The sequence below is a fragment of the Chelon labrosus genome (genome assembly GCF_963514085.1).
Source record: "Chelon labrosus genome assembly, chromosome: 3".
Classification (NCBI taxonomy): domain Eukaryota; kingdom Metazoa; phylum Chordata; class Actinopteri; order Mugiliformes; family Mugilidae; genus Chelon; species Chelon labrosus.
The window spans coordinates 19,026,355-19,097,267 of record NC_140339.1 but is presented as its reverse complement, the minus strand read 5'-3'; the positions used below and the strand labels follow the sequence as shown (position 1 = coordinate 19,097,267).

General features: G+C 42.2%; 5 protein-coding genes across 9 annotated transcripts in view; 2 read left to right on the top strand and 3 right to left on the bottom strand.

Moving 5' to 3' along the window:
• The window catches only part of LOC311485525 (ras-specific guanine nucleotide-releasing factor 1-like), a 25,427-nt gene extending 17,806 nt beyond the window's left edge, over positions 1-7,621 (bottom strand). For all 3 annotated transcript variants that reach the window (XM_084541000.1, XM_084540999.1, XM_084541001.1), the window contains exons 1-2: positions 6,977-7,621; positions 1,733-1,839 (exon numbers count right to left, since the gene is read on the bottom strand). In XM_084541000.1, the coding sequence (XP_084397126.1) occupies positions 1,733-1,839; positions 6,977-7,252 (383 nt within the window). In that variant the 5' untranslated portion in view covers positions 7,253-7,621. The remainder of the gene's footprint in view (positions 1-1,732; positions 1,840-6,976) is intronic.
• Positions 7,622-28,498: 20,877 nt separating this feature from the next.
• Positions 28,499-32,167, bottom strand: LOC311485955 (retinol dehydrogenase 13). Its single transcript, XM_084541695.1, has 7 exons — positions 31,630-32,167; positions 31,213-31,353; positions 30,778-30,969; positions 30,444-30,605; positions 30,116-30,232; positions 29,792-29,996; positions 28,499-29,477 (listed from the first exon to the last, which is right to left on the bottom strand). The coding sequence occupies exons 1-7, from the start codon at positions 31,703-31,705 to the stop codon at positions 29,381-29,383; spliced, it is 990 nt and encodes a 329-aa protein (XP_084397821.1). The 5' UTR covers positions 31,706-32,167; the 3' UTR covers positions 28,499-29,380.
• A 718-nt stretch (positions 32,168-32,885) lies between these two features.
• On the top strand, positions 32,886-37,861 carry tmed3 (transmembrane p24 trafficking protein 3). Its single transcript, XM_084541061.1, has 3 exons — positions 32,886-33,258; positions 33,625-33,870; positions 36,111-37,861. The coding sequence occupies exons 1-3, from the start codon at positions 33,112-33,114 to the stop codon at positions 36,342-36,344; spliced, it is 627 nt and encodes a 208-aa protein (XP_084397187.1). The 5' UTR covers positions 32,886-33,111; the 3' UTR covers positions 36,345-37,861.
• Positions 37,862-38,138: 277 nt separating this feature from the next.
• Positions 38,139-42,316, top strand: LOC311485654 (isocitrate dehydrogenase [NADP], mitochondrial-like). The gene is made up of 11 exons (XM_084541214.1): positions 38,139-38,337; positions 39,164-39,255; positions 39,409-39,574; positions 39,749-39,909; positions 39,988-40,131; positions 40,246-40,382; positions 40,496-40,647; positions 40,762-40,874; positions 41,041-41,138; positions 41,235-41,327; positions 41,471-42,316. The coding sequence occupies exons 1-11, from the start codon at positions 38,214-38,216 to the stop codon at positions 41,553-41,555; spliced, it is 1,365 nt and encodes a 454-aa protein (XP_084397340.1). The 5' UTR covers positions 38,139-38,213; the 3' UTR covers positions 41,556-42,316.
• Positions 42,317-43,882: 1,566 nt separating this feature from the next.
• Positions 43,883-70,654, bottom strand: znf710b (zinc finger protein 710b). 3 transcript variants are annotated; one of them, XM_084541056.1, is made up of 5 exons: positions 70,374-70,654; positions 50,828-52,399; positions 47,563-47,754; positions 47,061-47,232; positions 43,883-45,639 (listed from the first exon to the last, which is right to left on the bottom strand). In XM_084541056.1, the coding sequence occupies exons 2-5, from the start codon at positions 52,355-52,357 to the stop codon at positions 45,458-45,460; spliced, it is 2,076 nt and encodes a 691-aa protein (XP_084397182.1). In that variant the 5' UTR covers positions 52,358-52,399; positions 70,374-70,654; the 3' UTR covers positions 43,883-45,457. The 3 variants fall into 3 exon arrangements, with proteins under 3 accessions (XP_084397182.1, XP_084397181.1, XP_084397183.1); XM_084541055.1 differs by lacking the exon at positions 70,374-70,654 and adding an exon at positions 69,841-70,278; XM_084541057.1 differs by lacking the exon at positions 70,374-70,654 and adding an exon at positions 53,823-53,857.
• Between the last annotated feature and the right edge of the window lie 259 nt (positions 70,655-70,913).

The window sequence follows — 70,913 nt, the reverse complement described above, 5'->3', positions numbered from 1 at the left end:
ACTTTCTTGGCAACTTGCAGGCTTAGAACACCATGTGTAAAAGCTGCTTCTGCATGAGTAGTAATTCTGTACATTACCCAGTTCAACACTTTATGTGCATGTCATATGAGGCTTAAAATCAGTGCAGTCGACTCCTTCTAGTTTGTGTAAATCAGGCCTCAAAGCTATTTTGAATTCAGATGTCTCTTGACATCAATGATTTAGATTATTAACCTTAACAGAACATTTGATGTAAATAAAGCTATTCAAAGCATCGAACATCAACACATTGGGAATCTTTAAAAAATGTGACATGAAGATAAGTAAATACAGGTCTTCATTGCTCTGCTGAGGATTACAATATTACAGAGCAACTTAGCCCTGTACAGTAAGTGCTGCTGCCTAGACAGAGCACTAATCAATTTAATCTTCAATGAGCCCAATCAGTTGACCTTTTGCCATACAAATGCACAGTGCTGACATTTAGAGTCATGGTATCACTTGGCTTTCATGACCCTCTTTTGTCCCTGTATCTTAAAGGAGCATTTCACCCATCACACATGTGAGGAATCCATAAACCACTAGTCAGTATTGGCAAAAATTTTTCATTGATGGATGTTGATGGAAAGGTGCCTGTAAAGGTAATAATACATATTAAAAAAATAAAAACTGTTGACACTGCCCTTCTGCATCTACACGATAGTAACAGTAGATATGCACACAATAAACCAGTGGAGGGAATCATAACAGAGTCAGTACTCTCCAGGGGTTTCACATGAAAAACACTGGAAATAATGGCCCAGGACACACATGTGCCACACATCACTCTGATTTTCCAGCTGGTTGAGCAACAAAAGTTCAGCTAAATTGCAGTTTTACTTCAAATTTGTACCTAGTGTGGATAACGGCAGAAAATTTGAGTTATGGCTTTGATAGTATAGACAAACAAAAAACAATACCTGAGTATAAAGTGCCATAGAAGACAAGGAGAGCAGATCATCACACTGATTTGGTGATTGTTTGACTTGCTGTTAATAATTACTGTTAGTAATTCTCGGTACACTACATTGTTTAATGCTGCCGGTGTGCAAACTCCTCACCCTGCATAAATGAACCAGACAACAGAAACTAAAACTAATGTATTTTTGAGCCTAAAAGCAAGGTTGCACCGATGGCAATGACGCAAACATCTAATAGCGTGATAAATTATTGGACACATTTTAGTGGTAAACTGGTGTCAACATTTAGCTGAAAACACGTGGCTGTTGTGTTTTGTTATGTTACCAGTCACTAAGTGTTTACGCCCATGCCTCGGGCACCTAATGCTCCAAGCATGCTCACTCGAATAGGTTAAATGCAGAGAACAAATTCCTTGCATGTGTGTACATATATACACGGCAAGTAAATCTGATTTGATGTGTATATTTTCGCACTGGACAAAATTTACAGTTCTTTAACTGACCTTTTGCATTGTCAGTCGGAGCCACTGTATTTTTAATTCTGTGTATGTCGAAGACATACATGTTATAATCTGGGCTTGGTTTTGAACCTAATACGTTACAAACATCTGATAATGAGAGCTGTTCACGTGACACCGCATTTGATGTTTTCTGACGTGTGGCCGAGGTAAGTCTCTTTCACTGACTGATTAAATTCACCGGCGCTACACTCACGCTTCTCGGCAAGACCTCCACCTCAGAAGGTCCTCGGCCTAATGTGTGTATGTAGGTGAGAGGTCATGTGTGAGAGGTACCTGGCCTGTGTGATTGCGGCCACCCACTCATCACAGTCCTTGACGTCCTCCGTGCGCAGCTCCAAAGCTTTCTGGTTGTCATGATTGAATGTGACAGTGAAGTAGTACTGGGAAACAAAAACGAAGAGAGAGAGTTAAATATTTGTTGAGCGTAAAATGAGATTATCAGGCTATGATGAAGCCACAAAGTGAACGACGTATACCTCAAGCAAATTTCTTAAACCTACATTTTCTCTAAACTGAACTTGCATGTGCACACACGTGCGTGGACATGTGTGTGAAGGAGTGGGAGAGAGAGATCCTGAGGGAAAAGTCTTGAGAGATTCATTATAAAGCCTCTGTGCATTCTGTCTGTAACCTGGCAACTCACCTCTGAATCGGCGGAAGCCTCTCGTCTGACGCCATTTTTTTGTTTAGTTTCATTTTTGCCTCGTTCCAGTGATTTGGCTGCATTTTAGCAACACAAACACCTCTAGGTCCTCGCCCCCTTTTTTTTTACCCCCCTCTCACCAATTATCTCCGCTGACCTGGCAGCCTTAAAGGTTCAGTTACGGCAATTACGTCAAACGCATGCGGGATTGTTTTTAAATAGGCTTATGAGATAAAATCCTCAAATCAACAAAACTGGTGGTCACCGCACTAATAATAAGGACAGCCTATTTGTAGTAGAAACACATCAAATTATATAACACCGATGCATTGTAAATAGACCCCCACAAATCCAATATATTGGATTTTTTTATCCCTCCCAAATGCCAAGAGCAAATCATTTGTGATGGGGAGTAATGTTCCATATTTCCTGATGAGCGGCAGAACGGGCCTTTGTCAATAACGTGCTTCCCATCTCTCGCATCCTGCGAGCTGGTGTGTCAAGCCTTTTAGGCGGCTATATTTAACCGCACGTCACTACATTTTTCGCCTCAGATACAAGTCCTTGTTTAAAGTTTATAAACAAACGCAACCAGATCGGATCTCATAATTGATTTGAAGGTGGCTTCCAGTTGTATTAAACCTCAGAGCTACTGTATCGCCTTTAAACCCGTTTTCATAAGTCTGTCAAACAGAAAAGTGGCATTTTAAAAGTCTAGATCAAGTTAACTACTGATCTAGTCTCTGATCTTACATACAGAGCGACAGAGTCTGTGGAATCCCCTATTAAAGAAGAACTAAAGTCACTATCAGAAAAACACAGGGAAATATATAGCATGTCTGTTCAATATACATAAACTACACTACTGTCAGTAAAATGAAAGTGTGACTAGTCTGATTTATCTTAAATAAGCAAGAAAAGTGAATGAACACTCACAAAACCTACATTTCATCACTACTGGAAGTAAATTATTACTTGAAAAGGCAATAGCTTCTATTTGAGTCTACAGTGTACACTTACACTGTACTTATACTGCACTTGTTGTGCTGTTGCCCAGATGCAGTTGCTCATGTTCACATTTACTTTCAGTCGGCCACGGCCATGCTGTCTATGGTTAAAATATGTCTATTGTGTAACCTATGTTTCAAGCTTATACAATAAATTCATTCAGCTGACCACATAGGCAGACTGATCATTGAGAATGTATTTATATACATGAAATACACAAAATAGTACAAAAAGGAAACGCCGCACCATCGCCATCACCACCACCAGTACCTAAGACGACCCATCTCCCCTTCCTCGCATGCCCATATTTTGCTGTACTTGCTAAATGGAGCACAATGCAAAGGCATGTTGTTGCACATTTTGTTGGCCCCTTCAAATGCACTTTTTCAGATGCAAATAGGGGTTGCCATAGTAACTGTGGGCTTAAACGTAGCTCGCCTTCTAAATGGGGAATAAGAACATTTAAAAAGTAGAACACTCCAAAGAATACAATGAGAACGGAGAGACAGACAGAGCGGGAGGGAGAGAGAGAGCGATCTTTTGCCTTTTTGAGGAGTGAGGGCTATAAAAAGCACTGTAGCCCTGCAAGGTGGCAGTTGGCTTGGCATCTATTCGCTGCATTGTCCCTCTCCCTGTCACACACACAGACACACACACGCACACACACACACACACACAGATAAGATCCAGTGCTCTCCTGGCCATTCCTCCTGCAGCGTTGCCACACACTCACTGAAATACAGTACACACACACACACACATCTTACGCACTCGACAAAAATCTGGAATCTGCTGTAATCCGTCCATGTAAGAGGTTTATTGTCAGGAACGTACAGTAGCATTGCCTCTGACGACCTCTGCAGTCTGCTCATCGACTCAGGTGTCATTCTTTGTTTTTTCAGAGTGGGGTAAAGTGAAAAGGAAATCTGTATGCCCTCAGACACCTGGAGCATTGATTACACTTTCTGTCCTCATTTCACCTTTTCTGTGCAGACGCTCAGTTTATGGATCGACATTGGCATATGCAGGAGGACACAGCCAGACAAATATAGACTCTGAGGCACGCACACAAGACGAGACGAGTTGCACAAAGATGCACGGACGTGGACACATACCGACATGATTGATTGAACACCACATAGTGTGCGATTCTCGCACAGGAAGAACATGTGTTGGAGCAAATATCTTTACATGTGCACAGTTAATAAACCGAGAATAAACCAATACACAAATGCTCCAAAACTGAGGTAATTCATCACTGACACATATTATGTAAAGGGACACGTGCTGAGCAGAAGACTGTGTTATGCTAATTGAAGGCTTTCAAATTCATTTAATTCGCTGTTGAAATAAATTCACTGGAGCAGTCGGCATGAACAGCTGTCATCGTAGATGTCACTCAGCACATATTCTATCCCCAGAACAGCCTCTTGTCCTGACACGGTTTTAAGAAAATAGGCTGAACAGTTCTCAGAGTTGAATGGTTCACAGCGACCAACAAGTCCTCATAACTAACTAGTCCTCATAAGTAGGCTCATTTCCACATAAGCCTCCAGAAACGATCAGTGTGACCTTTTTCTGATCTTCCACCTTAGCGTCTGGTTAATTTATAAAACTAAATCTTCTCAATTTACCCTTGCAAGCCAAGAAAAACTACATTAAAGCAAAAAGAAAATCTTGTCTAGGGTAAAATAAACAAAAAATGATCATAAATGTCTAAATATAGCATAGCGCCATCTGCACCACTATACTATATTTGCCAGGTCTAGTGTTGGGAACGTATGACAGCAGAGTTCAGCATCATGGACAGCGACACTGGGTACGTCTGATGGAAACAGGAACATAGAGTAACTGGAACAAGAAGAGACACTGTAGGAGTCACAGACAATGGATTTACTCTGTTCCCATCCTTTATGCACCCCTACAATGTGTTACACAGTAAAATACAAATGGTAAAGAGAGCAATGTGATTCTATAATAACACATAATCAGATCAACTTTACAGGATCAGTGACAGACTGAGTGTTGTGGTGCAGCACGCAAATATAATCAAATATTCCCACAATGGGTGCAACAATGTTTTGGGCCGATTGATTTTGTTTTGTAGCTACTCTCGCTACGAAATAAGAGCAATCCATGAGGGATGGGTGATCAACATTGTAGATGGGATATACACAACATCCTCGACATTTATACCAACAGCAGCCCAGGTGGTAGTTATTGATTTTGAGAATGTGAACATTTTCCTCTATGAAATCACAGTAACGGGCAAAAATAGCCGCCTTTTCTTCCCCTGCTCTTTATTCAAGAGTTTCATACAACTAGCTTCGAAATCACTTATCTTTATAAATAACCCAAGTCATATTTGTGCTATTGTGTAACCTCATCCACCAGGTTGTACACTTTAATGTTGCACTGGAGTTATTTTATGCTCCAAATTGCACCCTTGTGGCCTATGTCCCAAGTGTGAACCCCGACGTCAACACTTTTATTGGAGACACCTCTGTGCAATGCATAAAATGCCCAAAAATATGGAGAAGACAAAACTCACCAGTGCAAGGACACAAACATAGTATGTGCCAGTTTGCAAAAGCCACACCATGTTGCCTTTAAATTGTTGTCACAATTATAAATTTGAAAGTAAAATAGTAAAAGTGTAACATGTCAGCAAGGGTGAAAGTCCAGATGTTCCCCGAATTCTTGGTGAAAACAGCTGAGTGTCTGTGTTTCCCTGTAAAACTGAGATGATCTTTTTAACACATGAGCTATGAATTTGACATTTCCCTTCTTTATCCCTTCTGCTGCAAGGAAAGCAGAAGAGGCTGCAGCTGGCAGAGCAGATTTCAGAAGGTGACTGCAGTCATAGCTCACAGCAGCCTGACCACTTCTCTGGCTCCTTAACGCTTTTACGCCACAATCTTTAGTTCCTCCAGCAGCAGCGTCCCTTCTAACCCCTCAAATCGGTTCCACTGGACGCAGCCACGCTTTCCCCGACATATTTCTGAGTGTGTCACTGGCATTAAAAAACAACAACAACAAACAAAAAAAAAACGTTCAGCCCTCACACATGATAATCCATGGCACTAAGTGCCAGGGGAATTAAAAACAAAACGAATGGGGGATGTAGTGAGAAACAAAAGCATGCCCTGGAAGTCGTTTGGTTTTCATTCATGGCTGTCGTTAACAACCCATGATAATGAGAGAGCTATCAAATGAACCAAGCCGCTATAAATCCGGAGGACACACAGTTGCCAAGGTAGGATGCTATTAATATCAAGACGAGGAATTAAATCAATACGTCAAAACGACAGGGGAAGGGACAGCTCTCCTCCGCAAGATGGCAACCTACAAAGTTTGGATGCAGTTTAAGTTTACTCCGTATACATGTGCTGCATTCTCTGAACCTTTGTCTAAAAATACTTCCACGGATATAAATGTGACGCAGCGGATACTGTGATATTGACTGGAATAAAAAAAAAGTCTGCGCAGAGAACTTCGAGCCTCTGTGGATGTTTGTATTTCATGAAGTTAATGAGACACCTCTGAGGTAGACTGCGAGGCTATTTTAGTGCAGAATCGAGACAATCAATCACTTTGGATGACGCCATTGCGTAACTCTGAACGTCAAGTCAACTAAGATGCAATAGCATCACTGGGAAATTGTTTGCGTGGTAATTATATAATGAGGAAACAACACTTTGCTGCGTGTGCAGAATACGTGCTCTCATAAATATGCCGCTTTAAGCCGGAGCCAAAGTGATAAAGCAGAGTTTCATTGATGAGTGCGTCCGAGCAGTGAGACTGATTACCTTGACGGTGTCAGTCAGACAGACTTAGGGGAGCTCCCCGTGCGATCAATATCTTACCTGCTTCTCTAAGCATTCCTTCGCTGATAGAGACGGCTTGGGAGACGGCGCCCTGTCACAAACGCATCCCTCCAACAGGTACAGTCCGGAGGGGCGTGAGCTGGAGTCGTTTTCGAAATAAAACAACATATTCTGCAACAAAGCGAACCACTTTGCATGCCATTTTGTGTTGTCTGAGCTTTTCTTACTCAGGCAACCTCGCCTCGTCCCGTCCTTCTTCGCCAAAAGAGCCAGGTAGGTGATGTGGCCATCATTGAGTCTCATCCCTTTCTGCATTTTGGCTGTGAATCCGGAGAGGATCTGCGGGGATGCCTGCGGATTCTTACATGTTCTTCTCCTCAGTGCCTCCGAAACACAGTCAGACTTGGTGGGCAGCAGCCCACTCCTGTGTGCCCATCACCACTTGCTGCACTAATGTTTGCAACGGCGAAATCAAAACAGGGAGAAAACGGTGCACGGAACGAACCGCGGTCACGCATGAAACTGCACTAAACTGTCCACGCTGCAGGCGTGCTACTGCAGCCCCGACGCCGTCTCAGAGATGCCTTCCTCGTGAGCCCAGCAGCTCATGATGTGGACTCAAGTGTCCGCGTGCGGAGCCTACACAAGCGCGCGCTCACACAAACTCAGCATCCTGCTCTCTCTCTCTCTCTCTCTCTCTCTCTCTCAGAGGGAGGAAGCGCAGTCACGTGACCTGTCCCCGGCACAGCGCAGATTTCAGCACCTCGGACAGAAACTCACCCGGAGAGACCACGGGAGAGACGCAGTTTCTTCAATCGGAGGATCCCGGAGGAGACACACAGACCCTAATCATCTCAACCCTAAAACCAATGCTTAACATGTTCTAACCAACGAAAAGTCGTGGGTCCCAAAAAAAAACAAAAAACAAATGACCCCGCAACGCTTGTGTTCCTCAAGAGCTTGGCTCCGACACGCGAATAAAAACAAGAACAAACAGACGGACACACACACTGACACACAGACACAAGCACACTGCACTTGCTTCCTCTGTAATGTAACTCAGGAAGAGGAATCCAGATCCTGCTACAACACACGCTTCAAGTCAACATTTACTTTACTAGAGTGGTTAATATAAGCCAAACACTACAGGAACATTTATAAGAATGTTTACACAATGGCAATCCCTTTGACTAGAGCCGGAATTTGTGAGGAAATCAAGGGAGCTTGCAGATTTCAGGAACCAGCTACGGCTACAAGTCCAGCTGCCCTTATTTCAGCTTTGTTTTTGGGATATACCACGGCCTGGATGACCTTCACAGACACAATATAAGTGTTACTGCTGTAAATATAATCACTTGACTCCATGCTTTGATTCAAACAATGAATTCAGGAAAACATGACAAAGAACTTGCAACAGAATAAATTATTTCATACAAGCAGAAGATAATAATGCAGTATTTACTTCTTTAATGAAGAAGCAATAAACAAATGGAATACCTACCGTTATGGCCAAGAATTTTATGAGGGAAACTGGAGGTGGCAGGGTTGACTATGTGCCTCCAAAACTGAGACTTTACCAAAACATGTGATGGACAGAGGGATGAAAGAATTCCAGGCTCTGCTACATTTGGAGTGTTGAAAACATCGTCCTGATGTACAGTTCAGTTTTGAGGCATTTGGATTTTACTTGTATCAATGTGTTCTCTGCTATACTTTATACTTCTCTGCATCTCAGAGGGAAATGTAAATTTATTTATTAATCATTATAATCATTTGACTTTTGTAACAATGTCAAAGTCCTGCACTAAGTCTTAACTCCATGAAGGTAAGACTTATGGTATTCAGCATGTGTTTAAACTGAGAATACTATCTATTGAATTGTATTCTGTCATACCGACATGTTTCTATTATTTTGACAGCCCAATTTTAGTCAGTCAACTAGATAACAGTTTGACACTTTTATGTTTAATGTAATTCAGTTTAACAGCACCACAAACTATGTACTCCATATACTATATACTAAACGATACGGCTGAGATTTAGTGCAAGACTGTTACATTAGAATGCACTTGTTTCAACAACTATACCTAATGATTTGACAAGTGAGTGTAGGTTCATTTAATTAACCTTTTTGCACCAAGAGAGTTTTTTTATGGCCCTCTGCACCCCCCACTAGCCATGCACTGGCAGTGTAGTGTCTTTGGCTGGTGCCACGCTTTAATATCTTAATCAGCCATACCTGAAAATTTGTGGATAAAGGGCCCGGCTGAAGAAATGACCACTCCAAAGCTCACTGTCTTAGGTTACTGCCTGTTTGTCTTCATTGAATAAATTGTGTACATTTTATAGCTGGTCTCCACTTTATGTTGTAGCCCATGAGCCAGATCGTAACAAGGTAAATAGCCACTTGTTTTTATCACGCAAAGCAGAAAGTGAATTTATTTTTCGTTTACTTATTTATTTATTTGTTCGTCCCCTCACCTTCATCATGTGAGTCTTTGACGTGGGCCAAGGGGTCACCAATATCGTTGGCTCCCAGCATCTCGCGGAGCAACAGGTTTTGTCTTTCTGTGGGGAGCTACGCAGCTGAAGCTCTTGCCTTTCCACCACATGTATCTCTCTCGCGCTCGTGGTCTCTCACCTTTCAAGTGAAGGGGAAGAGGATGAAAGTGTTACAAGAGCACACTTCCTCTGGCGCTGCCTATATTTACACTTCCTGTTTAATTAACAGGCTAAAAAACAATTCGCCACCCACGCAGTCAGGGAGGCAGGTACAGTAGCTGATGATGGGGAACATTCAATCATTCAGTAGCAATATCATATGGCTTTGTGTTGGGTTTAACTATTTCAGCATAACGTCGGCTCTTCCTGTCTTTAGCATTCACTGTATTCTCAACATCGCTACACATTTACCCCCAAGGAAAAAAAACAGAAAATATGTTTTTTCCAGCGATGATATAATATTTTGAAATAATCTGTACCCACTAAACCTCTGTCCTTATTTCCCTCTGTCCTGTTCTGTCCCTTTTATAGAACACAGAGAGTTAACAAAAGCCTTTCAGCGCTGTCCACTCCTGGCACATTTACATATCTAAGAGGGCTGGAGAGACACTCATTAGGGTCGGCCCATAATTAATCCTGGATTAGCATATTGGGGCGAGGACACACACAATGGTTTATTTCATCACAGGGTGTTTCACAGTGGGATCACAGCGCTTTGTCTGGGTGGGATCATTAAAAGGATCCAGGCTGGTAACAGGGTGTAACTGAGTGAGATTCTACTGCCCTTGCTGCTGCTCTTTTTATTGATCGGGAGAGAGGACACTCCACCTTTCTCAAGAATGTCATTTCTGCGTCTGTATTTTTTAGTAACAACTTCAGCGGAGGCAGGGATGTGGAACGGGAGAAAGATCCAGCACTCATCCCCATGCAGCCATTAAAACAGACTGAGCCCACCAGGACGCCCCAGGCTCAGCTCTGTTGCTGAGCTCCTTCCGTCCCATAATCAGCCCCTCAGACAGGAGTGGTAATGAGGTGGTGATTCTCCTCTATAACTGGCACTGATAGTACTGAAAGATTATTTTTATGGCTTCCTATTATAGAAGGTTTAAAATGGAAAGTGTTGCAGAAGATTGGGGAGACAGAGCGGCGATGACATTTGACAAAGGTCATCAAGGAGATTCAAACCCATCAATCTGTGGCCAATCAGAGAGCAGCGCTCAGAGGGCAGCACCCACAGCTGGAGATGTTTTTAGACATATTGTGCAACGGGATTTTGAGGCATCTTTTCTGGGTTGCTCCATATCAAGAGTTGTTCATCAACAAAGATGGGATAAAATGGGGTTAATGGAAAGCCCAGATAATCAAATTGAATGTTAAAGCTGCATGTGTGTGTGTGTTTGGCCACTTGGGGGCAGAAAAACTAAGAAGATCACATAATCTGACACATACAAGTAATAAACGTGGATGGTGTTGGCGGACTACAGTTTGGAAGCCTATTGTTTTGTTTCATTTTGTTTCATTTTTCAGAAGTGGACATATTTGTATGAGAGGGAGGAGCTGGGGAGGAGCGAGGGGTGGATCAGACAAAGAAACATAAACCAAAGACATCAATCAAGCCAGGCTTGCCCCATTCAACATTCTTCTCACTGAGGTGTATCTACTTAATTGTGAAAATATTCTCAAAAGGACCACCTTCACACTTATCAGATTTAAAATCTATTTACCAAGTGTTTAAAGTTGGTGAGGGCAGCACAGTGGTGTGGTGGTTAGCGCTGATGCCTCACAGCAAGAAGGTTCCGGGTTCGAATCCATGGGCTGACTGGGCCTTTCTGTGTGGAGTTTGCATGTTCTCCCTGTGTCTGCGCTGGTTCTCTCCAGGTACTCCGGCTTCCTCCCACCGTCCAAAGACATGCTGGTTAGGTTCATTGGTGATTCTAAATTGGCTGTAGGTCTGTCTCTATGTTAGACCTGCGATAGATTGGAGACCTGTCCAGGGTGTACCCCGCCTCTCGTCCGATGACAGCTGGGATAGGCTCCAGCCCCCCCCCCCCCCCCCGCAACCCTTAACAGGAACAGAAGATGATTGAATTAAAGTTGATGAGTCTCATGTGGCTCCTGTTGAATGCAAAGCTTTTTCAGATTCAACAGCACTTCCACACTGGTTTCACTTTTCAGATCCCACAACTACATCCACCACTTCTGTACTCTGACATATACAGTATATGCTTTCTTAGCTTGTCAGGTTCTGTCAGAGACAGCGGCATGATTACAAATCCAGCAGACACATGTTAGCAGTCATGTCCCTGACTCCAGTATTCACCTTTAAGGTCTCTCTCTCCACCAACACGTTTGTTTATTTATTTATTTATTTAACTGGTGTATGCCATCCTTCCTTCACAAACCAGTCGCTAACTGTTTGTGTCCACTGGAGTTTATCTAAGTTATTTGTTGTGTCCTGCTGCTTGAGACCTTCGGCCATGTTCCTGCAATCTGTGTCTGTTGTTGTTGTTGATGTCATTCATGATTCATACGTTGTGTTACTGATGTTTATATTCTCAAGTAGAACTAATTGTGATTTCTCTCCCACTGTACATGGATCCATAAGAATCGGGATTTTTTTCTTCTTTCTTTTTTTTTTTTATGTAAGAAGACATACAAATCAGGTGTGCACACTTGCTGTCAGAACCCAGTCCTCACAAAAGACCACTAATGATTTCAAGTCTGCATGCGTTCAACAACAGTGATTGTCTGGGGTTAGTGAAGCAGTCTTTTTGGCACTTTAGTCATATTAGTCAATGAATTTTCAAGTGTGTGCACGTTTAGACCAGCCAACATCATATTACTTCTGAAGCCTGTTCTGCTAAGCTTTCAGTTTGTTTATATGATGGCTCGATTTTTCGTCAAAGCCAGCGTGACCGGTAATTGATGTTGTTATTTTAGTGTAAAAGACATACTCTCCTCTGAAAAACTGCCTCTTCGCTGCCACAGTATTTGTGTTATTGACATCGTCCCCGGTCCTTTCTCCCTGGTGGCAGATTGGCCAGTGTGAGCTCTGACTCTGGGATCTGGCCACAGCTCTACGCATTCTGCCGCGTGCCAGGTACTGCATGCAGGGTCACCACCTGGCTGCATCGTCCTCAGACCGAGCAGTACCAGAACTGATACGAGGTTTAGGTAGGAACAAAAACAACCACACATCTCACTCATGTATTTCTGCCCCACCAAACGCAAACCGAACAGCAGGCGTGAAGTGGTTAAACAATGACTCAGACCTTGAAAAAGCGACAGCACAAAACAGGAAATATGCCTTTTTTGTGACTATTTTTCCATTCTTCCATTCATTTTTATCTCATTGTTGATGCTCGGGCTCCGCAGTTCAAGATAAAGCGATTAGCTATTTTGCAAGAAACAGAAGTGTTTTTTGTTTTATTTGAGCAGTGAGATACAAAAATTCTCAAACTGAAGAAGAAAGTTTGCTAAACCCTCAATGCCCTTTCATTTTTTTTTCCTTTTGTTTACACAATGAGTCATTATTTCAGATGTCATACTGCATAACAGAGCGGAGCGAAGGCTTCGCAGAAATGGGACAAAGATGTGAATCTAAACAAGAGAAAATTTCTGCTATTCTTGGGGCCACTTCCGCACGTTTCTGTCTTATTTCTCTGGTCAGGTCTCATTTGACTGAAACATGGACTGAAACCTTCTCACCAGCAGGTAAGGTACTTGAAAGTGATGCATAGCTCTGCAACACTATAAGCACAGCTGGAGGTAGAACTGCCAAGCTGGTAACTGAATAAACATCTATTACAAATTCTCTAATGAAGATTTGTCCAATGTGCCATTTCTAAAAAAGACTGCACATAAAACTCTTTCAAATAGGTATCTAGAGCAACAAGTCCTAAAATGCAGCTCAACATGTTCTCGTGCATGCTTATCCTCTGTCTCCCACCCTCAACCCTCCCAAACCTCCACTGTGTGACCCTGCCAGAGTGGCATCTGCGTCTCTGTCTAACAGGTGTCATTCCCAAAAGCTCCACACACTGCATCGTCAAACCGTTGGCCCAGTGATTTATGCTAATGCCATGCAAATACAGCAGATCTGAAGGTGAGGCATATTAATGAAAGGCAAAGCATCATAATCAGTAAGAAGAGTGCACTGTCCTTGACAAGCAGGCTGCCACATCTTGAAATGTTACCGAAGGTCAGCGGACGGCGCATCAGCGGAGACACTGGCGAGATTTTTAAGGCAACATCTGTCGTGACACGTGGCTGCAGACACACGCATGTGGGGTCCGCGTGTGCTCGTGAGCGTAGCACACACTTGCACTTGCAGGCACCGTCCGCGCTCACTCACACGCATACACCCACGGCCCTGGCTGTGGGACGGAGGAGGCTGACTCACGAAGGCATGTGTTCATTATTATAATATAGTCAGCGAGGAAGCATCTACAGCTGATCATATATTGGATCAGATGAAATGTGTGGTAATTCTTTCCATGCCCGTGCTGATAACTTACAAAAAGTCTTACAATGAAAGTAAAAAGTCAGATGGTCATTTGCAGGTCAGTATCTCATGATGCATGAGGAGAACATGAGGAGACCACATTTGTATTCCAGACAAAAAACTCAAATTCAGATTTTTTAAGTTGACTGTTATGTGATGATAGTCCTAATATTGTGTAGGAAACTTGATCAGTTTGGGATCTAGTGAATTTGGAGGCCAGGTCAACACCTTGTGCCGTTTTTCATACTTTTTTTAGTTGTTCCTAAACCGTTTATGTGTGTGTGTGTGTCAGGCTGCATCCTGCTGGGGATGGCTGCTGACATCAAGGAGGGTCATTGCTATGGGGTGGGGGGGCCTGGTCTGGTCTAGGTGGGTGGTACATGTCTAAGTAACATCCACACAAATACCAGGTCCAGAAGTTTCCCAGCAAAACATTATATTGTCACAAGATGGTCAATGTTATTTACTTCTCCTGTTAATGGTTTTAATGTTGTGGCTCATAGGTGTATGCATAGCCTGTATAAAACAGGCTGCAGCTCATTTATTATAACTTTCAAGATCACGCCTCAAGTAATTCTACATTCCACACTTACCTGTGGAGGCCTGTCTAACCCGACTCTTTTCCTATTTGTCAGTTCTCAACCGCAGTTCCCCATCCCGTCTCTCTTTTTTGCTTCCTCTTCCCTCTTTCATCACAGGAACCAGGGGGACGAGTTTCCTAGGAAATTCCCCCCACCTTGACTCTCCTTCCCTCTCCTCCCTCATCTTCCATTTCTGCATTCATCCCCATTCATCCCTTTGACCTCTCGTTCCATCCCGCAACCTGCTCCTAAACATTACTGCTCTGCACATTCAAACACAAGTGCCTCTTACATTCCATGTTGACTCCGAGCCAGGTAGTCCACTGTTAGTTCTGTCTGTGGAGCAGCAGAGCAGGGCAAACTAAAAAAAATATGACCAAAGCAAACGTACAAAGACAAAGTGATCGCCTCACAAGCACAGGCATTTTCCTGCAGAAAGACCCACACAGGTGCAAGCAGACACACACACACACACTAAGCTGCACTCGAGTACAGAGTGTCATCAACCGTTCAACCTCTTCTGTCTAGTTCCTTTTATAGAAACTGTTTGGTGGGGAGGCCCAAAATTCGATCATGCATTTTCTCTTGACTGAAGCCCTCCATATTTAGAGAGTCTATTTGTGGCAGAGTCTCTCCACAGTTGCCTTTGCCATGCCCCGAGGAGAGAGAGAGAGAGAGAGAGAGAGAGAGGGAGAGAGAGAGAGGGGAGACTAATAAACCTCCCAGAGTATGCCTCGCTTAGTTTCAAAACTGCAGCAGATCTGGCACTCACCGCCCGCAGTGCACAACAGAGCATGAGCACTCTGATAAACTGGAATAGTACAGAGGGTCGACATAACTGGAAGAATAGATAGTCTGACCTGTGCAGTTTGTTTTAAATCCTTTTTTTTTTTTGCCATAGCCCAGGGTTGAACAGCAACAGCTCTCCACGGTTAAGACAGTTTAAAGAGAGAGATCATGTCGCGTTGTCTAGAAAGCAACACGAGTGATGATTATAACACTCAACAGGAAGTTTAGTCCTCATTTATGTGTGAAGCTCTAAACAACAAACAGGGTTATCTCCTATCCACTGCATGTAGCCAATAATACGCAGGGCATTATGGTAGCAGTTAAACTAGTTATTTAAACAGTGCATGAGGTAATTAATTTTTATCTATAATTAGATTACTTCTGAGGGCAATGCTGAAATTAATGTTTCATATCACTCTCCTCCTTCAGGCTCCATTTTTTTTTTTTTTTTTCCTCTAGTGTGAGTCTGATCATCACAAACTAGAGCATGTTATCCGTTTTGTTCACTGTGCCAAAGAAGAATAAACTTCAGCATTTGCAACCAGTAGAACTACCTTTTGAATTTAACTTCGCTGACAGCACACAGACAGTTTTTAGAGACAGTTCTTACAGTTTTCAGTTAAGAGGTTTAACTGGCGAATAAAGGCTCGGCATCTAGAGCCGGCAGATCAACAAGTAGTCGGAACAAGCTGGTGGAAAGTAAGACATCACATGGAAACCTCTAAACTGGAGGGGACTGTTGCGCTCATCAATTATCAACTCTGCAGTTATAAGCACAAGAGCCATGTGTAGTCTAGAAGAACTACACCGATCAGGCATAACATTATGACCACCTTCCTAATAATGTGTAAGGTCTGAATGGACATGGGCCTTCTGAGGGTTTCCTGTGGTGTCTGGCAACAGAATGTTGTTAGTGGGGGCCTTTGGGTCCTATGGGTTGAGGGGAGGGGCCTCTGTGGATCATCCCACAGATACTTGATCAGTTTGGGATCTAGTGAATTTGGAGGCCAGGTCAACACCTTGTGCTGTTCTTCATGTTTTTTGAGTTGCTAATGAACCGTTTTTGTGTGTGTGCCTGTGTCAGGCTGCATCCTGCTGGGGATGACTGCTGCCATCAAGGAGTGTCATTGCTATGGGGCGGGGGGGCCCGGTCTGGTCTAGGTGGGTGGTACATGTCACAAGTAACAACATTGTGACAAGAACATTGTATTGTCACAAGACGGTGAATGTTATTTACTTCTCCTGTCAGTGGTTTTAATGTTACCTTATTGTTAATGTGAAGCTGTGTTTTTTTTCAACCTGTTGGAGGAAATCACTACCCACCGCCACTAGAGGGCACTACTTTTTGAGATATGTGACACATGTTAAATATACACTTATATTGAGGCGCTTCAAAGCAGTGTGTAGGTGGTGGTATAAGGCTAAGTGAGGTTACAGACAACAGTACCATTTAATATTGTCTAAAATGTGCAGCGTTATGTCGATGCTGCCCACAGGGGTGTGAATCAAACGTGTAATCGCCGCCTGCATTTTCAGAACACATCTGCTATGGTCACCCTAAAAGTTAGAGAACGAGAGAAATATCAGACTATCTAACAAAATTTACAATTCATAATCAGCCGATGCCCCCTCCACAAGCTGAGAGCAGAAGGCTGTGATATTATTACCACAAAAACAAAAGTTTGGGCGACCTTCAGATTACTGCCCATGAATTATAGTGGTTATTATTACTTTTAAACAAAGCTTAGGTGAAAGTTAAATAAGAAACATCTGGTCCTGTGCCCTGTCTCTGTCTCTCTGGGGTCAGTATGGGCTATTTCTGATGTTACATTCTCTTCTCCATTTCAATTCCCCGTATTCTCTGTTTCAACATCGACACTCTTCCAATGATCAGTTTGCACACGTTCCCCGAGCCAATCAGTCTCAAGCCCCTGTTCTTAAAAATCAAGGCAGTTCTGACACTCAGCCTTTCATGTCATGTGTCACACAGCCTTCCTTACTCCCCATCTCCTCCTCAACCTGGATGTCCTGAGGGGAAAACAGTGTAAATAGTTTGTGAAGTTGATCACAGTATTTTAACAAGGTGATATTTGATAAATGTCTCTGAATATGTGGTAGTGCTTCTCATTATTAAAATAACGTGCAGTAAGCCAAGTCTTTGAGGAGGTTGTGCTTTCACAGCTGAAGCTGTAACTAGTGAATACTCAAAATCTAAATCTTCTTTTGCTGGAGAAATTCAAACTCTCACCATTCACAGTGACAAAGTTTACGCATTTTGCACCTCTGCCATTTTACATTTCTACAGCCGTAGCTCTCAGGCCACCTAGCTGTACTTTACTCAGTAGCACAGGGGCCGGTGGCGACCACGCGCTGCACACACAGTGTGTCAGACGTCAGTGAACCTGTAAAAGACACAAGTGACAGTATGTCAGATCAAGTCAGTTTTATTTACGAAGCCGCAAATCACTCTTCTCTTCCCAGGGAGCTTTTATATCTGATTACAAAACGCTGTTTATCATCTGCCCCCTGACCCGGCTGAAGAGAAATACCTTGGAAAAAAAAGAGAGGGCATCCTTCTTTCAGGACTTACAGAAAAGAAACACATCTCAAGAGAACAAATAGAAGAAGAGACAAAAGGTGCAGACAAATGAAGAGCCTCAAAAAACTCCAGACAGCCTAGTGTGTTAAACAGCTGTGAAAAGGATGATTTTATCAATCCACCAGATGTCAGAAAAGAGAGGAAGGGTTAGCCAGACGTGTTACACAGACTCAATATACCATAACAAGAAGTATTTTCAGTATCAATTTATTTTGTAATATTGCACAAGAGTCACGTTATCTTTAGGTTTTTTATAGTGCCACAAAGTCTGATAACAACTATTTGTGAATAAACTCTTAAAAGTTCCCTACACTCATTGTTCCCAGGCCGCAGGCTCTTGAACAATACACACTGATAGCTGCCTCTGAATGACTTCGGGTGAGTGTCCAGCAGCAAGTGGAGTCGGTGATGGTGGTTAACGTCCCCTCTATGTGTAAGTGAGTTTCTGGAAGACTGATCATCAAACTGAGCTGTCTATTATGTTGTTTTTTCACTATTTTTACTTCCAGCGTCCCTGAAAGATTCAACATTGTCGAACCGAATGCCATGCTCGCCCTCTAGTGTTCAGACTCCAACAGAGACACGTTAGATCTCAGTTCGCTGGGTTTTCCATTTCAACCGCCAGGTCCTGATGTGTGCTGGCAGCCCTCCATGATCACATTTCACCCTCCAGTGAACAGCAGGGGTGTAGCACAGCGCAACAACAGCAGCAGCTCTGGAAGCTCCACAGTGTTGCTTCTCATCTGTTCATGCCCCAGCGAGGTTGACAAGCGCCGTCTACCAGTTTCATATTACTGTCTGTATACTTAAAACCGGAGCTTGCTTTGTGTTGTCTCTGCCTCACAGTCATACGATGTTATCAGTGGTTTTACTTTTATTTTACCGTGGGAGTTTCTTGGGGTGAGGATTTTTATTATCATGATTGTTATTGTTGACGCTGTGTTTGAACAAATCACGTCTTCAGTTGAAACATGATTTGGACATTTTGATCACGGATCACGGTTAGTGATGTTATTGTAATCCATTAAACACTTGTTTGAGTCACAACACCATCAACTGATTGTAATCAGTATAGGCTACAGACAACACTGAATACACTGCACAAATACAGGTTATGCACACAAACAAGGAAACCACCGTTTTAAATGTTTGACATGTAGTTTATTTAATTATCTCCTCCGGTGGAAACATTTAATACACGTGTGTTATTATTATATCTAAGTATGAACTAAGAAACCAGTGACTAAAAATCCTGAGATGAAAGAGAAGGTGTTAAATAAATGTGCTTTAGAACTTAATCAGAGAGTTTAGCTGTGAATGTGTGGGGACAAACCAAGCAATTGTTCAGGGCCTCGTGAAAAAAAATTCAAATGAGGCCCACAGATAACTACCTTTTGGCGTACTTTGAAATGACCCCCATAACCTCCCTTATACTTATGAAGGCCCTACAGTGCCCCCCCCCCCCCCCCCCCCCCCCCACACACACACACACACACACCTACAGGCCCTTTTCTGACAGATTTTGCTTGTTTGTAGTAGGGGGATAGAACATGTACGGCTAGGTCCCCCAGAACCTAGGATTGCCACTGGATATGTATGATTTAGTACAAACCTAAACCATAAACAATGTAAACCAGTTGCTGTCTATTGACTGGAGTTTGCTGTGAGTACTAGCATGACAAAACATACTACAAACATACTTTAAAATCTGCATTTAACAATAAAATATCAGCTGTTCACTTCAAAGTCACCACGACTCCAGGTCCAGCTCACTCAGCATTAGCAAACAGGTGGGCAGTGTGTGTTCTAAAGTCTGAAACTGACCCCAGAAGTATCCGTAGCTTCGAGCGCCACAATCAATCTGAAGAGAACAACCGAACATCCAAGTTATTTTGCAGAGTGACCACCAGCTCAATTACCTCAGTAACGGGCACAATGGAGTATTTTTGAAGGCCAGGTCAGTTTTGAGGTTTGGACAGTTTTGCTCCCGTAATACTTTTTTTTTTTTTTTCAGGCTAGTGTAAAGAAATTGTCCTAAATATTCACCTAGGTGTTTATTTTTCTCTGTTCATTATAGAGTTATAGAAAGTCATGCACAATTCCTTTACCTAATTTACATATTTAAACGTAATATTGCAGAAAACTTGTGATGCAAAAACTGATGTATGTAGTAAACTGGGACATTTCATAGTGATAATTATTAGTTAAAATGTTTAACCATAAATAGAATTGTATGAAATTTTTGAGAAAATGTGTGCATGTGAGTGTGAATGGTTGTCTGTCTCTCTGTCTTAGACCTGTGATAGACCCACCTCTCGCCCGATGATAGCTGGGATAGGCTCCCGATCCTTCACAGGACAAGCAGTTACAGAAGATGAATGAATGAATGAAAATGCATCTAAAGACCATTTTCTCAAACTAGAAAACCTTGAGCCAGAAATCTCCACTTCATCAGCACTTACATTCCACAAACTTTACAGTTTACTCTTTAGTCTGAATGAGTTAACTGATGGGTTTATTCATATCATACATATATAACATATTATTAATAAAAGGTGATATCCAAGATCCCAACCTCTTTGCTGAAAATCTATGCAAGTCGGCACATATTAATTTTATAATACAACACCTTGTTTGTCATTTTAGAAATAAAATGTCTCATAGCTTGTAATGCTACAAGTTAAAAACTTGACATCATTCTCTTATGTACCAGAGTCAGTTTGCTCGTTCAGCCACTAGAAGGCATTGCACACTTGGAGATGGGTAAAGATGATGTGTTGTCTCAACTTTTATTCTCTTTAAGACACATTTTTAAAAATCTCAACACTGGTGCAAAAAAAAAAAAAAAAAAAAATGCTCATCCCAAAATTCAATACGCATGAAAATATATGTCATGCAGGTACATTTTTGAACATAATTTATAATTTCATCTTCGTCTGTTTGTTTTTTTTGAGTAGCCTAAAACACATTCATTGATATAACATGAACACACTGTACTTTACATTCTACTGCTCAAGTTCTTGAAAAGGTGACAAAATGAAACACAGGATTAATCCTGTTACAGATTTTTTTTCTGTAGTCCTTTTCTTAAAATCTAAAAAACTGAAATCAGTATTTACTACATAACCAGGCTATTTCTCAAAGCAGGGAATATGCAGCCGATTCATCCTGTTTTCATTCCTCAAACATCCCAAATTATGTGAACATCCAAATCAAACATTTATGAGCATTTGCTCCTAAAGTGGAGATCACAAACATTCTGATAGACTCTGATGGAAAATCTTATAGTAGAGGTCAGTGATGTGGGATGGAGACTTATCTGCACCGGCTGTGATAATGTCATTTATGACAATAGAATATGGTCGTACTTCATGAAACCACTTTAAATGTAAGTATAATATAAACAGTCATGGATTTTCTGAAGCAGAGCACCCTCCCATAATACCACTTTGACGTTGAAGCCCCTTCAACTGTGTCTTTCTGTCAGGACAGCTAGGATTAACACTGTTATTATCAACATGTCAATCTCACTGAGACATGAAGGATTAAAGGCCAGCGAATGTGTGTGTGCTCAGACTATCTGAGTTTATTCAATTTGGTTTATTTATTTTTTTTATTTTTTATTTTTTGAAGTATGTAAAATCCAGATGAAAGAAACTCTTCTCAGCCTTTAAATATTGGTAGTTAATAAATTTAACCCACAGCAGCCTTGGTGAACGTTGTGATGACTGTCAACAGTCCTTGAACCATAGTCATGCAACAACTCTCATTTCTCTCGACCACCACCGCTTGCCGAAGCTTTTCATGTGACCGCCACTGCACATGTCGGATCTGAACTGAACTCTATTGTATCATTTTGTGCTGAGTCACATCACGCTGCCACTCTTCATGTCAAATCGTAATCACTGCTATTGTATTGTTAGTTTGTGATAAGAGGGCTGATATTGTTTTAGACGTTTTCACAGAAAAAGCACGGGTCGCTAACAATGGCAGCATTTCATTGAGGCCTTCATGTTATTGCATGTTTATTCAATGTTATTATGTTATTATGTTATTGTTGTTCAGAGGAGCAGGATTTTTAGTGTCACCCATTTATTTAACTTATTTTATTGTTCATATAATTTGTACGCTATAGCTTCTGGACTTTACATTTTTAACATCTTTCTTAAATCCATTTCTTAGATTTACTGATAACAACGAACACATAGGTCTATTCTTTAGAGGCAGTAAATGTGTTTGGAGGTTGGATATGTCTTGCTTTTTAACTTTTTTTTTTTTTTAAATGTGTTTCTATAATTGCTAATTTCTATAATATAATTTGAAGTGAACTGAATTTTTCTCCCCCTTCTAATAGCAGGTAGAGTAATTACACTAACAATGTCAGTGTGTATATGACAGATTATATCTGCAGCCTCCCCCCTTTTAGTGTTCTTGAGCAAAAGCATCCAAACTCCCACAGGTTATATTTCATTGTCTCTGACCGCCAATAATGAAGAATTCATAGAACCTCGGTTACATTAGTAACTCTTGCTTTTTCTGTTATAGGCTCTGACATATTCCTAGTTAGTCTACATTGTCTCGCTGCAGGTGCTCCCCTCTTCAGCTCTTGCTAGGAATCATTGCTGGTTGACATAATGTGCATCGCTACCAGTGCACTACTGCAGGAAGACTGACCAGAATACTACAAATTAGCTTTGTGGAAACTTGACTGGCAAGGGAGCCAATTATTCTGGAGAATTTAATGTTTTTATGGGGTAGTATTTATCGCGTTCACAAGATAAGTCAATATGAACGGCCCACTCTTGGTGACATTTTCAGAAAATATATAACTTGTGAGTTATGACTTGTTTCTGTCATAAATGCCAAGTTTATATATTATAATTTAGTCTTATAGAGTTTTTTTTCCACTAATTTTAACAGACAAAAATGTGATGTCCGTAACGGCCTTATCTTTTTATTATGCCTTTGCATATTATGCCTTCATTACCTGACGTCATTAGTTAGTTAAACTCTTCTGGGGCTTCTAGATGCCAACAGCTGCCATGAAGCAGTGTTCTTGTGATGTTACCACTCGGTGCATTTTGTGTACACAATTTCCAGTGTCATAACCATGATGTCAAAAGTTCCACTTAAAAGCTGCATTAACATTTTGTGTAGAGCGCTTGTCTAATATCACTTTTTCAGGTATTTTAAGACATTTTGACTTCAGCCAGGGGATATGCTGTGACGGTCTCACAGTGAACCAGCGTACACATGTGGCTTCGAGAAGCAGACTTGGGCCAATCGGGTCACTGGTTCAATGGTACAGTGTCTATGGTTCCTCGAGCAAGCACCTAGACCTGAACTGCTCCCTGAGGGCCACAGGTGTGGCTGCCCAGACCTCTGAATGTGTTCACTGTGCGTATGAATGGATGGGTTAAACGCAAAGAATAAATTTCCCCATCAACAAAGGATAACAAAAAACTGTCACATACACCTACAGTGCTCGTCCAGGAAACACCGGCATTCACGACAATAAACATAAGCAGTCACACAGCAATTAGAATATCAGGATCAGTAAACAGGAGTTGATTTCAGTCTCTTGGTGAAAGGTGAATGACAGAAATCGTTACGAGCGGGAATACCTTCTGCAGTGCCAGAGGAAGCATGTGGGGACATTCCACTGGAGTTCATCCAGGAGAGGACTGACACGCCAGGGGGTACTTCCCCCTAAGGCCTGATCCAGGCTAACATCGCGTGTGATGCATGGATGGCATTTTAAGGCCTCATGTAGACAGAACGTGGAAGCTGTGGAATGTAATATGGTGCAGATGAATGTTTATAGTGTATTTTACATTACTGGGGTAAAGGTAAAGAAACCTGAAACCTGTCTTCAGTCGTGCTTTTCTACTTTGTACTGATTGTTACTGTCTTTTGTAAGCATGTTTTAAGTTTGATTTGTAAATAAAGAGACTTATATTGGTTGGTCGGTGACCTAATATGTATCAGATAGGAGCCATTATCTGTTTCTTTGTCTTCTGTTAGTGTGGAGATTCACGCATGTGAGCGGTGTGAATCAGACCAGTGGGAGCCTGAGAGCACAGGGACGAGGAATGTGTCCACTCTAATCCCAGTGAGGGACAGAAGATGTTTTAGCAGATCTCCTCTGGTCCACATGAGCAGCCCCGGTGTCTAATGTTCCCACAAAACCTCCGGAACTGGATAAAGAGAGGCCGACGCCTGTTTGCTTAGCAGCAGCCTTTCACACTGACAAGAGGAACTCAACTAAATAATCGACAACAATGCAAGCAGAGATGACTGCAGCCTTTCCTCTCCCACTGGTATGTAAAGATATCACAAAATATCAGGCGCAAAGTGTCAAGCCATGCAGAAAAGGGCTGCACATTACCAGATGGAAGAATACGATAGGTAAAGTTTTAACTTTTTCTTTTGGAAGAAGACTAAATGATTTTGACAAAGTCTCATTGGTTTCCATTTGGACACCCAAATCCCAGTCAAAAACAACTTACTAATTTATATTCACAGCATATGGGACAGGAAGGAATCTGGGTATTTAGATTTATCTGATTTCAAAACCCTTATCATTTTATATTTTCAGACAGCTGTGCAACCTGAATGTTTGAATTTGAACACGTTTGTGGAAGTTGAGCGTCCTGACTTGAGGAGCTGATGGGAACCGTGCGTTGAAAAGCCCAGAGCACCGCAGCGTGTGCTAAACCGGGCAGACAGCTGACTCAGCACCTCCCCTGTTGTCAGTGTGCTCACTCAATGATGATGTTATCCCCGGTGACAGAATGCAGCCCCGGGGCCCGAACACCCCTCACAACCCTTTGAAAACCGTCCTGCCAGCCCGGGCCGTGGAATCCTTACAGACACCCCTGATCCTGATCCTGATTCTGATCTGCCCTTTCTCTCTTCCCACAAACACAACCAGACCTGTGAGTGTCAAAAGCAGATTATTATTTTGATTTCCTTATGGTTCATGGTGCCTCCCACACCTGTTCTGTCCCTTTCATTGAAGTCCATATCAACCACATTAACCACTGTTTTTTGGCTTTACTTTTTGCACTCACCCACTGATTTGTAAAGATAATCATTTAGAAATAACAACTGAGAAATCAAACAGACAGAGACAGAGATGTTACTGTGACAAAGAGCATGAAGAGTTGTACATAAAATTTGATTTATACATGGATACATATACTCAAATACTCAAAAAAGAAAACTCAAAAATATGTTTTGGTTAACTCAATCCCCAAACATTCCCTGTAAAATGGCTTGTGAACGATAAGAAAAATTCATATCAGCTAATTTGGAAATCATCTGCTACATAGAATCACTGTGAACTAGGTCCTAAAAATACGCACTGCACATACAGATTGAACTGCATCTGTAAATGAACCAAGGCATCTGGACTTGTTGGAGTTTTCTTGAAGACATTTTGCCACTTGGATCAGCTCTAAATGACCGGTGGGAAGTCTGGCTTTCAGAACGTCTTTGGGTGGCGTACACCTGAAACTCACTTACTTAGTTTTATTTTATTTGATTCATGCCACACGTGCAGCTTCTCTAACCACCTGAACACAGCTACCCTAAGGGCAAGGTGTAGTTTGGTCTGTTGCAAGCAGTGAGTGTCTTCAAGTGTTTTCCTCTTCTTTCTGCCATCTGGGAAGATTTTGGCAAAAATAACAATTATGATACTGCTTTAACCTGTGTAGATTGTTTAGTATTAATTATTGGGCTTCAGTATTTATTAATATAGACCACTGTCTGTGAGCTAGAGGATCTCTTGTCTTTGCTCTATATACTCCAAAGATGAATTTGATTGAGTTTTGATTGATTCTTTGATTCTTTCAGAGTCTTTCCACACTATTCCTATACTTTATACTAATTTAGGTTTCACACTGGGTTACAAGCTTGTTCCTGAGTTGAAGAATGTTTGGACTGAAAGCCAGCAAAATAGAAAGTAGCGAAGAAAACCTGCAGCCGCACCGCGTGTTAGTGACTGGTGACACAGAAAACCTTAGTCACTGTGGCTGCTCTGATTCAGCTCAACACATGCACAGACTCGTCCAGAGGTAGTCACGGCACAGGCGGCTTCGCTCTGCTCTGATTTAGGCCCACAAATGCTGCAAACCTGCATTTCCATACCTGCCTGAGGCACACGGGGTTTCGATTCTGTACTCTGGCAGAAAGAGAGAGAGAGAGAGAAGCTGGGAGACGGAGACAGAGTGATCCATGGTGAGATGAAGGGACACAAGAGAGGTGGGAGAGAGAGAAAGAGAGAGAGAGAGAGAGAGAGAGAGGGAGAAAGACGTAAGAAAAATTGTTCAAACAGGGAAGAAGAGAGAGAAGCCTGCATACCAGAGAGGCAGACAACACAAATCTCTACTTCACACACATTCTCGTTGAGACTTTATGATCTCCAGGGGGAGCAAACAGACAAAGATGATCTGATGTTCTTTGCTGGGGGGGAAAGTGCATGCCACTGCCTGCACCTGTACACCCACTGACGCTACATATCAGGCTCTATATTGAGATACTACCGTGGCTGCTAGAGGGTTCAGTCATTTGGAAAAACTTAGTTCTGCCTTTATTCACCGTTTTGTTTTTACAGTACTGAAGTTGCTGGTGAAACGTTGACTCACACAGCGACTCCCATGTGTTTACACTCAAAACAGCCTTCAAGGCACAAAGCAAGAACTTTCTTTTCTATTGAGCACCCGGATCATTCTGTTTCATGACAGTGTTAATGACTGAGGTTCCATAATGTTGAAGGAGGCGTCACGCTTAAAGAAAGGAGTGAAGAGGGGAGAAGATCGCTTATTTGTGACCCCGAAACAGGAGTTATTTCCTTCTCCCTCTGCGTGGGCCCCAGGAGGAGCAAAGGGGAGAGCGAGTGGTCAACAGAGGTCTCACTTTCTAGGAGCAGCTGAATACCAGAGGAGCTGACAGGTATGTACATATTGGAATGTGCTTCTCAGCCACACCTGTGAGGAACACACCCACCAAGCCTGGTCTCTCTCATCCCACTGGCTGATCTCCCCCGTGACTGACAGCTGGAATAACTATTTGGCTCCGATCCTCAGGAGCCAGGGGGCAGGTATGGTGAGTTCAGGACACGAACCAATGGCAGCCGAGAAATCCGTGCGAGCCAGGCGGGGCTGCAGTGAAATAAAACTCATCAATGGGGTGTGTCTCAAAAGTTTGTCAGCAGTCAAACTGTGAAGGCCCACTGCTGCAGGGACCCACTTTGACTGGTTAACTAGTCCGTTGCTGCGGGAGGACCTGAGTACCTTGCAGAGATGGTAAAGACAGACTGAGAGGGGCTTTTTCTCCATGACAGGTTTACCGCTTTTGTGGCTGAATGATGGAAGCAGAACGACAAATCTCATCTGCTCATGAACTCAGGAAATCAACTTTCGGGCTCGGGACCTCGAGGAAAAAGATGCCAACTTCACGCAGCTGGAGACTTGAAAACTTTTGCACTGGAGTCGCTTGTGTCCCTAAACAATAGCTCCTCCATCACAGAGATTAAACAGATGCTGCTGCTGTGGTCGCTCACATCTCCTTATCACTTTTCCAGCCCAGCTATAGATTGTGTATCCGTTGGACGGAGAACTGATAAGGGCATGTGCATGACATTATCTACAGACACTGGAGAGGCAACATCTGAGCCCGAGCGCCTGTGGGGGAATTCACTCATTCACTTTATGACAATCATGTTGATGACTGCTTTTTTTATTTTTTTTCAGATTCTGTGTTGAGGAGGATGAATGGAACTACTTAATATTGGTTTTTAAGAGAAAACTTAGAGCTTCAAGTTTTAAAATGTGAACTAACAGGAACTAAAGTCATGTAAAATTAGAATTACCCACACTAACACATCGGCATTGTAATCTAGCTCATGATTTGTTAGTGGTAAGTTTGGGCTCCACTGCAGGACCAAAGACAAATTCATGTCATACAAATTGACTAAGAGATTGTTCTCCCAAACATAAAGTTGTGGGTTCATAGCGACACGATGCAGCACGACTGACTAACATAGTGAGGATGACAAATCTGGTGAACTGGAATACAGAATTAGGTGAGTAATGGCCGACATACTGACAGTATACACCCCCACAAATACACAGGCATGGTATTTCTACACTTTAACTACAGTCTTAATTTAATGTACAATAACAAGTGTGTCGATGCAAAAGACTTCAAGCTGGAAAAGTGAAATCTGTAAATGTGTGACATGAAAATCCACAGTTGAGCCATGAAGCTCTTCTGACAGAACCTTTCAAACGCTGCGTGTGTGTCTATGATCAAATGAAGATATTCTTTCAAACACTGGAGCAATTTCAGCTACTTTCCTTTGTGTTTCAACTTTTATTTAAAATTGCATTGCATGCCATATTTTATGATGCACTTTTTTAAGTGCTCTCGAACATGAACCACATTCACCCCAAACGACTGGACCCTAAATTCATATGTTGGGGATATTTTAACAACCTTCAAACCTCTGTGAATAAAAAATTGTATGTATTTAAGTGTTTTTGTCATTGCACCCGTTCTTTAATAACTGCCGGAGGAAATGCCACCTTTTATCAGACATTTATTTCCAAAAACATTGGCGCCCTCCTTTTGTTCAACAACAAAGCAACACAAAGCAACAAATTCACGCAGCTTCATTCTCACCGCAGCGAACAAACGTTACAAAACGTCGGCATTGCATTGTTCTGACACAACTGCATCCGCTATATAAAAAAGGAAAAAAAAAAAGACAGACAGACAGACACAGCAAGGCACTCAGTAAATCTGACAAGTCTTCTGGGTCCACTGGGTGTATCCTAACTGCTCTCTGCCCCTGAGGCGTTCACTCCCTCTTAACACCTGGTGGAGAATCGTCTCTCCAACAATCTTGTCAGCAGCGTCAGCTCTTAAGGCTACTTCCTTTAGGCAACACCTGAGCCATGCGGCTTCAGCACATTCAGCCTCTTGCTTTACGTGTATTCATGACTGCAGCTGATGCAGAACGTTTTATACAAACAAGGGTTTTACTTTATGTTTGCAATTGTCTCAGCGAAAGTGGTAAATCACATTCATGTTAGATGCCATGAATAAAAGCAGCAAAGCCTTAAAGGTATGTTTGAACTTGACAAACGAAAAAAAAAAAAAAGAGTTTTAAAATAAATCAGTTATGACTTTGTTTTGATAAAGATCAAGCAGTTTTACATAAGTATTCCTTAAAGCGCATGATGTAAAGTACACAAAATATAAAGATAAAGCATTACACCTTATTGTAATAGGTAGTCAGAGTAAATAGTGCATGATTCTGTATCTTTACTGGCCTACAGGATTTGATTAAAAGAAAAATGTAATGCCTTTGTGTATGTTACATAAGGAAAATCAAGTGCAGTGCTTTATTCTCCTGTGTAAACAGGGCCGCTGGTTGATGATAGCATGGCCGGCTGCTGCGTTTAAGCCAGACCGACCATGGAAGTGCTGAGGTCCCACAGCTTCTTGGCAGCGGCGTCGTCCAGGGCCTGTGGTGCCGGTGTTTTGGGAGCACAGTCACTGCACGCCGCAATAAATAAAAGAGAATTAAAATGAAAAACTCTCACACAGGTGTGGTTAAAATCATTCCTGAAGTAGCCTGCTGATGGATTACTAGTAGTTTATGTCTTAAATCATTCCCTATATAATGAAACTTCAATGAGCAATAAAGACAAATGCATTGTTATGTATGAATATTAAAAAGCCGGCATGGTGAGAGATATTTTTCATCCGTTTTGGAAGAAAAAAACTGAGTAAAAACAGTAAAAGAAAGAGGTGGGAACGTTTAGAAATTCCATTTAATACAAATTATGCTCACGGTCACATGTACTTGCCTGTAGTAGAGGCCGCTGACGTTTGCCAGACTCTCGTCCACAGCACAGTAGATGGTGGTCTGTGCTCCTTCCCGAGGATTTTTGACCAGCGCGAGAAGGCCCGTGATTATCATCCTCTTCCACAGAGGAAAGGAAGGGAAAAAATGGCGGCCTAACTCTGTGCGGATCACTCCAGGGTGAAGGCTGTACACTGTCACGCCAGTGCCTAATAAGTGGGGTATGTCAAATGTTTAGTGTTAGTTTGAGCCTCACACTACCATTGATGCTGGTAGACACGAGACTCAGTATTGTGTTTTAAGGGGATCAATGTGAATCGGACACTACCTTGGAGTCGTGCAGCCAGTTCTTTGCAGAAGAGAACATTGGCCAGCTTGCTTTGGCGGTAGCTCTTTTGACGTTCGTAGTCTTTATCAAGGTTAATGTCATCAAAGTGAATTTGACCTGCAAGAAACAATTCAGTGTAATTTTAAATAAAATGATGGACAAATTATGTTAAATCTGTCATAACATTCAAAGTGAAAGTAGTAAATCACTTTAGATACATTTTTAATACGGTGATGTTTGAGACTGAGCAGGAGACGGGAGGAGAAGCGGTTGTTCGACTTTATATTCACCCATATGCTCTGACATTATACACACAAAAAGGTTGTACCTCTCTCGTGTGCCAGGCTAGAGACGATGACAACGCGACTTGGAGCAGACTTCTTCAGCAGGTCAAGAAGACAGTTGGTGAGAAGAAAATGTCCCAGGTGATTGACGCCAAACTGCATTTCAAAGCCATCCTCGGTCTTCCACTTGGGACACATCATGACTCCTAAAAATCACAACATACCCTTATGTAGAATAAAACAAACACAAAGTAAAAAATAAAAAATAAATAAAAATGCTGGTTAACCCATGCATTTATTCTGCCCTGCATGGTGAGGAGGAGGAAAAAACACATCACAGGTGCTGACTGGGTTTAATGTAGAACCACTGCAAATTACCTGCATTGTTAATGAGGATGTCCAAGCGGTCCTCCTTCTCCTCGACTTCTCTGGCCAGCTCTCTGACAGACTTCAGCGAGGACAGATCCAGTTTCTTCACCACCAAATTGCCGTTGCCACTTTTCTGACGGATTTCATCAGCTGCAATGTAGGCCTTGGTCATGTCCCTGCAGGCCAGGATCACTCTGGCCCCTTGACAAAAATTACGTAATGACCTTTATACTCACATGTTAACACCGGAAGAAGTGCTACTACAGTACAGGTAAAGGCTCGTTTGTGGACACTGCCATTATCACACTCACTGCATGTTCATTATAATAATTTATCTTGTTTTAATTTGTGTTCTAAAGTGTTCTCTAGATACTGTTATTAATTAAGACACATGCACGTGTCACAGCAGAAAACGCCCTGCTCTGCTCACGTGGAGGGCCTCACCTCTCTGTGCCATGTCCAGGGCCGTCTCCTTCCCAATGCCAGTGTTGGCCCCTGTGATCAGGACTGTTTTCCCATCCAGCCTGGCCTTGCTTCGACACACTCCCCCTGCCATCCACCTTCGCAAGGCCAGCAAGCTTGCCCCTGACAGAAAAGACAATATTAATGGAGTAATTTTTCACTTGTCCTAATCTTTTAAGCTGTAATTTCACGACTGAACTAAGGGAAACCTGTATTACAGGTTTCATTTAGTGATGGGTTCCATAAAGCGTAATGGGTTCCATAAAGCGTGATGGGTTCCATAAAGCGTAGCATAAACTATTATCGACTACATGTTTGCAGTGGCACCAGAAAAGTTCCCTCACACTGACATTTTATAAGATCTCAAAATAAGATATCATCATAACAAAGTCGATTTACCTGCAACAAAGGCAACTGTGAGACCAGTGGCATGTTTCTCTGCAAAGTCCTTAATAGCATCTGCGTAGTTTTGCATAGTTTAGGTTATTCGATTAATTAACTAGTACAGTTAGATATTATGGGAAGCTTAAAGTTAAAAAGAATAACCTGTCTTTCTGCAGTAAAAACTATGCAAATATGCGCGTAGCCCTGTCTAAACGTAGCACAAACACACGCCTCGGCGGAAGTGAAGGTGTGGCGTGCACTGTCAGGGACTTTCAAAATAAGACTCGCGTTTAATATGTACTTTGTTTTCATAGCAACCAGTGTACGAAATTACCGCTCTCTTAAAGTTTTAGAAAAAAAAAAAAGTTTCTGACTGCAGTTACACTTTTATTTGGTGTCGTGAGCTAATTCCATGCTCTCTGACATAGTTTAGATAATGTTCTACCAGCCATGGAGAACAAGGTGTCTGTGAGGTCTACACACACCCTACAAACAAAACACACCCTACCAGCACAATGTAGCTGGCTGACTCATTACATTTGACATAACAGCAGTATCTATGGCAGCAAGTTATGTATACAAAATCCAAAACCCTGTTTATTTGTTTGGATATCTGAAGTAGAAGTGGAAATTGGCCAAACATACCCCTCTAATGTGAACTGTTTGACAACTTTAATGAAATGAGTAATACTAGAATTGTTAAACCGTTGAGTAAAATTACAACTCTAATTTATTTATTTGTTTTGATTTGTTTTGATTATTTGTTTTGAAATCCATGCAACATGCCTTTTGGATTAAAATAAAACGGCCTATCTTATGTACTATATTGCACTTTTCAAATTAAGGCGGTATACAAAATCATTCATTCAATATGGAATGATTTCACTAGTGAATAACATATAGTAAATCCACCTGGACCTGCTGTATAATGCAGTTTAAAATAGCGTCAGTAAAAACAGATCATGTAACAATAAAACGTTGAGTACCTAAATATATCATTTTAATACTTTTACTCTGGTGCAAGATACTAACCATAAGCTGGCTTTTAATTCAATTCTTGATTGTATGTTTGTACGTTAACTGAAACGCATTTCCTCTGGTCAAACAAAATAAATGCTCTGACTTCCTTTCAAATATTGTGCTTTTATTTTGAAACCTGCACTGCTGGACTCGGTGCTGTGACGCTCTGATTGGTTCAGACCAGTGCTGACGTTTCGCTGAAATTTTGTCGCTGAGTAGTTTTAGCTATTTTTAAAATGGGTTCTCTCTCATTACGGGTGTGTACCGAGTCTTATCTGATGAGAGAAAACATGTGACAGCAGTGGATACATTTTTACTAAAAAGAGGAAATTAAAAAAAACAAAAACAAAGGTGTCCCGGAAGTTCTTTGTACTCGCGCCACGTCAGAGCTACAAATTGTTGCCGTCGGTGTAACCATTGAGTGTAACAGTGAAGGAGAATCTCTGCAGCAGTCTGAACTTACCTCGAGCTTTTACAATGCTTTCTCTGGGACTCAGCTGTTTGTTGCTGCTTCATGCGTGTGTGGTGTTTGGGACTGAGCTCACATTTGAACTCCCTGACAACGAAAAGCAATGCTTCTTCGAGGAACTAGAGAAAGACGTGAAGTTTGACATAGACTTCCAAGTAGGTTACTTTGAAATTTTCACCTCTTCAGCCTGTGTGTTTGTGATAGTCTTGTTACTGGAACTTGTCATTTGTGTGTTCTCTGTGTCTCTTGTTCAGAGACATGAGGAACCTTGGTAGTTCTAGTTATTTACATAATTTTAAAAGTGAGTCAGGTTTTATTCACCTGTACATATAAAAATTTAAACTTTAGGCTAACATAAACATTTAAAAACAAAATTAATATATACTCACCCAGTATTTCTTAATTCAGTCAGTCAGCCATTGTATTGTCCATATGTTGCACAAATCAACATATGTTACTGTGTTACAACTGCCTCAGCCTCCATATGTACTAACAACGTTTGGGTTGTAAAACACTTTCAGGTCATTTCTGGAGGCAACTATGATGTGGACTGCTTTGTCACCGACCCTCTGGGCAACATCTTGTATAATGAGAAGAAGAAACAGTATGACAGCTTCTCTCACACCACCGCCATGCAGGGCACCTACAAGGTCTGCTTCAGCAATGAGTTCTCCACATTTACACATAAAATAGTGTACCTGGACTTCCGCCATGGAGACGAGGAGCCTCTCCTGGACACCATGACCGGAACTACAGCTCTGACTCAGGTAAGAATGATCAACACGGTGCTTAAAATCTGTCTGGACACCGTGGAAATGCCGGACTGAGCCTGTCACTAATAGGAACGAGATTATAGAGAAAATGTATGAAGAAAAAAAAAACATTATTTTTCATTGCTGTTCTATTAAGTGAGTTAGTCTAAATAATAATGAAGTGATACCAAGTGCAGCAAAACTGAAGCTGTTTTTGCATTATTATTGGATTGGTTATAGTGGTGGGTAAACTTTTACAAAGGTGGAGCCACTAGGTGGAGCCACAGATGTGATATAAAGGAAAAATAGCTTCAAAGAGACTATTTGGTTACTTTGAAGTAAGGTAGTATGAGGTACTTATCCATAGTGTATTACCTATAGTATATGTGGTGGTCAGCAGAGCCCAAGTTTGGAGAAGCACAGCGAGCAATGAACTGTTTTGAAAAGGGATAGCAAGAAAACATACACCGATCAGCCACAACATCAAAACCACTGACAGGTGAGGTGAATAGAGAGCCGAAGTCCCGCCCCTCTACTTCCGGGTCATGGGACCTATCTTTCGAAAAAATATGAACGGCAGTCTATGGAGAGATCATAATTATTTTTTGGTCCCGTTCGAATTGTGCCATGAATTTCACATATGATGTGTGTGAATTTAAAAGATAATTTTTCACGTCAAGAGATAAATTATTTGACGTAAATAAGCTGAACAACATTAGGTTTTGTATGAGATCGCTTAGTGAACTACATCTCTCGTCTCGAACAATGTACGTCACTAGAGAACTATGGCTGTCTCCTTGTTGAGCTTTACCGTCTTCTTCCAGGACGAAGGCAGAAGCATCAAACGAGGTGAAAATCATTATAAATCGGGTCATGTCGAGAGCTGTAGTTACACGAAGGGAGTTTTGGTCGGTTCTGTACGCGCCAGCATGCGGGACTTGTAGTTCGTTTAATTACGTATTTTCCATAGCGTTTTACTTAACTATCTTGCGACAAACTGTGACATTCTTGACATGTAAAATCATTTTTTATTCTGAAAAACAACATATGTATAATCCAAGGCACAAGTCGATCGGGACCAGAAAATAATTTATCTTTCGCCATAGACTGCCGTTCATATTTTTTCGAAAGATAGGTCCCATGGCCCGGAAGTAGAAGGGGCGGGACTTCGGCTCTCTATATACATTGACCATCTTCTGACAATGTAATGTTCTGCTGGGAAACGTTTGGACCTGGCATTCATGTGGATGTTACTTAGACATGTACCACCCACATAGACTAGACCAGGCACCCCCACCCCATAACAATGACACTCCTTGATGGCAGCAGCCATCCCCAGCAGGATGCAGCCTGACACAGGCACACACACAAAATAAAAAACATGAAAAACAGCCCAAGGTGTTGACCTGGCCTCCAAATTCACTAGATCCCAAACTGATCAAGTATCTGTGGGATGCACTGGAACAGGCCTGAACCCCAGAGTGCCCTCCCCTCAACCCGTAGGACGCAAAGGCCCCCACTAACAACATTTTGTTGCCATAACATCACAGGACTCCCTCAGAAGACCCATGTCCATTCTCTGATGAGTCACAACTGTTTTGGAGGCACAAGGGAGACCTACACCTATTAGGAAGGTGGTCATAATGTTATGCCTGATCGGTTTATTTTATCTAACTATACCAAAGCCCACCTAAAAAAATAAAAATAAAAAAAAATAACAAGCAAGCAAAATCAGGTCAAGTGTATGCTATATTTAGAATATTATCACTGTTTTACCTTGCTCTCAACAGACTATTCCCAAGGGGAAACTAAGCCTCAAAGCTACCAGACTTCATTGACAAAAACAGTAATTATACCTTGCACAACACTGGAGTTGCTGGTCTACTGCTGTGTGAATTTGGTGTGTTAATACATTAGTTTGTATCCAAATTAACATGGTAACACACCATGTTAGATTGATAAACCTGCAATCTAATACTGAAAATAATAGGTTTGGTCAATGAAGTATGGTGGCTTTAAAAGGAGCAATGTAACTACAAATTTAACCATGACTTATTATTATTTGCTTGTCTTTAAGCTTCTTTCTTACTCCGTTACCAGCAAAACACTCAAATTTGTTAATAGCCCCCTTTTAAAGGCTTGGTCCTTTTCAGTTTTGCACAAACTGAAGTTATTCATAAATACTGAGGCTCCCAGGTCTGACGTCATTGCTTATCAAAACTCCCGATATATATAATTTGTGTTTCTGCTTTCAGTTGGAGTCATCTTGCGTCTCCATTCATGAGGTCCTGAAGGTGATAATTGACTCGCAGACATGGTACAGGCTCAGGGAGGCACACGACCGCACAAAGGCAGAGCACCTGTTGGAGCGGGTGACCTACTGGTCCATCGGAGAAACTGTCCTGCTGTTTGTCATCGGCATTGGTCAGGTCATGATGCTCAGGAGCTTCTTCTCTGACAAGAAAGGCTCTGTGGTGGCCGCCACTTAGAACTTGACGCGTCCTCAAGAAGATGCTCACCGATGTGAACAGGAACTACGTCTGGAGATTAGCACATACTGTATGTTAGTACTTTCAACAAAGCCGTTGTTAATAGATAGTCCAAGGAGTTCTTCTACTCCTGATTGCAGTATCTGACAAACTTGAAAGCCTTTTTTGTACATCTATGTTGATTTGTTCTCAACAAGTTGTACTAAGAAGAGACACCACTCATGCTTGTTAAAATGAGATTGATAGCCTTTTCACACGGATCATTTGTTTCATTTTTATGGAAGTACAACATAAACCATGTTTTGTTTGCTCTACCTATTAATTACTGATGTAAAGCACATCAGGGCCATTGTAGATTCTCAGCAATCACAGTCCAAGTAGTGACACTGATAGAAACCAAAGAAGCATTGTTAGTTTTATTTGTTTCATAGTGTCTGTTGTGTTTATTGTTTAATTTATGTGTAGAAAAGTGTTACAAGCTGAACCAGCTCTGTCTCACTTGTTTGTCTCATACAGTGCCTTAATGTCTTTTTCCCGTACCGATCAAGTTTAAAGTTTACAGTAGTAATTTAAACATGTCATCCTGTTGTTTCTGCTTAATTCGATTCTTTGTCCAGGTTTACATTATTGAATATTGAAAAGTGATTAATTATAATAGCTTTTGGTTATGTTTCGGACCTATTTGTTTGTTTGTTATTTGTAAAATGTGCAGATGTCATTAAAATTTGATGGAAAGTTTTGGTGAATATTGTAAACCCAAGAACAGTGTGAATAATTGTCTTAACATGTCAAGAGGGTGTTTTATGGCACTCTGTACTGAGATGCATAATCAGATCCAGCTTTATATGAAATACATAAAAACTGTGTAGGATCTGTCGCAAGTTTAGAATCTATTTGCCCCACTCAAAAATGAGTTTTGCTCAATGTCCATGCACTTTGAGGTTTGACCTGCAAAGTGGCATCATGTGTGTGCAGAGTTTGACGTTTAAAAGACTGTGTTATCATTCACCTGCTTACCAGGCAAACATAAAATCTCAGTTTCGGATGTACGAGCTGGATTTGTGACCAATTAAAGACCTTCAGTGATGTATAGAAGACATTGTGTGCCCAGTAAAATTTCTTTATTGAAAAGTAGTTCTATTTGAGAACTCTTTTTTTGGCTTTTCTTTCTTATCTATAATTCAAAGCAGGATATTTTTATGACTTAAACACGCCTAGAAAACCTAAGATCTAAGAAAATGTATTATTCATTATACAGACGCACAGTTTGCAACATGTGCTGTATATGTTGATGTTTTTGTTGCTTATTTGGTGCTTTTGTTTTGAAAAGGTTTCTCTACTGACTGTAGAAATAGCAGACAACAACTACTGCTACTCCAGCTGTAAGGTGAAACTGCATAGATTTTAATACGTGGCTGGATTTGTCCAAAGATGTGTTGACTTTCTGGAAAATATCACCCTTATTCCTGCACACAGATACACAGTAACTTAATGGAATATAATAAAATGCCTTATTATTTTAACCTCTTGTGTTTTGTCTAGATAGGAATTTTTTAAAGATGCTGAAACCATTTTATTTGTATACTTTTTTATTATTATTATTATTATTGGAGAAAAAAAAAATGCTACCACGAATGAGGAAGTAAGAAATAGAAAGCAGTTGAAATGATCCATAAATGAACTTAAACTGTTGGCGCGAGACCGGTCTCTCTAGCCAATCACCAGTGAAGCGTCCAGTGTGACGTACGTGGAAGTAGTGAGCGCAGCCCTACGTGCGGCGTCACCATTCTCAGGTCTACCGGGCTTACGTTCATTCATAAGAAAAACAGGTACAGCTCCAGTGGTCCCGTTCGTCTACCCCTGGCAAACATGGCGGGTTACCTTAAGGCTCTGACCACCGTTTCGAAGAGTGCAGCTGCTGCCCTGTCTAAAAGCCCCGCAGTGGTGTCTCCGGCTGCTACCGTCTGCCATCAAAGACTGCAACAGAGGCACTGTAAGTCAGCGTCGACTAAAATCACAACTATATGACTCAAAATGTACCTCAGTGCGCTTTTTCTTCGAGGTTCACAGCGTTTATATGTGGTTACCACACAGTGTGGACGGAGTGAGGGTTGTGTAAGAGAGTTGTACAAGACATCTTGAAGTTGGCCACATGCCATCAGTGAATCATGCATAACGAGATCCTGAACATTTAAACATCCCACTTTCAGTCTATTAATTTAAAGCAAATTCATTCATATCTAAATAACAGATATTAATAAATAAAGATATACTTATTTGTTCTATAAAACATCATGTGTGAATTTAAACTACAGCAGATCTGATTAACATACTGCATGTTCAGAATGTATAGCATATCTCAATAATTGCAGCCGGCGCCAGATTGTCTTGGCATGTGAGTCCTCGTGTTGTAAGGTACAAAAAGTGCTTGACAGGTAATAAATGCTATCAAAGACCTCATATAAAGCCAAGGCCGGCGGACTCTGACAGCTAGGTGTCACTGTCTCAGTGAGAGAGGTGCCAGGAATAGCTAAACTAATATGCAGGTGTGGTGTGAGTCATCATCATCAGACAGGCGTCACAGGTGAGACGAGTAAATGAAACGTTGTCACTTCAGCGACATTCAAGGCGCGCTGATTAGCTTCTCTGAATGGATGTTGGTTGGAAGACAAAGCAGTGAGTCCAGACTGAGAAAATTTACCCTCCGGCTAAATAAATAGGCGACTTGACTGTGTGAAAAACTTTGACCTTTACCGTTCCCAGTGCGCTCATCCTCCTGCAGCTGTGAATAACACTTAAAGTCAATGTACATATTTCAGATGGAACGAAGCGGATCAAGGTGGACCAGCCCGTGGTGGAGATGGACGGAGATGAGATGACTCGCATCATTTGGGAGTTCATCAAAGAGAAGGTACATTAAATCAAACAAACCGCTAACACTTGAGTGACTTTTCAGTGATTCAGTCCTGCGCTCTCTGAAGACACTGTAGCCTTTAACAACTATAAGGATGCTCGGCGTTACACTCATCAGAACAGACAAATAACACCTCAACCTCTTGTGCAGCTCATCCTGCCTAACGTGGATGTTGAGCTGAAGTATTTTGACCTGGGTCTGCCTTACCGAGACCAGACGCAAGACCAGGTCACCATTGACTCGGCTTTGGCAACTCAGAAATACAATGTGGCTGTCAAGTGTGCCACCATCACCCCCGATGAGGACAGAGTGGAGGGTAAGACTCACCGGGTGTAGTTGCATGCCGGCTCTTTGGCATCACAACATTTCAATCAATACCAATGTTTTACCAATGTGGGTTGTTTTGGGGTTTCTTAACTGTGCAGTGTTAATTTTCTTCTTCAAATAGCAGAAGCTTATCATATATTCTTCTCACATATTTTCCTTCCAGAGTTTAAACTCAAGAAGATGTGGAAGAGCCCAAACGGAACCATCAGGAACATCTTGGGCGGCACCGTTTTCCGCGAGCCGATCCTCTGTAAAAACATTCCCCGCCTGGTTTCTGGTTGGACACAACCAATAACAATTGGCAGACATGCTTTTGGCGACCAGGTAAGAAAGGTGTTTTGCCTTTCTAGAGATGGATCCAAACAGAGGTACAACCTCACATAACAATGTTTGTTCTCACAGTACAGGGCCACGGACTTTGTTGTTGGCCAGCCAGGGAAGTTCAAGATGGTTTTTACCCCTGCTGATGGAAGCAAGGAGAAGGAGTGGGAGGTGTATGACTTTCCCGCAGGAGGCTGTGGGATGGGAATGTACAACACTGATGAGGTAAGGATAGGATTTATAGCTTTAATCAAATCTATTTAGACACAAAACATGCTCGGGTGTTGTTAATATTCTGTGTTGTGATGGCTTCTGTTTAATACCTTATTATTTTAACAGTCCATCAGCGGATTTGCTCACAGCTGCTTTCAGTATGCCATCCAGAAGAAGTGGCCTCTGTACATGAGCACCAAGAACACCATCCTCAAGGCGTACGATGGCCGCTTCAAAGACATCTTCCAGGACATCTTTGAGAAGTAAGACACCTGACATTGCATGAGCTTTTTTTTTTTATTAGCTCATTTAACAACCACCAAGCCACTGAAGTTTAGCCTCCCTGTGAAGTCTTTGCGTATTCTGTCTATTTTAGAGAGTACAAGCCAGAGTTTGACAAGCTGAAGATCTGGTATGAGCACCGGCTCATCGATGACATGGTGGCTCAGGTCCTGAAGTCGTCTGGAGCATTCGTTTGGGCCTGCAAGAATTACGATGGGGATGTGCAGTCAGACATTCTGGCTCAAGGTGAGTACTGCTGCACGATCTCAACGTTGCATGTCGTGCTCTGTGTATGTGAGCTCACTTGGTAGTACGTCCTCCCTCTAATGGCATGGTGTTGCGTCTGTGTGTTGTGTGCAGGTTTTGGCTCTCTGGGCCTCATGACCTCTGTACTAGTGTGTCCTGATGGTAAGACTATTGAGGCAGAGGCCGCCCATGGAACCGTCACCAGGCACTACCGTGAACACCAGAGAGTAAGACGCACTAGGTCGCTCTGCTGAGTGCTGTGTGTGTGCATGTATTCGGTGCTTTGATTTTCCGGTTAAGAGTGAGATTTTGTGACAGTTTAGTTGTTTTTGAGTTTAGTATCCATTAAAATCAAATCATTTTATCAACCAGCATTCTCTGCACTGATTGCAGGGAAGACCCACCAGTACCAACCCCATTGCTAGCATCTTTGCTTGGACCCGGGGATTGGAACACAGAGGCAAACTGGATGGAAACCCTGATTTGATAAAGTATGTTTTCCTATTAGCTGGCTCTATTCACTTATGTGACGTTTATGTAACTTAACACCATATTTATTTCTGTCACACTGCATTGTTACTCTCCAGGTTCTCCCAGACTTTAGAGAAAGTGTGCGTGGAAACGGTGGAAAGTGGTGTGATGACCAAGGACCTTGCTGGCTGCATCCATGGCTTGGCCAAGTGAGTGTACAGTCTCAGAGTGTGTGTGTGTGTGTTGCACAGTATATTTTGTATGTGCAGTATGTTCTTGTCTGTTGTTTTTACAGAAGGACAGATTTGATCATATATATGACATGTGTAACCCTTGCACTGTGATCTTACAGCTGCAAGCTGAATGAACACTACGTCAACACGTCGGACTTCCTGGACGCCATCAAGACCAACCTGGACAAAGCTCTGGGACACTGAAACAGAAGACACTCTAGTCAATGAAGAGAGATGAACCCTGTTTGTTGGTTTTTAGCTTGTTTTTATCCTTCACTTGTATGAACTTTTGCATCCAGTTTTGAAGGAAGCAGCTTTCAGGTTTTGGTGCCATTTTTATATTTGTATAGCTCACTGCTCACTTACACACTGCTGTGTTCCTTTGCCTTTCCCGTTGCCATTTTTGTAGTGCACAAATTCAATCACTGTACTGTATGAATGAATGTTAATTAACTTATAATGGCATTTTCAAAACGGTATGTTTATACACATTTTCACATGTCTTCATGGAACATGCACAGATTAAAACAATGTCATGTTTTGCACAGTTAATAAATATCTAATCACTTAATAACATGGAGAGTGCAGAGTTGCTTTTTTTCTCTTGGGCACTCCACTTCAGTGCCGTTATCTCAAATTCTGAGGCGCTTTTATCAGCGCATACTTGCACAGAATAATTTGGGGTGTGGTTAGACTCGTGTGGCCTTGGGGGCTACAGCGGTTCTTCACAGTTAAATTGGAAAGCCAGATGTCGAACTCAGAAGCACTTGGAAGAAAAGACGTCCTCATGCAGTTCCAGTTCTCGTTTTAATTTCATGCACTTGCTCACACGAGAGCTCCTGTCCAGCTGTGCATTCATGCAGTGTTGTGTGCTCATTTAGTAGCCATTATGTGCACCCTGCAGTGCATGACAGTGAGTAGCGTTAGCACCAGCGGGGGGGCAAACCTGATGGGAGTTTTGGCAAAGCTTTTAGCTGCGGCAGCTACTGTGTCTCACCAGCAGATGTCGACAAGTGAGCCAGTCAGGGTATGTTAGTGCTTATTCTTGTTTTTACTTTGAAAGATACACTGCCTTAAACATATTACCGCTTCTGTCTGACACAGATTCTGACCTGAATTAACACTCAGTTTGTTATTGGTGGTTGTAACAATATGCTTGCAATGCAGAATAAGTGAGACATTTAAACAGAGGACAATTCCAATAATATCAGGCGCCAATCATACGTTACCTGAACGGACCTTCCAGTGATGATTGGCACAGCAATCAATAGGATCTCCTCTAGACCTCATTGGTAGCTTAACACTGTAAAATTAAAAGAAATGTGAGTATTCAAGTATGTAATCACTGACTTATCATTCTTACTGTTCATCTCCTCAAGTCTTGACAGACATTAACTTTATAACCAACCCAGACTAGAGAATGTGCTATTCTCTTGCCTTTTCTCTCTCAGTTACAAAAAGTCAAAGAGAAGGAACGAGTTTCCTTCATCTAAAAAAAAAAAAAAAAAGAAAAAGAAAAAATACCAGAAATTAGCATTTAGATTACCTTTTTCTAACTTTTTTAAAATTTCCTCCTGGAAGAAGATTCACTGAAGAACCTCCCGCTCAACATCATCCACAGCCTTAAAAGAGCCACATACAGGGGCAAAGAGAGCAGTCTCATTTCCTATGGCGGTATCACCCAGCACAATGCAAAGCATCAATGAAACAGAAAGACCACATCGTAAGTCACATTTTTGTTGGCACAACAGCCAATGTGTCGCCTTTCAGCAGAACACTAACATCTCATCAGCTGACCTGAGCTGACTTGTGTTAGTGATATAGCATTACCAATACCACATAGTCCTTCTTAATTTTTGACTCAAACATGACCCAAGAGGTTCTTTTTGAATTGTTTTTGTCTGTTAAGCTGTATGTACCCACATACTGTATGTCTAATGATATTTCAGTATGTTAACATTTACACTAATAAAATAATTTCTTAAATTAGTCACGTAAAAAGCATAATCCATTTAGATATATTCAGAATCAGGACATGCATTGGGCTTTTTGTGTAGTTTGTGACAAAGGGCTTGTTTACATTCAACTACCTACATTATAGAAGGCGTCAACGCAGTTTTGCATCTGCACAAATATCAAACTGTATATTATTATATTGTTCTGCTTGAACAGCACTTTGGTTCAACTGAGGTTGTTTTTAAATGTGCTTTAGAAACTTTGACTTGACTTGACTTGCCAATACCATTTAATGAAGGCCCTTGGCAATATGAAAAGAGGGAGGTTGTGTTCCCATGGTCTATCAATTTGGGAAACAGAACTTGAATATTTTGTAAAATAAAATAAACATAGTGACGCAGAGGAAAGTGCGTCACTAAGCCGGGGTGCCTCCTGCTGGGACAATGAATTTCATGGCAATTCATCAAATAGTTAATACAGGCTGGGATGCAGTGGCACTAGTGTGGCTAAAAATAGCAGATTATACGATTAACCCCCCAAATAGTGACGGATTAAAACGCCAGTCTTCATCATTTAAACTAGAGAACCTTTATTAAATAATTCATGGTCAATTTCCATGAGGTCTCCGTTTGATATTTTTCATCTCAAAAAAAGAACTAGTAGACCATTCCTCTGGTTTAGTGTGCATATCAAGGCTGACCTGCATGGCAGGACAGGGGGAACTGACCTTCTTCCCCAAAAACAGAATTTCTGAGGAGCAGGACAAGTGTCAGTCCACTATCAATTCAATCAGATCTAACTAACTTCCAAATAACTCATTTTCATCTTTTATAGCTACAGATTGAGTTTCATTATCATCTTCACAGTTTTTTTTCCATTGAGGGGATTTTTTTTCCTGAATAAATTGAATTAAAAGTGAAGTGAACCTTGTCCTGGATTTAATAATGCTGAAACTACAAACAAAGAAACCCCAAACTGCCGAGTCTCCGTACAGACTGCTCACCCTTCAACTCATACTTGAACTGACAACTGTGAAATATCCATACCAAGGAAACTGCAGTTTACAAAAACTTACAGAGAAAGCACATCTGTTTGAGTTCAATAATATTGCCATTACGGGGGTTTGAAGACCCTGTAGTCTTACTACCCCCACCAAGCTCTTCTCCTTGAGGCAAATGAGTTCACTTTTACTGAAGACAGCCTTCACAGGAAAATAACAAGTTTCAATGAAAAAAGTGCTTTGTATTGTTCACTCAGTAATTCAAAAAAACTAGAGCGGTATATTCACTACACGGGGTCGATTGTTAATGTAAAGCTATGTGAAAACAAAAAAGGTGGGTAAACAGGCTGCATGTTGCAGAAACATTTGTACAATGGGAGGGCTTTACATGCCGGCAATGTTGTCTTCAGGTTTTAGCCGACATGGGACAGTAGCAACTTTGGTAGTAAGTGCCCTGATAAGAGAAAAGGCTACAATGTCCTGTGCAAAAAGCACAAATGCATTGAAAGCTGGACCTGTGTCAAATATTAATTTTGATGGCAGGGCAGGGACGGGTCACTACAATTAGGAACTGTTAAGTAAGAGCATCCAAACCTATGAATATGTTGTGACTATGTATCAAAACTTGGATATACAGTGAGTAAATAGCTGACAAGGTGGAAGCTTAGTTGCAAAATGTTTCTAGCTGGCACTTTCAGTCAAAAATATAAGGGCATACATTGGTTGTGAATGACAAAAATGGTAAACATATTTCTATCACATCAAATGTAACCGATGGATCTGCAACTTTTTTCTCTTTTTTTTTCTCAAATAACATGATACATACACACAACATACAGATTTGACTGTCCGCCAGTGAGAGTCTTTTGAGTCAGTAAGCTTAGCAATCCCAAAAAAGGAGCTCCAGACCGACACTCCAACACTTTCAGTGTCTCTGTTATGAGCAACAGAGTTGAGAAACGTCTGCTTTGAAGTGCTTCTCCTTCCTGGCCTCCCATCATAGTTCGTCAGGTCTGGCTCTTCTGGAAGGAGGCCAAAATGAAAAGAAAATCCCTTTGCCAGAGTCTCCCAAAGCCGTGAAAACAACGCTGTAATTTCCTTCTGCCTTCAAAATAAAAGAAAATAAACATGTTCTCCGGTCCATCAACACTCAAGGTGTAGTGTAGCTGCTTGTATCCTTCCCAAAATTGTAATACTCCTCCATGTCGTCCATGTTTGCTGTAGTGAGTTTGGTGAGGTTTTGGGAGCCACCATTGTCCATATTATCTGGTGATGTAAAGCTGAAGTTCTGTCCTTCATACTCCCCCTGGCTTTCCATTTCTGGAAGAACTTCTGAAAAACACAAAAAAAGTATTATGTTACAAGAACATTTCCAAAGCTACCTTTAATTAAAAAAAAAAATTCTTTTTGAAATATATGCAGCTCTGTTATGGTGACCTCGGCCTGGCCCTTAGTTTGGGAAATCAGGAAGTGATCAAAGTAGCAGAAAATAATGTGGAAAGCAAGATGAATCTGAAGTGCAGTCGTAGTAATTAATTTTACCCTGCGGAGGACAGTAATACACCTCGTAGCGTTAAAAATACCAAAAATCCAAAAGAAGAAGAAAAGGGACATCATCTGCATTTACTGCTGATGTGAAATGAGTTACACACAAATAACACACACACAGCTGGGAGCATAGAGTTCTCTGAGCAGCTGAGATGTTGATAAGACTAATAAAACTTGTAAAACATCCCTTACAGGTACATTTAAAACAGAAAAAATAAAATAAAAGATTAATTTGCGTCCATTGCACATTAGCTATAGAAATTATGCAGTTTACAATGAGTTTATTATTTATTTATTTATTTATTTTTGTTTAAATAATCTTACAATGTGGTTGCTTGGTTTAAAAATCTATTCGTGCACTATTTATTAAGAACTGAATACTCGAAAACAACCTATTCATCTTCATGGAGAGTGATCGGTTAGAAATGTTTAAGTAGGTTTTTTATTACCCCAGTTCAGATGTCTCATCATTCAAGCTCCTCTGATTGCTGGAGAAACTGCGGCTCTCAGGAAGCCGATCATCATCACACATTTTGGACATGCCCATTAATAACTTCCTTCTTGCGCAGTATCCATAGAGAATGTGAAATAAAACACTTTTAATCGGACGGAACTATACACTGGATTTCTAAATTCTAAAACTGTGGTTTATGGCGTGTAGCTGCTAGAAAAGCCAGCACTAAGAAGTGGCTTAACCCAGATTCACCCTCTCTGGATGACTGGTACAAAATAATCCAGGAAATTTTCATAATGGAAAGAATCATTTGTCCACGAAGCTGCAGGAAATTAAATTTGAGGAAATTTGGAGGAAATTTTACCCTAGACGCCCTTCCTTTATTTAACCTGCATCTTATTCATTTTTCATTTATTTTATGTTAGAATTTTCATACTATTTTTTTGTCATTTGTATGCTTTTATGTATATTAATTTTCTTTATGGCAAATCTTCCCCATGTTCTGTTTCAACATTATGGAAAACCTTGACACAAAGTTGCGTGCGTTGCATGTAGTAAGAGGTTGATGGAGTGAACATCTTTTCAGAGCTTTTAAGACATTCTTGTATCGCTCAGTGTAATTTAAAAATAACAGAGCGTATTTTGAAACAGGCTTTGGTTGACGACTGACGAAATCAGTGAAGCGGGTGTTGCTAAAGAGCAGCGTGCCCGTTCAATCAACCTTTTCAGATTTAATAAAAACAAAACTGACCTTGTCCTTCTGGTGACACGTCCATTCCATGTTTCACCTTCATGTGCCTGCTGAGGTTTCCCTTCAGGTTGAACTTACTGGTGCAGTAAGGACACTTGAAGGGCTTACTGCCAGCATGGAGGTGCATGTGGCCCAGCAGGTTGTACATTCTGTTGAACGACTTGCCACACACCTGGAGAAAATACACAACAACTATCCGTGAACACAGCCATAAACAGAAACAATACACGTTGAAGAATTTACTAGTAGATGGTGGTTAGTGATGAAAACTCCCGGCTTGATGGGGGCTGCCATGAATGTCTGGGATTTTTCCATTTTCATTTTAGCAAAGTCACCGATATCAATTTGTTAATCCCTCATGAGCTGCCTCTAGAAGCATTTTCACATAATCCTGTCACATTAAATTAAATCCAACAGAACTCAAACGCATCAGCACATCTCATTTCACACCAGTTAATAAGAAAGCCTTCCAGCGGCTACCGTCACTCAGGAGTTCAAATACCTTGCATTTAAACGGCTTCACAGGCAGGTGGACGATCATGTGGGTCTTGAGCGTCTGCTTCTGGATGAAGCTCTTGAAGCAGACGTGACACTGGAAGGGTCTGACGCTGTTGTGGATGAGCATATGCCTCTTCAGGTTGGCAGACAGGGTGAACTCACGGGAACACACGTCACACTTGTGGCCTTTCATTCCCTGCAGAGCGCAAACAAAAGAATAAGGGTCAGTCCAATATACGAATGGCCGCAGCATTATTTCCTTATTTACGGAAAAGTGAGACAGAAGTGGACTGACTGCTTAATTAAGACGCTTTCAGACTACGAGGGGAGGAGGCGTGAGAGAGATGACGTGGGAAACACGTAGGGGAAACACTGACAAAAATACTGAGAGCTGAGAGCGACAGGTCACACCAGTGTCCTGCTTGTCCACACAGTCACAGCAGCTCATGGAGGAAAATCCAGCAGCTACTTCTGTCGCTGGAATTTGTGTCTAAACGTGCAGTCCACACTTACAAATCTGAAAACACATATGCTTGAGACATATGCTTTTATATTCAGTGTGAATGGCACCTTCTAAAGACACAATTATCTAAAAGTCCATAAACGTGCTAAGAAATCATGGAGACACTAGAATTACCACCTCGTGGTCGCGTGCCTCTGCCAGCCAGTCAAGATGAAGTTTATGACAGTTCTCTCAGACTCAAATAATTAATGTAGTGAAGACTTTGAAGGAATAAAAGGTGTTAAGAGTTTTTTTGTTTTTTTTTTAGTGACGTGGAAGTTATCACTATATTGACATGTATGACTCCAGTGAATAATTTCCAGAGACAAACACGCTGTCTACACTTTGAGACTATTTATAAAGAGGAGCACAGCGGCGCGATTAAGAGCTTCATCACAGCAGCAACAACAACAACAACAACAACAACAACAACAACAACAAAAAAAAACTGTGATGGACTACCCGAGGAACAGGAAGGAGTGAGGGGAAGGGAAAGGGTATTATACATTTGTGAGAAATGTCAGCGAAATCATCGTAGGACTTCTTTAGTTATGGCCAAAAACCTCTTTTGTTCCATCACAGTCTCATCATCAGCTCATCGTTGAATGCAGAAAAATCCTCCAGGCATTCCTGAGGCGTTCACTGAAACTAGTATGAATGGATAACAACAAACAAGAAGCTTCGTATAACTGCAGAGGTTCCCCGAGAGTCTTTATAATTCACCACTAGTTGTCCATACACTCATAAATATACTGGAAACCTGGCATTATTTCAACACCAGTAAATAAATACATATTGAAAATGTTGCTCAAGCTCAACGCACACAATCCATGGCCCTTTTACGTCCCACAACCATTATTATGTGGATTATTTGAGTACAACTGCAACTCCATCTACACCTTTCCGGTCAAACATTAAGGCAAAATAGCAAGTCAGAACGTTACTCCAATAGACAGAACAGCTTGTTATCAGCTGATATCATGTCATGCACATACCATGACAGAAGTATAAGGGTATTCATATCCAGCCTGTGAGATCATTTCTTTGACCATGTCAAAAACTATGGCAGCCATTTTAGGTCTAGCAAAAGACATTACTACAGTCCAAATAAAAAAAAAAAGCCCCTCCTGCTCCCATAATATTCTCAACCACACGCCACAGGAAATGTTTAAACATGGAGAAACAGGTCACAAGAGAGGACAACTCACAAACATCTAAGGCCTTGAGGCTTGTCTAAATGAATGTGCTGCTGCTGCCTCATACACTCCACTCTGCAGTCAGCGTCGGCAGAGAAAGAGGTGGGACTCAATTACTGGATTCTGGGTTACCGAGAGGCACGAATACGCATTACAGGTCAGCAATGGGTCGAGAGACAGTGTTTTTATAGGCAGACAAACTGGCAGGCTGTCCATTCGCCCACTGTCTGCACAACACGGGTTGTGTTGCTGTTGTCCACCAGGGGGAGCAGTGGACAGCCGGGAGGCAAAAATACAAGCCACACGAGAAAACACTCTTCACTGAGAAATGCCCTCATCTCTCCAGCCTCGATGATAAGCTTTGGGTTTTGGTTGCCCCATTAGAAATGGAATTTAAGTAAATCCTCAGAAAGAAGCATTTTCATTCGTCAATGTGTGGGATTTTTGTCCATCTGCGCAATTTAATACTGGAAAAGACAGAGCTGCGCTTGTATAAAACGATTTGTGATCAGTGCTCCCTGAGCATCCTCATCTCGTTCCTCCTCACCTGCATGAATATGTGCAGAGCGGGGGGCACTGAGCAATTACAGACGTTTCATTCAGACGAGGGCTGTAATGAGGACTACACGAAGGCGCTCAGCATCAAGGATGCGCAGATTGAGATTTTTGTTAAAATGCAACACATGCAAGCAGACAAATGTATTTCTGCTCCTCATTTCCCTTGCCTTTTGACTTGTTTTTTTTTTAAATCTAAATGTCTCTAAATGAAGATGATGTTTTTCCAATGATGAGGCAGAAGCACCTGTGCATGAGGAAAACAGCGTCATGTGCAAAAACATATTTGGAAAATAATTTATGAGAGAATGACAATTTGTAGAATGTCTGACTGCTCAGTCCTACTTTGTTAATAATGAACAAACCTCATTCAAGAGCTAGAAACTCAATTTTCTTGATGATGTCCTCGGGACACACATCCTGGAGCTCGCTCTATTGAGTAGTGAACGGGTGATTAACTGTACTCAGACTGACTGCATGCAAAAATCACATTTCCTCGTCAAGACCTGTTAACACTACAATGACAAAAGCCTCATACTGATGAGAAAACTATAGCAAAGCCTGTCCTTTCTATGGTTCTGATGGAGCAGCATCCCATTTTTCTGGATTAAAATATAGGCTGGCTGCTAATTTGTCTATATTCCACAAGGACATTTTGTAGCATCTATTCTGACCTGAAAAGTCCCAAAGGAGTTTATGTTACAACGAATATTTAACAAAATACACAAGAGGAAGAAGCACAGAGGATGGACGCCTGCTAGGCTAAGTGCTACTACATTTCTACTTTAGCCATATCTCAGTGAGTAAGATCAACTAAGGTGAGGCCTTTGGAGAAGAGACGTGTGCCCTTCCCTTTGATAATAGCCCATTATTTGTGTCCGTTTGCTTTCCACTATCATTTTCCTTTAATCAACAGTTTAATGATCTTATATCGGTAACATTTAAATTGTGTCTGTAACTCGAGCAGTCAGGAACATAAAGGTAGGAATGGAGATGTCGGATGGTGGTGTCAGTACCTTATGAGTGAGCGAGTGCTGACGAAGGTGGTGGAGCTGCACAAACTCCAGGCCGCACTGGGAGCAGGTGTAAGGCCTCGGGCTCTGGTGCTTCAGGAGATGGTTCTGGAGCTGACTGCGGTAGGCAAAGGACTTGTTGCACTCGGTGCACTGAAAGGTGTGGGGACCTTGGTGGCTGGTCTGGTGGCGTTTAAGGTGGGCGTAGGTGGGGAACTCCATGCCGCACTGCGAGCAGACGTGGCAGCGGCCTCGCTCGTGTTTCACTTCGTGTGCTCGCAGTTCACTGGGATAGGCGAAGCCACGCCGGCAGAAGCGACAGCTGTACGGTTTGACGTCAGTGTGTTGGAGCATGTGTCGCTTCAGGTGGCTGGTCTGGGTGAAGCCCTTCTTGCAGACTGTGCACTTGTGGGGCCGTGTACCTTGGTGGGTTAGCAGATGGGTTTGGAGATGACTAGGCTGCTTGAAGAGCTTCCCGCAATGTGGACAAGCATGTGGTTTGATACCGTTGTGGCCCAGGATGTGTGTGACCAGGTTGTACTTGGAGGTGTACGATTTATCACACATGCGGCACTTCCAGCGCTTCAGACCGTCTCCCACGTCTACACAGTAGGACTCATCAATCTGGATGTTGATATCTAGCCGGTCTACTCTGCGGCCTCCGTGTCGACGAGGGGGCTGGTGCTGCGGAGGCTGTGGGTGCTGCCCTCCAGCAGTCCCATCTGTCCACATCATGCTCTGGCTGCTGTCTTCGTACTCGCCTCCCATTCCCATTTCCGTCGAGTCATAGCTGCCCACTTCACTAGTCTGGAAGTAGCTGCTGATGGCTTCCTCCTGCTGCGTGGGTTTCATCATTGTGTTCCCCTGGTGTTCTACATCCTCCTCATCCTCTCTGCCACCTCGACCGTGGGCCCCCATAGGGCGCTGGCCCTGGAGCCCTCTGTGGCCCTGCTCCGCTGCTCTGTGCGGCACCTGGGGTGGAGGAGGGTGGACGTGTGTGTTAGGTTGCTGCTGGTTAGTTGCATCCCGCTCACACTCTACACAGTTCTTGTTGGCTCCTCTCAGGGTGGCTGGATCAACTTGAACTAAACCACCCCTGGGAGCCATATTGTTCAGCATGTGGACACAGGAGGACATTCCAGAGTTCACCCCTTCCCCTTTCACGTGGGACGAGGACACGTCGCCGCCTTGAAGACCATGGCGATCTGGCCCGACCATTTTCGTGTCCGGATGTTGAGGTGGCCCCTGCTGCCACCTCCTCTGACTGCAGCTGGGTTGCATCTGACCGTCTTCTCCCAAGTTGTCTCCTAGGTAATCTCCGTTGGCTCCGATAAGCTGGTCTGCGTACTCGTAGTCGACTCCGTCTACTGGGGGTGCAGGGGACTCTTTGGGTTCGCCGGTGTAGAAGCCGTTGGGTGCAATGGTAGCTCCAAACACTTCATTCTGGGAGATGAGACCTAGCACGGCGGCCTGGGCCAAGGACAGCACAACTACTGGATCTGTCTGTGTGCCTGTGTCCACCAGCCTGGCCATTACCTTGGGCTCACATCTACCCAGGCGCCGGCTCGCCTCCTCCTGCAACAGAAAGGCACACATGCACAGATTATATAGACTATATATTCAAAGGGAACTATTTGCTCGGACATGTTTGAATGCGTGGTAAAAATAAAAATCAAAGATGAAGATCTGTTTTTGTTAGAAGTTGGTGGCACTTGATACGATAATAATTTGGCAAAACACAATCCACAGCACACTGTCCTCCATTGAGAAAGCACGCTACATCAAAAGTGTCCTGATAAAGAGAAAGGGGTGCTGAGACTTATCATCCGATCAATTTTCTTCCTTTAGACAGTTGTCGAGAGAGAAAGAAACACAGATTTCGATTTTAAAGAGACATTTATTGCATCACTTGGTAGGATGCGCAAAAACAGACAACACTTCCTCCCACGGAGACGAACCAATTCCCAAATCAATCTTTCTAGCACAAGAAGCCATCCTGAATGAAGACAGTCCAAAGGAAACCCTTCAGATCTGGTGACTGAGACACAGGAACTATGAAAGACAGCATCCTAATCCAGCAGGCTAACCATGTATGGTGTGTGTGTGTGTGTGTGTGTGTTGTGGGGGATTAGATGGCCTACTGATCTCAACACATAAACACACACACATTCAAGTGCAAGAGGGGGGAAAAAAGAGAAAGAAAACTGAGCAAGATTAAGAAATGAAAAAAAAAAGAATGGAAAAACAGGAGAGGAGACAAAAACAGAGGAGAGCAGAGAGAGAACAGAGGGGGAGAGGAAAGAGCAGAGCGAGGGAGGGAGAGAAGCAGGAGAGAGAGAGAGAGAGAGAGCTTAGAGCAGACAAGAGTCTTGTGGAGGGGAGGGGGAGAGGAAAAAAGAGAAAATGAAAGGTAGAGGGAAAGTGAAGGAGAGATAAGGAGAAAGGGGTGGACAGGAGAGAAGGAGGAAAGCTGAAAGAAATGGAGGGAGAGAGAGAGAGAGAGAGAGAGAGCCATTGAGAGGGAGGGAGGGGAGGGATGAGTGAAAGAGTGAGAGGGTGAGACTGAGGCAGCAGGCAAAAGAGAGCAAGAGGAAGAAAGAGGAAGAAAGATATGTAGAGACAGAGGGAAGGAGGGGGGAGGGAGGGAGAGGCAGTCACCAACCAGGAGACAGAAGGAGAAAAGAAAATGCCAAAATGAAAGCCAGACAGAATGATATTTTAAAAAAAAAAGTAAGCAAGAGAAAAGGAGAGCAACGTAGAAGAGTTGAAAAGCTCAAACAGAGAAGGTGATAATCCCAGAGTCAATTCTTAATTTGGGAGAAATAGCAAACCCGCTGCCGGCAACTTTACAAACAAAGAAAATCTAGAAAGAGCCAAAAGCATCTCTGACGGCAGTTTTCTAACCTGTCTTTCGGCTGCAGTGGGTTCAATCCCATGTCGCCCGGCACTTCAATAAACTACCACTTAACATGCTGTGAGTGAGAGCCAATGAACTCACCACACTCCTCCTGCTGTGAGGTTTCAGGTGCTTTAAGGATCTCATTCTCCAGTGCGAGTGTTGAGTGAGAATAGGCTATGTTCGCCTCCTATTTATACGTGAGGGATGAGGGGAGGCGGGGCTAACGTTGCCCTCCTCCTCCTCGTCCTCCTCCTCCTTCTTCAGCACAGTTTCGGTAGTGACTCTGGTCACACCAGCACAAACAGAGCAGACAGAAACAAACTAAATATGCTTCTGACAAATGAGCATGTGGCCGGTGGGTTTAGGAACAAGCGAGCGGCTCACCAGCTCTTGTATCGCTGATGATCCTCGATAGTCTGGTGATGAATGGGCTAAGTCACCTCCAAGACCCGCACACATCATCAACATCAACAAACATAAAATCAGCATCAGTCTGAAATTATGGATCCACCAGACTGCCTCTCGCTTCACTCACCCTCCTTTCTTCCATCTCTGTCTGTCATTCTTCCTCTTTGTTTCTGCCTAGCCCTGTCTGTCTCTCTCTTCCTTTATCTGCTGCTGAGTCCTTTTCCTGTGTTTCATCTGTGCATCTCTTTCTCTCTGCGCCTTGCACTCAGAGTCTTTTCACTCCCTCATTTATCAAGTGAGGTTTATGAGTACGGAAAAGTGTTGGAAGATTGTTTTGTGCACAGACTCGGATGCAAAGTGTGTGACAGGAGAAAGAGAGACAGAGGGAAGAGGAAGAAAGAGATGGAAGGTGACTGACAAGGAGATGAGCAAATGGATGAGTGAGAGAGAGAGAGAGAGAGAGAGAGAGAGAGAGAGAGAGAGAGAGAGGGGAGGAGTGAGTGGAAGGAAAGAATACTCATGGAAAAGAGAGGGGAGGGGAGGAGGAGGAAAGACAGAAAGAGAGAGAGAGAGAGAGAAAAAGAGACAGAGGGGGATGGGAGCAGAATGCGGTAAAAGAATAAGAAGAAATGAACGATGGATGAAGAGAAGAAACAGAGAAAACTAGAGTTAATGGAGAGAAGACAGGTATTATTCTGCCCTTAATGAGACGTCAGACAGTCCAATGAATCCATCTTCCCAATACCTCAATCACACACACATTTTCAAATGTGAAGAACTTTCATCTCCTTTAATGTCATCGCTCGATTGGTGCACCTCCAGCAAAATGAGGGATGTGTGGTAAGATCAGATAGACGTAGAGCTGAGAGACGGCGCTAATGATGGCATCACAGGTCAACCATATCCTGCCAAATATGAAACCGACACGAGCAACAAAATATGGAGGGAAATGAGAAACTGGACAACAGAAAACATTCAGATTAATGCGCTGGTGTAAATATACTTGGAATTCAACAAACCTGGTCCAAGGTCTCAATCACTTCTTTGGAGTGATGAAAGTAGAGCCCGACAGAATCTGGATTTTTGGGAGCGACGTTGATATTCGGAGAATAAAAATAATTACGATGTCAATATATCTGCCAATATTCTTTATATGAATTTACATACTGAAAAAAATCCCATCTGGCTAGCTAGTTTTCTTGAATAGCAAGCCGATAATCATGAGTGACCTGCTGGTTGTCAGGGTCAAGGTTATGTTAAAGTCATATTGTAGGGAAGTTAATCAACACTGATCCCGTCATTTTCAATATATTTCACACACTTGTTAACAATGTATCGCGACAACACCGCTGAGATGCGTACTCCGCCATATGAGCAGAGATTGTTATAAACAATGAAGTTGGAGTGCACGGTCTCTAACTCACTGGCTCTAATAACAGTCCAAAACCAGCATTAATGTCATAAAAGTAATCAAAGTAAATTAAACAACAACTTATTTCAGCTCCAAAATAAACAAACAAAAGCCTGATTTTGAAGCCAGACATGAATGGACAGTCTACTGCTATTGCAGACTCTGGTGTGCATTATTATGAGTGTCTGAGCCAAAGCAGTGGATGTTGAAAGTGCGTTCTCTCAATAACATAATGTACTCACACAACATTAACAACACAATATTGATTTCCAAAAAGGGACCCTCTTTGCCGACAACAGTCTGAGCTCACTCCAGTTTGAATTCAAATGTGAAGTGTTTACTATGAGCAACCAGGTACTGATTGATTAGCCATGCTCTTTTTCGGGCTGGATCAGTTTTACGTGGTAATCTTGACTGAGTTAAAGTATATGAAATATGAATTCCCAAGTATGTGCAACTAGGAATGAAATGTTAAATTGGAGAATGACATTTACAGATTATAAAGAGAGCTTATGTGATCGTAAACATGATGTTTTCTAGTGGGCGGGGCTTAGGTGGAGGCAAAACTATTCACAGGAATACGTTAGTTAACCCTGACCAGCAGTTGGCTTGTTTTTGATTACGGTGAAAGAAACATGATTTGTTTTTTATCTTAATATGTACGGTCACTCACTCACCAGGACTGTGAGTGTTACTTGTAAAAGTTAACATTAATCGATGGGACCAGATTGTGGGGCGAAAAAAATACCTCTGTGCATGTTTGGATAGTCTTACAATCAATCAGAGCCATTTTGTTGTAAACAAAATCTAATGAACTGCATGTATGACTGGTGACTGTTACTTTCTAGGCTAATAGTTATAAATAATTAGAAATAGTTGCATTCACCCACTAAAACAATTCGCTAACACGGTTTTGTAGATAAGAATATTCACAGGGAAGTATTAATTCCTCTGCTATAGTGTGCGTTTTTTTAAACTGAGCAACTCCGTAGGCAGCTTTATATGACGCAAGTTGAGCATTTGAAGACACAGATGGAGCTTTTAGAAAGCAATGCTGTTGTGCACGACAGTTTATTAAAGAAATTCTGAAAAAAATCATCTGGCTTGTCCTTATGCTCTGGATGTGGTGTCTCCAAGTGGCGTCTTAACTGTCCGAAGCTAATATTTTTAGACACACAACACACTGTGGTCTCTCCTCGTTACCCACTGCTGAAACCGAGGGCGATGCATGCCTCGTCATATTTTCTTTTCTTTGCTTTAGAAGTTGTGTTTTGAGCGGATAAAGACTTGTCCTCTGTTGTACGTTTAGATGGGAACCCTCTCACAAACCTGTTGCTAGCAGTGCTCAAGCTTCGTTCAACTGCCGTCCAGCCTCCCATTTCGGGAACCACTGAGTTAACTAGTGCCCCAAGTTATGTAAGTGATTAGTGATTAGTCTCACCAGAATATTAAACTGCACCCAAAATGTCTCTGGTCCTAAAGTAAACTCAGTATCACCTTGAACAATAAGGAACTGGAGTAATTTATTGTTTTTGGACATTTTATAAATTAAATGTTTCACTGATTCCTTAAAATAAGCCTTTATTAATTATGTCAAAGCTGATATTTGTTTCATCTTTACAGAATTCTTATCATTTTTGCTCTATAAAATACAATTTTCCGCAAATGGTTAATATAATGGTTAGTCAATTTGTGTTCATCAACTGACTGAGTCTCAATCAACTACATCCTCCTGTCAACCTTAACCCAGTCAAGCCTAACAGAGATGCTTCCACTGAATATAGTCTGCGAGTAAAACTGATTTCCACAGAGTTCACATTTAAATTATTAATCAAAACAGCAAAAATCTGCTTTAAGTTTGCAAAATGTTTCGACTGTCTTTAAATTGATGACATTCCATAGATGTATTGCATACATTTTTTTAATTTACAAGAAGCTAAGCAGATGATTGTAATGCAGCTGGACAGCACCAAGAGCTGTGACTTTTATTTCAACTAACATGCTCTGGTCAGAAACAGGCATAAAATGAAAGCAGCTACATAAACTTTGCAGTGCTCATATACAAGAAACCTTCCAAACAAATGTACATCAGTGCATGCCAAAAATTTTGTGAATCTGAAACTGATGTGAGACACACAGAAGCCAGCGCAAACCTCTTTTCTAGCTGTCAAGAACAAATGTGCATTTTTTTCTGTTCAGCGGCTGTTATTGTTTTCTAAAGATAAAATCACAAGGCAGCAGGAAGTGAAATCTGACCAAAACTGGTGTAAACTCCTGTTCATCTCAACAGCGTCCAGATTTGATCTGGATATATTCAGATAAGAGAGGTGGGACCGAGTCATGCCCCGGACAGAGCTGTCTGTCCGTGACCTGCAGCGTCTCTCAAAGAACCACTGAAGGGCAGTTTGCCCGTAAACATCTTTGCTGGTCATGATGTTAGATCCACATTCCTGCTCTGAATCTGGTTCAACATGTTCAGATTTAAAGTTAGATTGTTTCTTAAGCATAAGGCATATTACCATGATGACAGCTGGGTAAATGTATTAGTAATGGTGGTGAAAGGATCAATTAATCAATCAGCTGGTAAACAGAGGACTAAGTTTCTCATTTTGTGTTTCTATAAATAAATTCTAATTTGCTGGTAAACTGAGTAATGAACCTCAGTAATTTTTGGTCAAGAAAATACAGAAAACCTTTTGTCTGTTTTTTTATTTCCACTTATTAAAATTAAGAGCTCAGGTTTTCACATTCTGTATTTTATTTCTTTAAACCATGCTCAGAGTTGACATGGAAACATGAGAAACCAGATTATTGTGGGAAACCTATAATTTATGATGAGGTTAGAATAAATTGGATATTGCTATTTCAACAAAGCCAGCAAATTGCAAAGAATGCATTGTTAAACTAGCCTGGGTGTTCCCATACTGCTTTGCGCGCGATTTCATTCTCGCTGCAAATGCAGTCTGGAAACCATCGCCCATATTTTCGCCTGAGATAGGGAACCAATCACAGAACGGGGGGGGCAGCAAGACGATGACGACGTCTATGCGCGACACCGAAGCTTGTAGTGTGTTAATCCAACATGGCAGCGGACCTAACGTTACCGTTCGGTGCAGCCTTAGACAGTGTTTTAAGTAGCTTAGAACGCAAGTTTATTTTAAAAAAAGAGCAACGTTTGGCGTTGAAAGACTTCATTGCCAAGAAGGATGTGTTTGCTCTGCTACCAACAGGCTTTGGCTATGAATCGCGCACAAGGCAGCATGAGAATTACCAGGCGCATTTGATAGACATTCGTAGCGCCCAATAAACGGCTCTAGGCGTTTGTAAAACCACGCCTCAAATACGAGAAAATAAACACGTAGTTTCCAGACCAGCATCTCATTGAGATGTGCAGTCGCGTCAGTCAGGCTATTGTTAAACTAGCATAGGTTAAACTAGAAGGGTCATCATATTTGCTGAATTTAACCAAAAATTGAATTCCAAGAAACAAAGAGAAAAGTTAACAAAAATTCAAATCTAAACTGTGGATTGTAAAGTGAGTTTTCTCGCAAATGTCATTAGCTACACAGGTGACGGACTATTAAAAATGGATTCAGATTTTTTATTTATTTTTTTTCCCCCCAGAAATGCATCTTGAGGTTCTGAGTTAATTCACTAACATATGGTGGGCTTACACGCGTCACACTGATCTCTGTGAGGAAGATGTTTATGGAGACCAAGAACATTTACAGGCAGAGCCAGGAGTCAGACTAATATAGATGGTGACACTCAGCAGATGTAGGAAACAGACAAAATTATAAACAATGCTGAGCCCAAGCAGCAACACGTGCACTTTACATGCATAAAACCTCAGTAAACTAGCAATGGTTGCAGCTTCCAGCTGTGCAGATGGAGCAGCTCGGCTCATGAGGCCATCCTGTCTGTAATCCTGACAGGTGAGGCCTGCTTCATCTAGTTTACATTCCCCTGAGGGTGATGGCGGACATTTGTGGTTGTTTTGTAGCCTGGGAAGTAAGCCACTTGTTGAATGAAAGCAAACAGAAAGCAACCACCATACTGGGGTTCACCCCGGTATTTAGGCCGCAGTGTTGCAGGAGGCGGGCAATTATGTTTAGGCTAATGGGAATAACATGAGTCCAGTATATGGCACCAAGATGGACGGGCTAAATAAGACACAAATATGACTGGGAGGGAAGCTTTGTGTCCAAGATGCAGCTTTTATTCTGGAAATATAAGCAAACCCTAAAATGTTTTTCTTTTTTCTGTGAAAAAAAATAAATAAACATGTTTTAAAATAAAGTTTGTATCATAAATGTCATGGATAGGTGTGGTAAACAACAAGATAGAGAGAACATGGACCAAAGAGAGAGGGAGAGAGAGGGAAATGGCAGAGGACAAAATGGGGACGTAATAGAGGAAGCAGAGAAAGAAAGAAAGAGAGAGAGAGAGTGAGAGAGAGAGAGAGAACAGATGATTGCATGGAATGAAAGAGGGATTGAGAGGGGAGGGAGGGGAGGAGATAAAGACAGCAGGGATGGGAGGGGGAGTGAATGAGCGAGTGAGGGAGGGAGTGAAATGGTGGAGTGAGAGGAGATTGAGAGAAAGAGAATGAGAGAGGGAGGGAGGGAGAGAGAAAGAAAATGAGAGGCAGCAGTGGGGGAGGGGAGGATGTAGAGAGAGCAAGAGAGGGAGAGACAGAGAGCGAGACAGAAAAAAGACTGAAAAAAAGAGAGAGAGAGAGAGATGGGGCAGGGAGCAACGTGAGAGCGAGAAAGGGAGAGGGAGGGAGGGGCAGTGTGCAACGTGAGAGAGGAAGAGAGAAAGAGGGAGAGAGAGGCAAAGAGGAGAGGGAGGGGTAAAGCGTGATGGAAACCCAAAGCAATAGAGGGGAGAGAGAGAAAGAGGGAGAAAAGAGGGAGGGAGGGAGAATGAAAGAGGGAGAGAGGAGGAAAGGGAACAGAAAGAGGGGGAGGGGAAGAGAGCTGGCGAGAGAAAAACAGAAAGAGGTAGAAAAAAAAATATGGAGCGAGGGAGGGAGAAAGAGAGCACAAAACCTGTCTCGCTCTATTTTGTGGTTTCACAAACATGGCTGCAGCAAAAGAAGAAAAGGAAGAATGGAATTGTTGGTTTTCACAAGTCCTTTCTGCAACACAGTCAGTAACATTATAATATATGTGTCGGGCAAAAAAACATCCCTATTCAGATACACTGTAATGTGTTCACAACCTTTACTAAAGACAACTAACAGCTGATATATCAATTGATTTTATGTGATCATAGGTATACTGGTATTGGTGTGTTGCAGGGGTTCTCAAGGTCTGACTTTGATTCATTGAGTTACAGTTTGGCCTCTAAGTTAAGTCAGTATTTGTTGACTGGTACCACTGACAATGAGTCAGATTAGCAGCTTCCTTTTACAACGCACCCATGGAATAAGACATAAATACTGCTGGATCACTTACAAAATAATGAGGCGCACGTTGTTGTTGTGACTGCTGAGAGGAAGTATTCGGCCTTATTCAGAAACACAATAATGTTATGACAGTGCAACTAAAAATAAGTGTGTTGTTTCCATTTCTGACACTTAAATGCTTCCTCTTTTATTAATAATAACTATAGGACACTGCAGGGGGGGATCTATTCTGTTTCTTCCTAGTAAAGGCCCACAGCCATCTCTGACCTCATATCACTCCAAGAAAAATCTATTCCACTGCCCTCCAAATACTGAGAATTTCAGATTTAAACTGATATCATATTTTACTTGCTTTGCCTACGCAGGACACCGAGAGTATAGGAGAATATAGATGTGGTTGTATTTTTGGTCGAAATTGCGCCACAAATGGTCCAGCATCAGCACTATAACCATCATTTTACTTTGGAATTTCTTGCACTTGTGCCTCCTACAGTTCAGGTATAGGTGTCAGAGACCCTGCAAACATATGGTAAGGGTGCGATTAGCCTTATGATTAGATGTGAAACAAAAGTTTGACGCATTAACACTCTGACACTGGCTCTGCTCTGGTTATCTGAATGTGTCCTGAGTGATCAGAGGACAAAAATACATGTTCACAGCTGAGACTTTAAAGGCGTCTGCAAACGCGTCTCAAGATCCGATCAGAGGTTTGCGCATGGTGTGCAAATAAACACCGACATAGTTTGGTTCACAGTAGAATATTTTAACAGTCTCTAATGGATCGCCACGGCCGTATCAAAACCAAACAGAGTGCTTTTCGTTGTGTGTATGTCCTGATGTGGGGACTTTGTCCGAGTCTCCCTACCCCACTGAAAACACATATTAGGTTATTATTTATTTATATGGAGATCTGTGTTCATTCACACAGTAATCCCATCACTGTGGTATTTGCACCAGTGAAAGGAAGAGCTACGGTAATAAAGATCAAATGCTTCGTCGGTGCAGATGCTCAGGACAGGCCTCCATACAAAGGGTCACTCAGTGGTTTGAGTACAACAGTCGTGTGAATCATGTGATACAACCTTCACCATGAACACATCTTACCCCAACTGAAAACCTGGAATATTCTGACACAACGTAGAGACAAAAGTCACTGCAACTTAGAAAATCCTTGTCAAGGAGCATTAAGGGGCCGTCCACACAGAAACGCTTTTTGGTGTAAACGCACATGTTTTGCATCGTTTTGGCCGATCGTCCACACGAATCCTGTAAACGCATAGCCCTAAAACGCACTTTTTTGAAACCGGGTCCCAGGGTGGAAAAATTCGAAAACGCACCTCTTGCGTTTCTGTGTGGACAGACGAAAACGGACAGAAACGCATACGATGATGTCATCGCCACCATCGCCATACCCCTCGAGCAGCCTTCCACCTCTTATATCCCGCGAGACGTTGGCGAGCAATGGCGGACTACATGCTCGTGTTCCTGCTGGAGAAGATGTTGAGCCTATTAGGGTTACCAGGACAAAATATCATTTCTCCTTGAGTTTGGTTTCTTCTAAAGCCGATTTGTAAACAGCGCTCAAGCTTTATGCGCATGCTCCGCCTCTTCCATTCCGTTTTTGGTGAATTTCTGAAACTGAAACAGCGCCACCTATAGGCCTGGAATATGAAGTAGCGTTTTCAGTCTGTTGAAACGGATCCGTGTGGACGCAGATATTCTTGAAACGATGCCAGGGAAAACGGAGAGGGAAAAGATCGTTTTCGTACGTGTGGACGTGGCCTAAAGCTGTTCTGGGAGCTTGTGTGGGTTCCACACCTTCTTAAGACACTTAAAGATACACCGCAACACATGTTTGCAAAAAAAAAAAAAAAACACAGGACAAGTAAACATTTGACCCGACAGATGAATCTCAATACAAAGCCATAAAAGCAATGCTAGCAGATTTAGCCAGTTTGGTGCATTTCTAATGGCAGAATCAAAGCAATGACTGCCAAGGTTGTGGTCCACAGGCAACAGGTCAAACTGTATTGACCAGTGTTTCAGTCAACCATAAAGCTCTCACTGTTTTTCTCTACAAGTTCCTCAATTAAAGAACAAATAGGTCAAATTGCAGATAGACTTTGAATTACTGGTTTTGATCTGAAACCCTCACTCTCTGTGAATATACTGCCAAAACATGGTGCGGGTGTAAACTGCAGTGTTGTAGCGTTTGAGGCAAGTATACAGTATAATATATTTATGAGGAGCTGTTCTTTGGGAATTAAGTCCCATGTTCCCAAACAGCTACACAGCTGGAGATAAACATTCACATACTGCCCTAGACATGAACTATAAATGATTCTGGTTTTGTTTTTTTTACAAGGTCATCAATCACTCCCAGATTAATTTTTATTCCAGCCATGCTTCACGCTTATGTTACAAATTCCTTCCTCCTCCTTCATTTCCCGCAATGAAGCTATCAAACAGAGCAGAGTTATGACAGAAGGCACCTTTTAAGAGTCCCAATAAATGTCAGCTCTGCTGTTGTGGGCCTACCATTTTGTTCCCGTGCGTTGGATTTCAAACTTCTTTTACTTCTTTCTCCTGAGCCCCTTCTTTTTTCCTCTCCTTTCTCCAGATTTTCATCACTTCCCTCTTATTCTTTATCTTCCAGTATCATCATCCTCCAAAACAAACCAAAACTGAAACAACAAGATCCATGTTCTTCTGTTGTATTGATCCCTGAAGGGGAAATTCTCCCTCTTGTTCTTCACCAGGTAGACATCTGCTGCTACACAACAGCGCCCCCAGAGATGACACTGACATTGAGTGACTTGAAGCTCTTACTGAAATCAAGATTTAAACTGAGAATTCTTAAATACAGAAACCAAGACAAGTTATTTTTTCCTTATTGTACTTTTTTTTATCAGTGCTTTACTAGAAATAGAAAGAAATAATTTATTGTTAACAATACTTTTGTGTGACCAGCCTGTCAAACAGCAGCTCTGCATCTACCATCAGTGCACACAACCAGGTTGCTCTGAGGATCCTGAAGAACTTGCTCTGCTGCTTCTATCTCTGCATGATCCCAACTGACTCCATAGTGGAGGTCAGTGGTCGGTGGGTCAAACTAACTACTGGCAGATTCCTTGTTCTTCTTGTTGCTGAAGACACACACTCACTTGCCAGTTCATTAAGTACAGGGGTGAAAATGAATGCATTATAATACACCAGTCCATCTTAGCTTCATGAAGGTTATGGTATTCAGCATTTGTTTAAAATAAGCTGTTGATTCAACTGTGTTTTCACTTGGGAGAATGTATTCTGTTGCACGGACACATGTTTCTATTAACAACCATTTTAGTCAGTGGTCTAGGCTAAATGACAGAAACATTTTAGTGTTTAACTCAATCCAGTTTAACAGCGCCACAAACTACATCCTCCAGAATGATCATACGTTGAATTGCCATGCACTGTTTCAACATAAACTGAACACTAGAACAGTCATGAAGGATGATTTACTGCAGGACTGTTATGTTAGTATGCATTTGTTTTCACTGGTGTACCTGTGCTTTTTAAACAGGAACTGCTCCTAACCAGATCAGCATAGTTGTAGTGGTGCCAGTTTGTCAAAATGTAAACAAATATGGCTCAAAAAAAAAAAAAAAAAAAAAAAAAAAGATCAAACTGCGTCCCAGTGAACCCATGAAAGGTTTCAATTCTCCCACATCATTATTGCAACTGTGGAACTGACCTGATGAGAACAATTTCAAGTTTTCACAGAAAATTAATAATGAAATTAAACTGATTTCCATCAACTTGGTTTTTAGGAAATTCCACACCTTACAGAATTCATATTTCATAAAAGCTGTATTGTTGCAACGTCACTTAATCGCATACTCGATTCTCAACATCTTGCACACACAAACAGTGACATAGCCAGCATGTCAGCACTGTCTGAAGACTCAGTTGAAGTACTGGTAAAGGGATTTGACAGCCATTAGTACTTGTCTTTAAAGATAAACAACTGTAACCAAGAGTAGGATGAAGGCAGCCAGACATGCATCTGTGCTTGGTTTATAATAAGGCATATAGCATGATATGTCAAGCTACATTTAACTTCAGATTCTTATTATTCTCCAAATAAACTCTTCACAAACTAAACTCAGTAGTGCTCACATTCTCTGACGTCTGCAAAACTAACTGGACATTTTGACTTAATTCTCCAGCACTAATGGCTGAGTGACCCAAGTTGTCAATCGGAGCAACACTGTAAAATGGCTGTATTGTCTCCAGCTCCCTTGAGACTAACACCATCCTTCCACAGGGGTGTAGCAAAGCTAAACATACATCCACAACTGTGAAACTATTGAGACTACCAGCTCAGCATCACTGACCTGGGTGCTGCACAGTGTTGAGACTAAAGTCCCGTCACTGAGAGACACAGGGACACAGGGGCGGTGTGAAACGACAAAGAGGGAAAGAGAGAACGAGAAACAGAGACAGTGAGAGAAAGAGACAGCGTGCACATACACACAATGCAAACTCACACACGGCTAAAATTACACCGTGGAGGGCACGAACTAGGCCACTCCTCTACATTATACTGGAAGGTGGAAGTTAGCTAACGGCACAGAGGCTTGCAGAGACCTGAAGGCTAACGGCTAACACCTGAATATTTGTTGCAAGAAGCCATGAGCAGTTGTCTGCCTACACAAGGACTGATAACTGAAAGTGATTTGCTTGCTGTGTTGGGCTGCGGGAAAAGCAGTTCAACACTAGTAATCTTTTTCACTCTGAGATTTTGGCAGGATTGCGGTACACTGACAGGCCCAAACCGACTCACCAGACAACGAGTAGCAACTTCACACAGTGAAAACTGGCAAGGACAGCATTTAGGCAGACCAGCAGCGAGACCAAAACTGACAGGCATGACTAGCACCTAATAAGCATTACATACTGGAGCAGTCTATTAAAGACAGAGTACACTCCAAAAGAAACAGATCTGAGCTTCAGAAAAGTATGCTGCATGAAAATGATGCTATTCTCTAAGTCAGAACTTGTGTATCAGCTTACGAGCAGATATTGTTATTCTGTTTTCAAACAGAGAACACGATCAAGAGCCTCAGCCATGCTGACGGCAGCATGAGGCACAATGGGTTTATGGTAGTGCGCAAATATACCCTCACCTTTGAAGTGTTGATGTTTACCAGCTTTAATGGGATCAACACCTTAATGTTTGTTCACGTGATGTTGGAAAAATTATTCGCAACTAGGAAACTTCAGCTGAATGACCATCGCTCACAAGAGTCTAAAACCATGCATTTGAGCAAATACAGACATTTTTATGATATCACAGGTCCCCTGGTCCGTTTCCTTCAGGCTTTGTTGCCGATCTGGCATAACATTATGACAGGGGAAGTAAATAACATTGACCATCTTGTGACAATACAATGTTCTGCTGGGAAACTTTTGGAGCTGGCATTCATGTGGATGTTACTTAGACAGACCAGGCATCTCCACCCCATAGCAATGACACTCCTTGATGGCAGCAGCCATCCCCAGCAGGATGCAGCCTGACACAGGCACACATACAAAAACGGTTTAGGAACAACTAAAAAATAGATGAAGAACAGCACAAGGTGTTTACCTGACCTCCAAATTCACTAGATCCCAAACTGATCAAGTATCTGTGGGATGCACTGAAACAAGCCTTATCCACAGAGGCCCCTCCCCTCAACCCATAGGACCCAAAGACCCCCACTAACAACATTCTGTTCCCAGACACCACAGGACACCCTCAGAAGACCCATGTCCATTCTCTGATGAGTCACAACTGTTTGGAGGAACAAGGGAGACCTACACAATATTAGGAAGGTGGTCATAATGTTATGCCTGATCGCTGTATGCTGGAAACAGCTATCAGCTTGTTGCTTAAATGCCTGGAGTAAAAACAAAAAACACAAAAGAACCTGCTTGCAGCATTCGCATTTCTTCTACATTTCAACATAAAACCTTAAAACTACATGAGCACACCAAAGTCAGAAAAACAACTTCCCAACTGGACCATCAGAGAAGCAAATGAACATAAAACAGTAACAATTGCGCAGGTAAAAATGTTTCCACGGCATAAACTAAAGCTTTGGATAAAATTTAAAACAGACCTGATGATAGTAATGGATGAGAAGCCAAAAGATCATAAATCCCAACCTTGCAGTGGAGCGAGAGGAAGTTAGGTAATTGCCAAAGTCAGTAGTATTAAACCTCTAGGGGTCGCGCATGTCTGTAAAACATTTCCACTCAGTAGTTGCTGAGATATTTCAGGCTGACACTGCAATCCCTTGAGCCACACCACTAGCTCGGAGAAGAAAAAAAAAATCACTCCGGGCACAAATGAGTATAAGATTAAAACTAGACCCATATTTTGACTACTGCCTCGAATCCTGTATCCATTTCTCACAAGCGATCAAACTCTGTGGCGAGGTTCCTGGTGACAAAAACAAGACTGTTTTTGTTCTGGTTCACAGTCGCATTCACCCTCATGGTTAGGACAGTCGGATGAATGCGATCGCAGTTGTGTTACAAACAGTGAAACACTCAACCATGAGCTTGCCAAAACCGCAACCAAACTGTTTTGCAATTCAAAATGGCACATTAATTAATTAACGAAGCCATTCACAGAGAGCTGCCGGCTAGCTCCAGTTAAGCTAAATTTAGTTTTAACAATTCAACACTGCAACACCTTTTGTATCCAGAGGGTCTTTCCAGAAGCATTGTGCCTACACACTAGACTCACACAGCACATACAAACCAACTGGCACACTGGAGGTCGTTCAGCATGGCTGTAACCAACAGGCCCTACACATTAGGCCTCCTTTGTGCTTTGAGAAACATCAGCCTCTCGCTCTCTCTCTTTTCTTTTTTTTTTTTTTTTAACGGTGCCTGCAGCACAGCCAAGCGCTGCAATGTGCTGACACCGTCATCAGCTATTCTAAACCTTTTTACCACAGCTATATTCCCACATCTTGATAATGGAGAAAATAGAGAAAACCTCATTTTCATTTATCTTCATTTACAGGAGACGTGTCCAATTTTCAGAGTCTGGTAAGATAATTGGTTCAGGGTTTGTTTTTTTTTTTGTTTTTTTTTAAAGGAATATTGTGGATACACTTTCTGCTTAGCGCCGCTGGACAACACAGCCTCCGTGAACGAACGGTTTAAGATCCCCTGAGTAGCATACAGATTGTGTAGTCCCAGCAGCAGTGTAATAACACATTATAGATCCAAACTTGGGGATATTCATTTATCATTGTGTGGCTCAGACTGGTCCAGAAATAAAAAGCTGTTAAACTTGTAGACAGAGCAACAACTCTCGATCCTGAAGATTTTTTGGTAAACCATTATTAAATCAATACCTACTTTTCTATCATCATTTAATATTTTTATGCTTCAATCAAAGCAGGCCTGTCCACATATCAGTTCACGGCAGCTGTATAATTTGTCTCTGTGTGCAATAAATGGAAATCACAAGGCAGAGCAGATTAAATACACCATTAACACAAGGTTTGCACATGAGACAACAAATATGTCAGAGAGCCGGGAGAAGGCATGTTTGCGAAGAGAATGAATATTTGGCTAAGATGCCTTCCAGCAAAAATAAACAGGGGAAGATGTCATCAAACAGTGGATGTCAAAAAAACTCGAAAAGCTGCATTCAGGGAGGCAGAGCACTGCAATCGATGTGGCCAAGAGTGGCCATCCACTGGAGAAGCTTCACAGTTGAGTTACAAAGCCTAAAGACGCACTCTTTTGAAAGGCAGAGGTGGACCTCAACAGCTGGCGCACACCAGGCTGACATCACTTAGACACAAAACAAGAATGGGATATCAGATTGTGACTGGAGGCACTCAGAGGAAGAGCAGCAATGTAGACTCTACACTAAAAGTAGAAAGAGTTGGATGGCGGTGGTTGACGCCCTGCGTTCCCTTGGGCACCGAGGTGATCGTATAAAGCTGCATTTCAGCGCCAGGGTTGCTTCAAACTGCCATGAGAATCGGGTCTATTTCAAAAACGCAAACCGCAAGTTCTGCGGCATCAGAGAGCCACACGGCAGCGACACCTTAGTGAGTGCTGCTGCTGCTGCTGCTGAGCTATTTGAATATTTCCATCTAAATAACCATCAATCAGATGACCCACAGACCGAAGGCGGAGAACGTCTTTTTAATTACTGCCAGCCACTGAAGTGCAAACTGACACTGAACTGCATCAGAGCGCATCTATAGGCCCAGGGGCTGCTAACTGGTATGCACAGTATGCAGCTGCTTTGCTGCACGCAGTGCACCACCCCTTCATTACATGATTAGACGCTGCTTGGCAGGTATGCACGGGGTCAGCAGTGTGACTACCGGCTCTGGCTTTGCAGTTCGTACCATAAAAATGGCAGTGAGACAGTAGAAAAATGCACCCAGGCAGAAACGCAGGAGCTCGGGGAGCCTGGGCGAGATGCTGCGTCCTCATTAGTGCGGTGGAGGATACCTGTGTGGCCTATCAATGATCCCTGACAGCCCTGAGAGGAGTCAGCCAACTGGTGGTGGCCTGTCTCTCCCCAAAGCAGCAGCAGCAGCTAGCAGCCCGGGCTACAGGTTATCTGCTGCAGTGCATCTCCCTGGTGCTTTGCAGTGAAATATCCCCTGCACGCAGGATTGAGAACAAATTGTGTCCTCGACTATGAGCTCCCAGAGCTGACACCAGCGTTATCTCAACACTGTGACCGTGGACACTGTAGCCTGCTCAAAATAAACCATTATCAAAAAATAACTTGCTGCGTGTCTTTAGAAAAAAAGAGAGAGAGAGAGAGAGCCCAGACAAGTTGACGGCAAAAACTTTGTTGAAGACAGGCCTACCCGAGACATGTTGGCCTCCCGTGTGCTGGCATGGAGGGGTGGGTTGTGTGTATGTGCGGGGTGTAGATTAGTGATGGGCTAATGTGGCCTGGTGTCGCCCCTACTCCTTTATGCGCCTCTTTCCCCCATTCTCTCCATCCCCCTCTCGACGCCATCTGTTTGTGGCATGAGAGAATGTGGAAGTAAAAAAAAAAAAAGAAAAAAGAAAAGACGACATTTTGGCTGTAGTTGCTGACCTACATCGCGCATTTGTTTCCCGTACGGCGCCGAAAAACCGCGCAGAAAGACAGACGTCCCGAAGCCCACGGGCTGTGAAATCTCCCCACAAAACGCGCAGACATTTTCATGGCTGGACAGGAGGAATTTAATAAGTTACGGGTGAAACACTCCTCCTCCTCCGCCTCGCCGGCCCGGACAAGTCAACGCTCCTGCACCGCGGATACATTTATACATATATATATACACATAAATACACATGCACATCTACATTTGTTCCCCGCATTAGCTCCAAACAAGAGAAGGGCTCAACTCACCTGATTCCAAAAGCGGTTTATGGTGGCGACGTGACTGTGGTTAATTTTAATGTGGGAAAAACAGTTACAACGGCGGGTCCCCGTTGTGTGTAGCAGGAAGGAGGGAAGGGAAGGGACGAGGGGCTGACGTGAATGAATAAACAACTGAGCTCCTCCTCAACGCCACTAGTAAAAGCGGAATGTGGCTGACTTTAGTGGCAATTAACCACCACACAGTCAACGCCGCCTTTTATGTCGCTTTTATCCAATAATACAGATGTCTGGGACTGCGGTTACAACATTAAATGTCCGCCATTAAAGGCACGAGAAGTTAAGTTCCGGATTTTTAAAATACCATTTGTTTATGGTGAAAAAAGATCACGGTTATTTTTATTGTGTCAATTTCATTTTAATATTAATACATATAATATTTTTTTTTTTAACTGTAAAACACATGATTTGGATGATGTTAATAAAATCCACAAGGTGGCGCTGTGTCTGCCTTCTGGCCACATGAGGAGGGAAGCTGACATGATAGACAAACCCCACACCTCCACAACA

What these genes read in the sequence shown, in the direction of transcription:
- LOC311485955 (XM_084541695.1), bottom strand. Translation starts at nt 31,705, where the DNA reads ATGCAAAACTACGCAGATGCTATTAAGGACTTTGCAGAGAAACATGCC. An exon ending in TAGCCTGGCACACGAGAGAG is followed by an intron (nt 30,233 to 30,443) that starts GTACAACCTTTT and finishes TGTTTCTTGCAG; the next exon opens with GTCAAATTCACTTTGATGAC. An exon ending in GTCAGCGGCCTCTACTACAG is followed by an intron (nt 29,478 to 29,791) that starts GCAAGTACATGT and finishes TGCGGCGTGCAG; the next exon opens with TGACTGTGCTCCCAAAACAC.
- tmed3 (XM_084541061.1), top strand. Translation starts at nt 33,112, where the DNA reads ATGCTTTCTCTGGGACTCAGCTGTTTGTTGCTGCTTCATGCGTGTGTG. An exon ending in AGTTTGACATAGACTTCCAA is followed by an intron (nt 33,259 to 33,624) that starts GTAGGTTACTTT and finishes AAACACTTTCAG; the next exon opens with GTCATTTCTGGAGGCAACTA. An exon ending in GAACTACAGCTCTGACTCAG is followed by an intron (nt 33,871 to 36,110) that starts GTAAGAATGATC and finishes TTCTGCTTTCAG; the next exon opens with TTGGAGTCATCTTGCGTCTC.
- LOC311485654 (XM_084541214.1), top strand. Translation starts at nt 38,214, where the DNA reads ATGGCGGGTTACCTTAAGGCTCTGACCACCGTTTCGAAGAGTGCAGCT. An exon ending in AAGACTGCAACAGAGGCACT is followed by an intron (nt 38,338 to 39,163) that starts GTAAGTCAGCGT and finishes TACATATTTCAG; the next exon opens with ATGGAACGAAGCGGATCAAG. An exon ending in TTCCAGGACATCTTTGAGAA is followed by an intron (nt 40,383 to 40,495) that starts GTAAGACACCTG and finishes TGTCTATTTTAG; the next exon opens with AGAGTACAAGCCAGAGTTTG.
- znf710b (XM_084541055.1), bottom strand. An exon ending in AGCACTCGCTCACTCATAAG is followed by an intron (nt 47,755 to 50,827) that starts GTACTGACACCA and finishes TGCGCTCTGCAG; the next exon opens with GGAATGAAAGGCCACAAGTG. An exon ending in TGAAGCCGTTTAAATGCAAG is followed by an intron (nt 47,233 to 47,562) that starts GTATTTGAACTC and finishes TATTTTCTCCAG; the next exon opens with GTGTGTGGCAAGTCGTTCAA.